Below are 71,939 nucleotides of genomic sequence, written 5' to 3' on the forward strand. Positions count from 1 at the left end.
TTACAATAAATTCTACTCAATACTACTTATATCACATAATAACTTTCCTAACATTTACTCTCGTTCAAGCTGCTGGTTGCTTCACTCATTTGCCTCCAGGGGGAGCTCTTACACTCTTACACGCTGGATAACATGGCACTCATTTAACTCACATTTGCACACCCATTTCTCTCAAAACAAACACATGAAGTTAAAGTACTGACTGAGGTGGAATAGTGCCACATGTTCAGTGGGATTTGAGAACAGCAGGTGCAGAAGGAGGAAAGGTTTGGAGCCTGTTTCTGAGTGGAGTCGATGGCGGAGCAGGTGTGGCTCTGGGTCACTGGTTTCTGTGGCTTGTCTTCTCACAGGAAGTGGAGTTTTGTCACAATTCTTGGTTCACACGTGATGAGGGAATGGAAAAAGGGAAAAAATTACTTCATGTTTGTGAAGGTTTTTAGTTAAAGGGATTTCGATGATATCATAGTGGACTTCATTTACACTTCTCCGGGGGTGTATGAGGGCCCCGTATTGAAACATAACGTATGATACAATCTGATGGTGCAATAATACAGTGTTTCATCCAGATTGACACATTTAAATGAGGTGTGACTGAGCTTCAGCAACTTTATTCAGGCTTGGAACATTAATGTGAGGTTTTTTAATGCAAAATACAATACATGTTATTGAGGTTTAAGATGGTAGAATTACTTGGAGTAGAAGTAAAAGGTACTGTCTATAATCAAATGGGCCAATTTAACAGAAGATATAAGGCCACATTTGGCTCTTGGGCCATGTTTTGGACAAAGTCTGTATTAATTGTCAGTCACATGACCATTAACATGAGCATTATTATTGTCATTATTATTATTAGTAGTAGTATTATTATCATGATCATTATTGCATATTTTAGAAGATGAAAAGCACATTTTTATACACCTCAAATAGAAAGTGTCCACATTTAACAAATACTGTTTAATCTGTGGTCAAATTATTTTTGATTTGTTATTATTTTTATCTATCAATGACTTTTTTGATCAGAAAAATAGTTTGCTGAAGTTGCTGCAGTGCTGAATTGTAAATGTTTTATTCAATTAAAGGGGCATTTTTTGGGTGTGCCATGTTTTTGCTTTGCTTGAAATGGAGTTACTCATCTATGTTTGCATTGAATAAAATACAGGTGGTTTTACTGCATTTACGGCATTTGTACACACGCTTGTCTGTAAACAGAGTTAAAAACCAATACATTCCAGGCAAAGCAATGATCCTCCATTGAGACATGCAGACTCACCAAAGTTACATAGTGTGCCTTTAATGAAACACTTGTTTCCTACACCTCTTCAAACCCTGTGTGTTACATTTTGAGTTGTTTCAGCTCCACTTTTCTTTGTCCTGGATGCACAGCAAAACACAACAAGTCATTTGTAGTGGGGGCTGCAGTAGTAGTAGAAGTAGTAGGTTGGTGATGCAGTAGTGGTAGTTGGTGATGCAGTAGTAGTAGTAGTGGTAGTTGGTTATGCAGTAGAGGTAGTGGGGTGCTGCAGTAGTAGTAGTAGTAGTGGTAGTTGGGGCTGCAGTACTAGTAGTAGTGGTAGTTGGTGATGCAGTAGTAGTAGTAGTGGTAGTTGGTTATGCAGTAGTAGTAGTAGTAGTAGTTGGGGCTCCAGTACTAGTAGTAGTGGTAGTTGGGGCTGCAGTAGTAGTAGTAGTGGTAGTTGGGGCTGCTGCAGTAGTAGTAGTGGTAGTTGGGGCTGCAGCAGTAGTAGTAGTAGAGGTAGTTGGGGCTGCTGCAGTAGTAGTTGGGGCTGCAGCAGTAGTAGTAGAGGTAGTTGGGGCTGCAGCAGTAGTAGTTGGGGCTGCTGCAGTAGTAGTAGTGGTAGTTGGGGCTGCAGCAGTAGTAGTAGTAGAGGTAGTTGGGGCTGCAGCAGTAGTAGTAGTAGAGGTAGTTGGGGCTGCTGCAGTAGTAGTTGGGGCTGCAGCAGTAGTAGTAGTGGTAGTTGGGGCTGCAGCAGAAGTAGTAGTAGAGGTAGTTGGGGCTGCAGCAGTAGTAGTAGTAGAGGTAGTTGGGGCTGCTGCAGTAGTAGTTGGGGCTGCAGCAGTAGTAGTAGTGGTAGTTGGGGCTGCAGCAGTAGTAGTAGTAGAGGTAGTTGGGGCTGCTGCAGTAGTAGTTGGGGCTGCTGCAGTAGTAGTAGTGGTAGTTGGGGCTGCAGCAGTAGTAGTAGTAGAGGTAGTTGGGGCTGCAGCAGTAGTAGTAGTAGAGGTAGTTGGGGCTGCTGCAGTAGTAGTTGGGGCTGCAGCAGTAGTAGTAGTGGTAGTTGGGGCTGCAGCAGTAGTAGTAGTGGTAGTTGGGGCTACAGTAGAGGTAGTGGGGGGCTGCAGTAGTAGTAGTAGTGGTAGTTGGGGCTGCAGCAGTAGTAGTGGTAGTTGGTGATGCAGTAGAGGTAGTGGGGGGCTGCAGTAGTAGTCGTAGAGGTAGTTGGGGCTGCAGCAGTAGTAGTAGTAGTGGTAGTTGGGGCTACAGTAGAGGTAGTGGGGGCTGCAGTAGTAGTAGAAGTAGTAGGTTGGTGATGCAGTAGTGGTAGTTGGTGATGCAGTAGTAGTAGTAGTGGTAGTTGGTTATGCAGTAGAGGTAGTGGGGTGCTGCAGTAGTAGTAGTAGTAGTGGTAGTTGGGGCTGCAGTACTAGTAGTAGTGGTAGTTGGTGATGCAGTAGTAGTAGTAGTGGTAGTTGGTTATGCAGTAGTAGTAGTAGTAGTTGGGGCTCCAGTACTAGTAGTAGTGGTAGTTGGGGCTGCAGTAGTAGTAGTAGTGGTAGTTGGGGCTGCTGCAGTAGTAGTAGTGGTAGTTGGGGCTGCAGCAGTAGTAGTAGTAGAGGTAGTTGGGGCTGCAGCAGTAGTAGTAGTAGAGGTAGTTGGGGCTGCTGCAGTAGTAGTTGGGGCTGCAGCAGTAGTAGTAGTGGTAGTTGGGGCTGCAGCAGAAGTAGTAGAGGTAGTTGGGGCTGCAGCAGTAGTAGTAGTGGTAGTTGGGGCTGCAGCAGTAGTAGTAGTGGTAGTTGGGGCTACAGTAGAGGTAGTGGGGGGCTGCAGTAGTAGTAGTAGAGGTAGTTGGGGCTGTATCAGTAGTACTAGTGGTAGTTGGGGCTGCAGCAGTAGTAGTAGTGGTAGTTGGGGCTGCAGTAGAGGTAGTGGGGGGCTGCAGTAGTAGTAGTAGTGGTAGTTGGGGCTGCAGCAGTAGTAGTGGTAGTTGGTGATGCAGTAGTGGTAATTGGGGCTGCTGCAGTAGTAGTAGTGGTAGTTGGGGCTACAGTAGAGGTAGTGGGGGGCTGCAGTAGTAGTCGTAGAGGTAGTTGGGGCTGCAGCAGTAGTAGTAGTAGTGGTAGTTGGGGCTACAGTAGAGGTAGTGGGGGCTGCAGTAGTAGTAGAAGTAGTAGGTTGGTGATGCAGTAGTGGTAGTTGGTGATGCAGTAGTAGTAGTAGTGGTAGTTGGTTATGCAGTAGTAGTAGTAGTAGTTGGGGCTCCAGTACTAGTAGTAGTGGTAGTTGGGGCTGCAGTAGTAGTAGTAGTGGTAGTTGGGGCTGCTGCAGTAGTAGTAGTGGTAGTTGGGGCTGCAGCAGTAGTAGTAGTAGAGGTAGTTGGGGCTGCAGCAATAGTAGTAGTAGAGGTAGTTGGGGCTTCTGCAGTAGTAGTTGGGGCTGCAGCAGTAGTAGTAGTGGTAGTTGGGGCTGCAGCAGAAGTAGTAGAGGTAGTTGGGGCTGCAGCAGTAGTAGTAGTGGTAGTTGGGGCTGCAGCAGTAGTAGTAGTGGTAGTTGGGGCTACAGTAGAGGTAGTGGGGGGCTGCAGTAGTAGTAGTAGAGGTAGTTGGGGCTGTATCAGTAGTACTAGTGGTAGTTGGGGCTGCAGCAGTAGTAGTAGTGGTAGTTGGGGCTGCAGTAGAGGTAGTGGGGGGCTGCAGTAGTAGTAGTAGTGGTAGTTGGGGCTGCAGCAGTAGTAGTGGTAGTTGGTGATGCAGTAGTGGTAATTGGGGCTGCTGCAGTAGTAGTAGTGGTAGTTGGGGCTACAGTAGAGGTAGTGGGGGGCTGCAGTAGTAGTCGTAGAGGTAGTTGGGGCTGCAGCAGCAGTAGTAGTAGTAGTGGTAGTTGGGGCTACAGTAGAGGTAGTGGGGGCTGCAGTAGTAGTAGTAGTAGTGGTAGTTGAGGCTGCAGTAGTAGTAGTAGTTGGGGCTGGAGTAGAGGTAGTTGGTGGTGCAGTAGTGGTAGTTGGGTCTGCAGTAGTGGTAGTTGATTATGCAGTAGTTGTAGTTGGTTATGCAGTAGTTGGAGTTGGTGATGCAGTAGTTGTAGTTGGTGCTGCAGTAGTTGTAGTTGGTGATGCAGTAGTGGTAGTTGGTTATGCAGTAGTTGTAGTTGGTGATGCAGTAGTGGTGGTTGGGTCTGCAGTAGCGGTAGTTGGTGACGCAGTAGTTGTAGTTGGTGATGCAGTAGTTGTAGTTGGTTATGCAGTAGTTGTAGTTGGTTATGCAGTAGAGGTAGTGGGGTGCTGCAGTAGTAGTAGTAGTAGAGGTAGTTGGGGCTGCAGCAGTAGTAGTAGTGGTAGTTGGGGCTGCTGCAGTAGTAGTAGTGGTAGTTGGGGCTGCAGTAGTAGTAGTAGAGGTAGTTGGGGCTGCAGCAGTAGTAGTAGTGGTAGTTGGGGCTACAGTAGAGGTAGTGGGGGGCTACAGTAGTAGTAGTAGAGGTAGTTGGGGCTGCAGCAGTAGTAGTAGTAGTGGTAGTTGGGGCTACAGTAGAGGTAGTGGGGGCTGCAGTAGTAGTAGTAGTAGTAGTAGTGGTAGTTGAGGCTGCAGTAGTATAGTAGTTGGTGATGCAGTAGTTGTAGTTGGTGATGCAGTAGTGGTAGTTGGTGATGCAGTAGTGGTAGTTGGTGATGCAGTAGTGGTAGTTGGTGATGCAGTAGTAGTTGTAGTTGGTGATGCAGTAGTGGTAGTTGGTGATGCGGTAGTTGTAGTTGGTGATGCAGTAGTTGTAGTTGGTGATGCAGTAGTGGTAGTTGGTGATGCAGTAGTGGTAGTTGGTGATGCAGTAGTTGTAGTTGGTGATGCAGTAGTTGTAGTTGGTGATGCAGTAGTTGTAGTTGGTGATGCAGTAGTTGTAGTTGGTGATGCAGTAGTTGTAGTTGGTGATGCAGTAGTTGTAGTTGGTGATGCAGTAGTGGTAGTTGGTGATGCAGTAGTTGTAGTTGGTGATGCAGTAGTAGTTGGAGTTGGTGATGCAGTAGTTGTAGTTGGTGATGCAGTAGTTGTAGTTGGTGATGCAGTAGTTGTAGTTGGTGATGCAGTAGTTGTAGTTGGTGATGCAGTAGTTGTAGTTGGTGATGCAGTAGTAGTAGTTGGTGATGCAGTAGTAGTTGGAGTTGGTTATGCAGTAGTTATAGTTGGTGATGCAGTAGTTGTAGTTGGTGATGCAGTAGTTGTAGTTGGTGATGCAGTAGTTGTAGTTGGTGATGCAGTAGTGGTAGTTGGTGCTGCAGTAGTTGTAGTTGGTGATGCAGTAGTTGTAGTTGGTGATGCAGTAGTTGTAGTTGGTGATGCAGTAGTTGTAGTTGGTGATGCAGTAGTGGTAGTTGGTGATGGAGTAGTTGTAGTTGGTGATGCAGTAGTTGTAGTTGGTGATGCAGTAGTTGTAGTTGGTGATGCAGTAGTTGTAGTCGGTGATGCAGTAGTTGTAGTCGGTGATGCAGTAGTTGTAGTCGGTGATGCAGTAGTAGTAGTCGGTGATGCAGTAGTTGTAGTCGGTGATGCAGTAGTTGTAGTCGGTGATGCAGTAGTTGTAGTTGGTGATGCAGTAGTTGTAGTTGGTGATGCAGTAGTAGTAGTTGGTGATGCAGTAGTTGTAGTTGGTGATGCAGTAGTTGTAGTTGGTGATGCAGTAGTTGTAGTTGGTGATGCAGTAGTGGTAGTTGGTGATGCAGTAGTTGTAGTTGGTGATGCAGTAGTTGTAGTTGGTGATGCAGTAGTTGTAGTTGGTGATGCAGTGGTTGTAGTTGGTGATGCAGTAGTGGTAGTTGGTGATGCAGTGGTGGTAGTTGGTGATGCAGTAGTGGTAGTTGGTGATGCAGTAGTTGTAGTTGGTGATGCAGTAGTGGTAGTTGGTGATGCAGTAGTTGTAGTTGGTGATGCAGTAGTTGTAGTTGGTGATGCAGTAGTTGTAGTTGGTGATGCAGTAGTGGTAGTTGGTGATGCAGTAGTAGTTGGAGTTGGTGATGCAGTAGTTGTAGTTGGTGATGCAGTAGTGGTAGTTGGTGATGCAGTAGTTGTAGTTGGTGATGCAGTAGTTGTAGTTGGTGATGCAGTAGTTGTAGTTGGTGATGCAGTAGTGGTAGTTGGTGCTGGAGTAGTTGTAGTTGGTGATGCAGTAGTTGTAGTTGGTGATGCAGTAGTGGTAGTTGGTGCTGGATTAGTTGTAGTTGGTGATGCAGTAGTTGTAGTTGGTGATGCAGTAGTTGTAGTTGGTGATGCAGTAGTTGTAGTTGGTGATGCAGTAGTTGTAGTTGGTGATGCAGTAGTTGTAGTTGGTGATGCAGTAGTTGTAGTTGGTGATGCAGTAGTTGTAGTTGGTGATGCAGTAGTTGTAGTTGGTGATGCAGTAGTTGTAGTTGGTGATGCAGTAGTGGTAGTTGGTGATGCAGTAGTTGTAGTTGGTGATGCAGTAGTGGTAGTTGGTGATGCAGTAGTGGTAGTTGGTGATGCAGTAGTGGTAGTTGGTGATGCAGTAGTTGTAGTTGGTGATGCAATAGTTGTAGTTGGTGATGCAGTAGTGGTAGTTGGTGATGCAGTAGTTGTAGTTGGTGATGCAGTAGTTGTAGTTGGTGATGCAGTAGTTGTAGTTGGTGATGCAGTAGTTGTAGTTGGTGATGCAGTAGTTGTAGTTGGTGATGCAGTAGTTGTAGGTGGTGATGCAGTAGTAGTAGTTGGTGATGCAGTAGTAGTTGGAGTTGGTTATGCAGTAGTTATAGTTGGTGATGCAGTAGTTGTAGTTGGTGATGCAGTAGTTGTAGTTGGTGATGCAGTAGTTGTAGTTGGTGATGCAGTAGTTGTAGTTGGTGATGCAGTAGTTGTAGTTGGTGATGCAGTAGTGGTAGTTGGTGATGCAGTAGTTGTAGTTGGTGATGCAGTAGTTGTAGTTGGTGATGCAGTAGTTGTAGTCGGTGATGCAGTAGTTGTAGTCGGTGATGCAGTAGTTGTAGTCGGTGATGCAGTAGTTGTAGTCGGTGATGCAGTAGTAGTAGTCGGTGATGCAGTAGTTGTAGTCGGTGATGCAGTAGTTGTAGTCGGTGATGCAGTAGTTGTAGTCGGTGATGCAGTAGTTGTAGTTGGTGATGCAGTAGTAGTAGTTGGTGATGCAGTAGTTGTAGTTGGTGATGCAGTAGTTGTAGTTGGTGATGCAGTAGTTGTAGTTGGTGATGCAGTAGTGGTAGTTGGTGATGCAGTAGTTGTAGTTGGTGATGCAGTAGTTGTAGTTGGTGATGCAGTAGTTGTAGTTGGTGATGCAGTAGTTGTAGTTGGTGATGCAGTAGTGGTAGTTGGTGATGCAGTGGTGGTAGTTGGTGATGCAGTAGTGGTAGTTGGTGATGCAGTAGTTGTAGTTGGTGATGCAGTAGTGGTAGTTGGTGATGCAGTAGTTGTAGTTGGTGATGCAGTAGTTGTAGTTGGTGATGCAGTAGTTGTAGTTGGTGATGCAGTAGTGGTAGTTGGTGATGCAGTAGTAGTTGGAGTTGGTGATGCAGTAGTTGTAGTTGGTGATGCAGTAGTGGTAGTTGGTGATGCAGTAGTTGTAGTTGGTGATGCAGTAGTTGTAGTTGGTGATGCAGTAGTTGTAGTTGGTGATGCAGTAGTGGTAGTTGGTGCTGGAGTAGTTGTAGTTGGTGATGCAGTAGTTGTAGTTGGTGAAGCAGTAGTGGTAGTTGGTGCTGGAGTAGTTGTAGTTGGTGATGCAGTAGTTGTAGTTGGTGATGCAGTAGTTGTAGTTGGTGATGCAGTAGTTGTAGTTGGTGATGCAGTAGTTGTAGTTGGTGATGCAGTAGTTGTAGTTGGTGATGCAGTAGTTGTAGTTGGTGATGCAGTAGTTGTAGTTGGTGATGCAGTAGTGGTAGTTGGTGATGCAGTAGTTGTAGTTGGTGATGCAGTAGTGGTAGTTGGTGATGCAGTAGTGGTAGTTGGTGATGCAGTAGTGGTAGTTGGTGATGCAATAGTTGTAGTTGGTGATGCAATAGTTGTAGTTGGTGATGCAGTAGTGGTAGTTGGTGATGCAGTAGTTGTAGTTGGTGATGCAGTAGTGGTAGTTGGTGATGCAGTAATGGTAGTTGGTGATGCAGTAATGGTAGTTGGTGATGCAATAGTTGTAGTTGGTGATGCAGTAGTTGTAGTTGGTGATGCAGTAATGGTAGTTGGTGATGCAATAGTTGTAGTTGGTGATGCAGTAGTAGTTGGAGTTGGTGCTGCAGTGTTAAAGTCGTACCTACACTTCCTGTTCCATCCCACATAAACATACAACTGCACCGACACACTCAGAGGTGCAACAGAAACCGGATCTGTTCAAGACCAAGGTTTTATGGCAAGTTTGTTTGCAGGAATTGATACGCTACATTTGAAAACCTCTGTATTTAGCTAATAACATCTATTATTGTAAAAAGCTCAACATGAAGAACGAGTTACTTCTGATTTGTTCACTGCTGGGTTCTCTTTCCGGTAAGCACACAATGATTTAAGCCTTTACCGTGGTTGTAGTTGTTTTCGATCTTAAACGATTTATGTCATTTTCTTACAGTGTTGGTCAAATGTGAAGAGGGTAAGTCATGGTCCAAGTTCTATCCTCCATTGTTTTCAGTTTAGGTTTATTTTAGATTTACAATGTGAAATACAATCACCGACAACTTATCTTAGCTTATCTTCTACGCTTTGTTTAGTCACAGACAAACTAAACTGAAACAAACACTTTACAGCTTTTTTTCAATCCGTTAACATAGAGGTCAAATATAGAGGTATCATTTATGTACTGTTTATTACTATCAAACTAATTTGTTAGGGTTTTCAGATAATTTTGACTATTTCTTTCTGATAAAGTTTAAAATGTGGACATAGTGAAATACAGTCAATATTTTTTTCGACTCTATAATGGTATCTTAATGCATATTTATGTTTCTTACACTTTCAACAGAAACCCGAGACATTAGAGTGCGAACTTCATCCGGAGGAGCAAAAGTTATTTGTCCTGTGGGTTATGGCCTCTATAAGGAGAAAACATTGATCAGTAACGTAATGTTGGAGTACAACGATCTCAACACTGGGGAGTATGTGTGTCAAAATACTAGCACAGATCCGGTGAAGATATTTGTCAAATTTCGCAGTAAGTTAAGCCTTCAATCCCTCACATTTCCAGCTCATCTTCTGCCAGTTAGCGTGTTTGTTGTTCCCTTTGCAGCCTGCGATAACTGCATTGAGCTGGACATAGCTTCTGTCGCTGGACTGGTCGTCGGAGAGGTTGTGGTGACGTTCGTCCTCGGCGTGTCTGTGTTTCTCATCGCTAAACACGTTCAGACCAGCACGACTGCACCCAACAAGAAAGGTACACCACCTTTCCTACAGTGCACTGCAACACTGTTTTAGTATTTGTACAAACACGCGGGTGCAGTTTGTCTGAAAATGGACATTGACCCTGAAAGACATCATTGACCTTTGGCTGCTATAATTACAAATACACTTTTTACATCTTGTTTTTAGTTTTAAGATAACTCAAAACTATGATTTGCCCTTTGTTTGATTGTGAGTTTATTGAATATCCTTCAGGCTCGGACAAACAGCGTCTTGTTCAACATGAAGAGAGCAACGACGACGACAATTATCAGGTATCGAGCTACAACATGAACTTCTCAAAGTTCTGATTTGACTTCCTACTAAATGCCTCTTTGTTTATATTTACAGAGATTGAGACCCGGAATAAAGGATGTTTATGATAAACTGAAGAAATAGTCAATATTGAGTTACTCTTGTATTTAATAATGCCATCTTTACATTCAAGCTTGAGACTTTGCTAAAATACACATTTTTAAATACAGATTATTCGTTGCTTGTTCTAAGTGTGCTGTACATTGCCCTGTAATATGTATATATTACAGGGCAATGTATATATATATATATATATATATATATGTATATATATATATATATGTATATATATATATGTATATATATATATATATATATGTATATATATATGTATATATATATATATATATGTGTATATATATATGTGTGTATATACACACGTATATATATATATATATATATATATATATATATATATATATATATATATATATATATATATATATGTATATGTATATGTATATGTATATATATATGTATATATATATGTATATGTGTGTATATATGTATATGTGTGTATATATATATATATATATATATATATATATATGTATATGTATGTATATGTATATGTGTATATATATATATATATATGTATATATATATATATATATATATATATATATATATATATATATATATATATATATACACATATATATGTATGTATAGATTTACAATGTGAAATGTGAAATGTATATATATATATATATATATATATATATATATATATATATATGTCTGCTGCCATGTTCCTGAAATATTGGTCATAATTACCTTGTATGTGTGACAGTTTTGCAATAAAAACATTTATAATATTTGGAGACTTTCCAGGCCTTTTCAGATTGAATTTTAGTATGTTGATGTTTTCAATACAATCTGACAATAAAATGCTTTTGAACAGTTTATTGGCAGTTATTTGTGCAACAACTGACAGAAACATTGTGCAACAAAGCTAAGAAAAGACTTGTGTCAGTCAAAACAAGTAGGAGGACATGAAATGTTAAACAGCAGCAACAAAACAATACCAAAAAGTTCATGGATTGAAGGAAGGAAACTCTTGTCTGTTTTGAAAGAAAAGCCTCTCGTTGTCAGAGAAAACGGAACCACTTGGAAACTTTGATCACAGCGAACCCCGGCTCTCCGTTTGGCTTCTCGCACTGAGTCCCGACTTCAAATGGCTTAAAATACTGTCTTCAAAACGCAGCTCCGAAAAAGCATCCGCAAGTACACAACACGTTTACAAAATGACACACAACACCACACGTCTACACAGGGCTGCGCAGTGCGGTGAGGCAGATGTGACAGCTCCGAGCGTGGGAGAACTTCACTGATGGTAAAGATACAAGTTTAATAGACAACGAGTAGGTGCGACGTGTGAAAATTTACTATAGCTACGTCGCAAAAAGGACAATGAACACCAAATAGTCAATGTGCAACAGATGAAGTATTGCCAACATAAACAGAATGAATATTTATACAGATAAACTGACAAAACATTATCATAGTCTCTGTGAATTAGACAAAGGCACATGTGGGATCTTTGTGGTTGATGTGAAGTAAATAGGAAACAAATAAACAGCTTCTTTGTGAGGTGTTGAAGTAAGAAACCAAATGAAGGGTGGGTGGGAGAAGGACGCTGTGGTTGGAGCTGCATGAAAGGCGGTTTGTGTGAGACAAAAGGCAGATCATTTGTTGTGATGACCCTCAGTGTATTAAATATATGTACTTAAGTAAGAGTAACAGCAGCTTGAGTGTGTACAAACCCGTCTATAACTTCTAAAATGGTTCTTACTAATGTTTGCTGTTTATTAGATTCATTGGCTCTATTTTTTCACGGTAAAACACACATAGAATATAGAGCAAATGAACAAAAAAAAGATCATACATTAGTAGTAACAGATGGTCCGCGGTCCAGTTGTTGGGACCCCTGCTTTAAAGTAATATTACTGAGGTAGAATTAAAAATGAGTGGTACAAAAAGGTATTTGGAGGAACTAATACTAAAATAATTGAGTACTGAGCAATAGTTTGGATGTAAATTGTATATTTAGAAAAGAGTTAATATAATTGTACAGATAAAACATTAAATAAGGCACAGATTCAGGTATTTCCAAGGAACAGACACAAAAACAGTTTAAGAGTTCGAAGCAATTAATGTTGTGATTAAAGAATAACTCTCAGTGGGACGTAAATGTAACTGAGACAATTTAGAGTAGCAGGACATAAAAGGTAAAGAAATAAGATCTTAACGCTTTTGTTTGATTGTTGAATGTTTGAAGAATCAAACATTGTGAACAAAACTGAACAAACCCAATCTTCTAATCTAACCAACATGAAGACACAGCCCAGAGAAACATGATCAGACGTGTGCTCTGAGTCTGAGACAAGTCTGTGACGATGAAGATGTAGATACAATATTAAGCAAAAACATTTACTGTCAATAGTTTATCATTAGCATCGAACATCAGAACGCTTTCAGACTTGGGAAATGGAGTCAAAACCTGGTTCAGTCTTTGTGCTTTCTTTTTTATTATTGTTTTAACTTTAAAATACAACAGAACAACATTGTCATAATTTTAAATCAGCACAGCACAAACGTGAGGAAATGTACAATGAAGTATGACAGAAATTCCAGGTTGAACATAATAAAGACCCCAAATAGAAACGTTTAAATCAGTCCCAGAGTGTATTAGGCCTGTCAGATATTCCATAACTACCGGGAAGTCCAATAAGACTTCTGCCAACCTTTTATTTTCATATAAAAACTGGCATTTTCGGTGTAAAAATTGACAAAATTGAACATAATTGGGACATCTAAATCTGAAAAATGGACAGAGCCAGGTTTAAATGTCGCACTTCATTTTGTTAAATACAAAAACACGTACAAAGAGCATTTTTGGATGTTTCATTTAGTTTTTGATTGAACTAGATAAAAGTTTCTCTAAATAGTTTGGAGTTAAATGGTAATAAGTCATGATTGGAATTAGATATCAACAAATACTCCTCAAAAGTACAAGATTGTAAAGTCTGGTGTTTAAGAGCTGATGTTCATGTTAAAATACCTTTGAAGTGACATTGTCCCACACTAAATAAACACATCTTGATTGGATTCTGTTGCTGTTTGCAGGTGAAATCTTATATCTTGAGAGCAAACTGACCAACACTTCAGTGATAATAACCAAAAGCTCCTTCTCCCTTGCGCCTTTTAGCGTTTAAAACTGGACAATCATTCACACAATATACTTAAAAGAATCTCCCTCTGCCCTTGTACGCTGCTTTCGACTGTTGCTATGGTCAGAGAATCTACAGTAAAATCTCCTCATATTGTGACTCTGTGTGTTCTGTTGCGTCACATGGACCACATGTGCAGTTTTTAGGTTGAAAGACTGTAGAACGTGCAAAAACTTTACAATTGTTGTTTGAATAGTTGTGTTTTAGGTGTTATATTTTTTATATGTGTGTTAAAGCTGGAAAATAATGATAAAAGTCGTGACAATGAGCTTAATGTTTAATCCCTGAGTGGCACGTTTTGGAACATTTGGATTTAAATATCAAAAGTGTAAGAAAATTAATATGTTTGCATCAATGCACAGTCAATATAATTCATTCAAGTCATTATATTTGATTGCATAATATGTTTTATGCTATTCATAAATGTTATTACTATTCAAATGGTGGAAAATAACAAAGTACAAAAGCAAAAGTACTGCACTTGTTTGGGTGTCTGTACATTATTTTAGTATATTTTACAGTTACAGTAATTTTACTTTACTGCCTTTGAGAGCCGGCATCTGAACTTTCTACTCAACTGCATTTTCAGGACTAAAAAGTAAAAAGTACTTTTCTTCACAGTTTGAGATGCCTGATATTTGTTTCGCTCATTCATAGCATTCATTTGAGTCACAAATTTAAGCAAACGAAAATAAAAAACGCTAAACAATTTGGAAATCGATTTAGTTGTTTCTGTTGCTCGATTAAAACTACTTTTGTGTTTTAGCAGTTGTCAAAATATGTCTGAAATGCTTCATTTTGTGCTCCTGTATCTTTACTTTTATAGTCAAGTTGCAACATTGAGTACTTCTTCTTCTTCTTCTTCTTCTCCCACCACTAGAGTTGTTTTTCATTTTCAAGTAATTTCCAAAGTTTGTCTAATTTTGACACTTTATTTCCAGCCTACAGCGTTTACAAAGTTGTTCACTTCGAGGAAACCTGCATCTGACTTTGGTTTTCAGAACATTTCCACTGTGATGTGCTTGGTAAGATATCAGATGTTTCCACAACTTTTCAGTCACTTACAAAGACATGTTCACGGTTGGCAAAAGACAAAGTGAAGATACGGAAATGAGCTGAGGCTTCGAAACAAGTGATGTGCGGTTTTAACCTAAACTATTTGCGTATCGGGCGCGTTTCTCGTTTCCTAGCGCCAGAGATGAAGCGATTGAGTGTAATGTGCAGGGGTAAAGTAACAGCGCACTGGACGGTTACGACGCAAATACAGCAGATTGTAAAGTTGCATAAAGTATTTTATTATTATTATTCATATTATTTACAATGTTATCACGACAGAAAGGAAATAACCGTAATCAAGATTGTATCAGCAATTTACAGATGTGATGAAGAAAAAAATTAAAATGAAATCATCTCAGAATCAGCTCAAGATTGAACTGTTGATGGAAACAACACAGAGTACAGTACAGTAGTAGGTAATAGTCAAGTTTAACTGCGTAATCCTCCTTTAAATAAGCAGACTTTGATTATATGAAGTAATATACAAAGATACAGAAATCAGCATTTTAACATGAAACATTCTGTGCATGTTATTTTGACTGATTTGTTTGATTATTACAAGTTTTTTTTTTTTAAGTTTTTGATCTTTCAACATCCAAAAGTATTTTGCATTTTTCTGTTCACGCTCTACATTGCTTTCCCTCGCTTTATCACAACCAAAGTACAACTCTTGCAACCCAAAAGTATTAACCTTTAAAGGGCACGTATTATGCAAAATCTACTTAAATGAGCTTTTAACCTTTTAACTGTGTTCCCTCGTTATTATCTTACTCAGAGTTGTATTTTGGTTGATTTCTGCATGTTTGAGCAATCCTGTATTGTCTTGCAACTGAGGCTCGAGTGCGCGGAAAATTCCTGTTTTCACGTACCCCCTAACCCCGCCCACGTCCCTGTGTTTAGGTCATTTGTGATTATTTGACAAATGAAGAGTCTGAGTGATTCTAAAATGTCCCGCAGCCCCTTTTCAGCAATAAAAACACATAATTGCTACACTGTTTGTTAACGTGAAATGTCACTATGAAGAGGGGCGGGGCTTATCAGTTCGGCAGTTTTTAGCAGGAAGTCAATGGTCTCTATCACTAAGCCGTTTTAGATCAATATTGCAGTTTACAATAAACAAAATGTAAGTCAATGATCTACTTATGTTGTAGTTTAATACTTACTACAAGAAAAAAAGCATGATAAGTCTCCTTTAATTAAATGAAAAACCAGGAAAAATAATGTCTATCAAAAGCTCGCATCTCAGATATTTTCAGACTTGCAAAGTGCAAAGTCCTTGTTCAGTAGTTTATGCAGAATCCTCATGACCTTGACCACTGGTGTCGTCTTCAAGTCATCGGACGTTAAATTGTCCCGGGGCGGTGCCATCCTGTTCTCTATCCTGTCTCTATCCCGTCTCTATCCCGTCTCTATCCCGTCTCCATCCCGTCTCTATCCCGTCTCTATCCCGTCTCTATCCCGTCTCCATCCCGTCTCTATCCCGTCTCTATCCCGTCTCTATCCCATCCTGTTGACGACCGTGCTGTACTCCGAGGCGCGAGTATTCAGGTTCAGCGTCTAGAAACACACACAACAATCAGAACAAACTAAACTCACACAGCCAAAATGCACTTATCAGACAACATTACAACGCTACGATCTAGAATCTCTCTAGAACGTTCTCTAATCCATCTAATCCGTCTCACAATTTGATTCAGGTACAAATCAGCAGCTCATATGAATTACAGTTGCACTTTAAATTCCATTACACTTTAATAGTCAGTCCTAATTTATTCCAATTGTCGTATCAGTTTCAGTAAATCGATGCGGAATCTTTTTGAAGAAACAATTGTTGCATCAGGAATCCAATGGGTTTTCTGTATGTTGAAAATAGCTGAATATTCATGTAAATCAGGGCTGTCCAACCTGTATCTCGGGCGCTGCCAGTAGCTCACTCCCTTAAGTAGCTCCACAGAGGATTGGAATCACACATATTGCACTGATTCATTCAAATTCGATTCATCACATGCCCTTTAACCGTCGTAAATACATTTGTTAGATGCGCAACTTAATGCAAAAGTAGATTATAGTTTACGTTTTACATGTGTCTGAGGCTTATTGTTGATTTCTATATCGAATCCATTTCTTGAGGCCGCTAAAGGAGTAGATCTCTACCAATTCAATTTAGTAAAAATAGCTGTAGTTGGACATCCCTGATCAAAATCCATGAGGTCATTTTTAAATTTCTTTTGGTCATTTTGTTTAAACCTCTTTTTCCGTTATGTTAAAACGTGAATTGATTAATATACATACTTCATATTCAGAGGAGTTGTGTATCGGCACTTTTGGATTTGAAGTTGAAGCTGTGAACAAATGGGGACAAACAAATATGCGTTTAGAAATGGAATATTAATAATAAGAGTCACATTCAGCGATGATACAATGGAGATGGATGTGCTTCAGTGCTTCTACCTTTAGGATGTGTTGCTGCAGCTATCTTCTTGGTGCATTTGTAGACTATGGCCATAACTACAACCGTTCCGACCACATCGGCGACAATAACGACAGCATAAATATAGCCGTCCAACTCGAAACAGTTTTCACAAGCTAGAAAGACAGAGAAAACAGGTTTTGACATGGGTCCGTAAAGTTACATGCAGCTTTTGATCATAACACTCACCTTTTCCTTGGATGTAAAAGAAGTATTTGTTTCCTTTGTCATCCTTGCAGTAGAGCAGGTCCTTGCTGCCTGTATTATATTCATAGTTGAATGTTGAAAGTGTTTTTTTCGTAGAAGCAACCTGGGTTACACCTTTAAACCATTCTCCATTCCAAGGACAGCGCAGCGTGACGTTTTTCATCCAGAATGTTACATCACCTTAAAACACAATCATTCGTAGATGAGAAATGTGAATAGAATTTTGGAAGGGTAAACAGTGGTAAAATGTCACAAAAATAATCATGGAAATCCCAAAAAGATGGCTTCTGGCCTTTGACAGCGCAACTTTATTCCATTGTGATTTAAGAACGAACAAATGAACAAACACACTCTGAAAATGTTAAGGTCGGAATTAGAGATACAATATCACATTTTTATCTACGTTTATTGTGAGAAGAAACATCAGGATTTCTTCATGATCCGAGGTTATTGACACCTTGACCTTTTATTCTCAGTGTTTTGTCACCAGCTTTTAGAAATCAAACTGTCTGAACTATAAAGTTAAGTTAATGTGACACAAACAGACATAAGCTGATTTTATGACGTTTATGTTGACTTTTTTTGAGAATAGATTGAATTGAACTGAAGGCGAGACACTATTGTCCAATCTGCACCTAAATATGTTTTTTTTACTTTATTTAATCCACTTGCAAATATAGATTTGAATGGATATAATGCATTTTTCTCCCTCAGAGCTATAAAGATCAGCCCTTAAAGTAGCACCTACACTCTTCAAACTTTATAACCTTGTACTTAACACGATTTTGACTGATCGTACAGAAGGTTTAGTTAACATCTAACTCAAAGTATGATTTATTTAAGTTTTAACTCAAAAACTAAGATCCAAAATCCACTAATTCTTATGTTTCTTTAGCATCGAATTATGTCAACAAAATGAAACACGGACTTCAAATACTTGTTCATACATTACAACATTGTATGATGAAAAACTTGCAATACATTTTTTTCTAATATTTATGTAAGTAAATTACACAACACGTTTCAACTTGAAAAAAAAGTTTAAAATTTAAGTTTGACATTTTTCCTATTCACCTGCAGCGTCTCGCCTTATTTTTCTCTTAAATTGACACATTTCGTATTTTTGTTTGTTTGTTTATAGCAGCCAGAATAATCACAATTACAAACTAACTAAATCATCTTTCTGAGTTGAAATTGAATGCAATCAAGTCAAAATTAAGACAATATCCTCTTTACATTAACAATACTGAGCGGCCTAAAGGTCTGTAGCTGGAAGTCCCCAAGTACAATGACCAATGCAATAAACGAACGCAAAGGCCTAATAATGTGTGTGAATAGAATTGGATGTATTTTTACCTTTCGTTTCATCCGCTGTTGCTGAGACGAGCAGGACAATAGCGACGACAGCCCGGAAAATCATGTTCAAATATCAGAATTATTTCCCAAAACGTTTGAAGTAAAAGTGAATTTCATGGAGTTAAATTCAGAAAAGAAGAAGAAGGTTGAGAGGAGAAGTTTGCCCTCAGTCCTTCATCTGTCTGTCTTTGTGTGTGACGCTCACGACATGCTGCACCACACACAGGAAGTCAAGACTCTCATTTTGAATATTGAATTCACCTCAAAATGAAGGCAAACTTGATGAAACCTGATGATGAGATTGAGTGATTTTGTTGAACATGTGACATTGAGCATATGGATATCGCCAGCTTCTAAATGTAAAATACTCTAGAAGTATTTTGTGCATGTTACTGAAACATGGAAATTGGTTTAGAAATGTTTTTTGTTGCCTGTTCATTTTTAAAAAGAACTTTGCTGTGTGTGTTGACTGTCCTCATAAAACTACAGTAACCTTGTAATTACATTTTTCTTTTAAACCTAGCACAGGTAGTGGTATAATTTGAAGTACAGACTTGGAGGTAATAGAGCCCATTCTTAGTACTGTAATTTATTTGAAGTCATGCAGCCAGTACAGTGTAAAGTTAATGTTTATTACAGTGCGTGTCTGCCCTCTGCTGGTTCAACTCAGAAACGACTTAGGCTTATTAAACTATTGAACTTGAAGTAGAATTACAGCTAAGCATTTCTTCATAAATAACCATGACTCATACAGTTATTCCAGTCAAAGTTACTCAGTTTTGCCCTTCTCCATAATTTGTTTCATTTTATTTCCCTTGTATTGTAATGAGTCATATGCGTTTTGCAATGGTTGGATTGGGAATGGGTGCCCAAACTTATTCCTAAGAAAATGAATACATAATATGCCGTGGGCCAAACCTACTTTTATGTTGCATTTAAAACGTTTATTTGCAAAAAGATTATGATTAAATAGTTTATTAACATGTTTTTAGGAGAATAGACTTGATTTGGTCTTTTTTACAACTACTGACTAGTAAATGCTCCTAATAAATCTCACCATGTCGTGGGCCAAATTAGACTCCATGAAGGTCCCCACTTTGGGCCCCACAAGACCTATGTAAGTGATGCCTATGTATTTTGTACTATTTTTTTTCTTCCTAATTTCTGTGCGTCTCTTATTCTTCTGGCCCTCTTGTTGAGTTTAGCCTCACATATTCACAGTCACATATTGTCAATGGTGGGAAGTAACAAAGTCCAAAAGTAAAAGTACTATACGTGTAAGTAATTTACAGTGGATCATTTTTTTTCTTCACTACGTTTATGAACTGGATTGAAGAGTAAAAGTAGTTTTTATATAGTTTGAGCAAACAAATTATATATATATATATATATATAAATATCCGCTTGACTCGTACTTATCCTAGGTTTTTTGTCCGATCGAGCTCAAAACAACACCTTTTGCATCTAAAGACATTGAAATGTAATAAATATTCAAAAGAATGTTGATATTCTTTACTCAACATTGTCTGATTTGTTTGAAACTCATGGATTATATTCTCCTCAAGATGCCATGAAAAAAGTGCATTGCAGATATTGTGTATTTTCACAATTGGCGAGCAGAGGCGCAATGAATGCCTTCACTGCCTCTTCTATTTTATTTTGATGGGACATTTCCTCTAGTGCCGCAGTCTTAGCATTAGCATTAGCATTAGAATTATTATTCTTTAGACTTTATTCTTTAGGCTTTATTCTTTAGACCTAATTCTTTTGACTTAATTCTTTTGACTTAATTCTTTAGACTTTATTCTTTAAACTTTATTCTTTAGGGTTTTTCTTTAGACTTTATTCTTTAGGTTTTATTCTTTAGACTTTATTCTTTTATTTTTTATTTTTTAGGCTTTATTCTTTAAACTTTAAGCTTTATTCTTTAAACTTTATTCTTTAGGCTTTGTTCTTTAGACTTTATTCTTTAGGCTTTAGGCTTTATTCTTTAAACTAATTATTTTGACATTATTTAGGCTTTATTCTTTAGACTTTAATTAATTTAGGCTTTGTTCTTTATACTTTATTTTTTAGGCTTTATTCCATCCATCCATTTTCTACCGCTTGTTCCCTTTTTGGGGTCGCGGGTGACTGGAGCCTATCCCAGTGACTTCGGGCCTTAGGCGGGGTACAGCCTGGACAGTGGCCAACTTGTCGCAGGGCTGACACAGAGACATAGACATTACAGACAGTTCACGCTCACATTCATTCACTAGGGCCAATTTAGAGTCACCAATTTTTGCCTAACACATGCATGTCTTTGGACGGTGGGAGGAGCCGGAGAACCCGGAGAGAACCCACGGTAACACGGGGAGAACATGCAGACTCCACCCAGAGAGATCATGTGATGTTGGTCTGGTCCGGGAATCGAACCCATGATCTCTTTCTTGGGAGGCAAGAGCGCTAACCGCCTTTGTAGGGTTTTTCTTTAGACTTTATTCTTTAGGTTTTATTCTTTAGACTTTATTCTTTAGGCTTTATTTTTTAGACTTTATTCTTTAAACTTTAGGCTTCATTCTTTAAACTTTATTCTTTAGATTATTTAGGCTTTGTTCTTTAAACTTTATTCTTTAGACTTTATTATTTAGGCTTTGTTCTTTAAACTTTATTCTTTAGGCTTTAGGCTTTATTATTTAGGCTTTATTCTTTAGATAATTATTTTGACATTATTTAGGCTTTATTCTTTAGACTTTATTCTTTAGACTTTATTATTTAGGCTTTATTCTTTAGACTTAAAGAATAATGCCTAAATTTGTATGTTGCTAATGTCATTGTTTCTTTGTCTCACTAAAAAGCATAAATAAAAATAAAATATATGCTGCTTCTTTTAGTTTTGCTCATGTATCTGTGCTTTCACCATATTGACTAATGCATATTGCTCTTAATTATTGTGTGCTTGAAACTTTCTAAACTCATCCGCTGATTCTGACCAACGTCGTGTCCAAGTCGATCACGCAACTCGAGTCAGGTCAGTTCCCTCCGTTTCCCAGCTCTCCCCTTCCCCATCCATCATCTCTTTATACCTTCTTATTCCATAATCTTCCATGACGACACGCGAGCTCGCGCTTCACGCGGCTGGAATGCCGCGGCGCGGATCAGAGCAGGTTCAACGAGCGCTTCAACCACGGCAAAGATGAACAGTTGTGGTCAGTTCTTCATCTGAGTTTGTGACACAGATGAGGAGGACTCTTTAGACTCACTGTGCTTTTCTTTTCTTTTTTTTCCTTTTTTTTCTTTTTTTTTCTTTTTTTTACTCCGCCCGCAAAAGTGGTGGGAGGGTTTCGGGACAGTTCGGCAGTGGCGAGTTGGGACGCGTCTTTGGAAGGAGTCAAGGTGAAAAAAAAAAGACGCATTTACGCATTTTTACCACGTGCAAAGAAGAACAAGACGTGTCAATTTCTCTCTTTTTTGCTGGAAATTGGCGGAGCTCACGAAGGAGTTTGTTCCCGGTCCAAGACTATTGGTGTTCACGTCTTCTTCTTTTCCCATTCTTTCAATGTGCGCCAACGGGCTCTGTTTGGTCCTGTTTGGACTTGCAGCTTCAGGTGAGTGAGACCCTCTGTTTACACCTGAACAAGCCAAAAAAAAAAAAAAAAAAACTTATCCGCGTCACTTGTAATATTCCAACGTCTTCTGCTAACATTTCTGTGCGCAAAACTATAATTTAAACCACTGTTGATGTGCATGTCCAGCCACTTTTACCCACAAACCCATGCACAATCTCAGTCTTGTCAATGTTGCGCGCGTAACTTGCGCCAAATATTTCCGCAACTAAAACAACTTAAAAACAATTAACTTTTATCTGACATCCCGAGACTAATCCTAGGGGGAAGCTTTAGTCAAAACAGGACGTGCACTTAAGCCACTTCAAAGCAATAGTGAAATCACTGATTGTCTATCCATTAATGCTCCTGCGGGACTTTCAGCTCAGAGTGCGCGCGCGTCGTGCGTCAAAGGAAAGCGAGACAATACGCGTTTGGCCACTACATATCCCCGCTCGTTCCTGGAATGGCCAGAAAACACATAAATCGGACAATGCAGCCCGGTGATTTGCGGCATCCTATTGACTTTTCCACGTTGCATTGTTGTGGCCGCTTTCCTGGCTTCTTCCACGCGCATCCGCCGCGTTTGTTCGGGGGGAAAAGGCGCACGGAGGCCGACTCCGCTTCCTCCGTCGATGCCAAAACGCACTTCACTTCTCATTTGTGCATTCATACTCTTCAATGTGATCATAAATAGACAGCTCAATTGGATGTTTAACCTTGAAGTAATCTGTGTCCACGCGCCCGTTAAGTGGATTATATTGATTGAAGCTGCCGGAGGGATCAGAAATACATAGATATAGGAGAGTGATTGTGAATAACTCTGAATGCATGTTACTAGACGCGCTTTGGTTCATCTGGGATTGTAGTTTTCAACACAAAACAAGAAGGAATTCAGTCTGAAATGAGGGATGTCGAGAGATTTTGGTGAATCGATATTCGTGAAGTCACAATATAACCGTGAGAACTAAAGCATTGTAGTTGTGAGAATCGTGGGGAGCAACACGTTTCAGTTTAATCTATGCTCCAAAAAAGTAAAAATATGTATGGAGTGCTTAGTTTTCAGAAAGTTTGATTTCGTAAAGCTTATGACATCTGCTATTGTGACATACTGGAAATCCATGCCATTACTGCAATATCATCAAGAGCAGCAATAGCACTATGCATTCCTTCACAAAATCATAATACCTCTCTGTCTTTGGATCCATTTAGAATTTTGATTTTGTGGATTCTTTGTTGTTTGTGGATTCATAGTTGTTGGCACTGCTAAAACCATCTCTGCTCTCATGTCGTGTGCTCGTGTCAAACATATAGTGCAACATGTCTCCATGTCAGCCCTGCTTTTATTAGAAACGTAATAATAACTGAAATATTGGATACAACAAATCAAATGATAAACTTTTTTGCTTAGCTACATTGTTTTGTTGCAGAAACAGCAAAAACAACAGAGGGAACTACATAGACTATGATCTTCTGCACAGTTTTCATTGCAGCCAATATGATGAAATAACTGCTATTTTGTACTTTCATTTCTTAATTCTTTGGAAAATGACAGTGGGTTTGTGCCAAAGGCTTGACAATGCATTTTAAATTATGCAGTTAAAAAGAAATAGGAAGAAAAGTGGCATTCCTACAATTCTTTTAGCCTCTGCACAATATCTCACTATAACATTATAAAGTATAAACTTTCAGACTAATCATTGTGTGGTTGTTTCCCTTTCTTCTTTTAATAACAAATGAAACACAATCCAAAAGCCATACTAATATTAAACCCTGCGGTATTGACATATTTGGACTTGTCCTGTTTTGTTGCCATCATTGCTGTTGGGTTTATGGAGTCGGTACAAGATGAAACAGGCTTTTTTCAAAACAACTTGTTATGTAACTGCTATATTCAAATGCAATGTAATCACTCCATGTGTTTTAACCATGGATTTATTCAAATAACTGGATAAGGTATTGCTGGCTTAAAACAGGTGCCACTGTCCATCCTGCAGCACCAAAGTCCAGGATGTAAAATGTAAAGACAAGTCATGTTTGGCCGACAGCACATCTCTTTCACAAAGGTCAGATCATTCACTTTTTCTCAGTTCAAAATCTTTCAGTTTGCTTAAAAACATATTTTTTATCTTAAGCTTTGACTTCATTTCCTCTGCTCTAGCAGCTCTCGCTCTGATTGGTCAGAGGGCTCATGTTGTGCACAGTTCGGCGCTTCTTGCGTGGGAGAAGAGAACTACTGCACACGGCACATATACAGTAGTTAGCCGCTAAAGGCTAAACTGGCGCAGCCCATTGACTTAAGTTGGACGCCATATTCCAAGTCTTGGTTGTTTCATTTGAGTTACCGTCGCTTTTCTATTACTTGCTCATTGTTCTCACGCAGTTCTCACCTTCAAAGCATTTTATCTCTCAAAGCAGATTCTTCCTGCTCATTCTCAGACAATGCTAGATATTGGTCTGTAAAATTCCGGCTGCCTAAAACCCTCAACAGACCGGCCTGTCAAGCCCCAGCAAACACATTCAAAGTGACTGAAGTCACATGTGCAACTTGAACTTGAGGTTTGTCTTAAACATGCTTCGATGCACTCAGGTTGTTTTGAGTGTTGAAAGACTTCCTGTAGTCGACCTACAAATGCATTTTAATTGAGCTGATCTGTGGCTTCTACTAAATCCACTTATCATTCATCATCAATTAGTTTCTATATTATAGTTTATATTTTCTCCAGCAATTACACTTCAAAATGTATTATCGTGACAGGTTGATGTTATTTTCTGTCTATTCTAACATTGTACCAGACAACATAGATGTACAGTAAGTCATTAGACGCTGCATGTTTACTGGAACTTGTGCAGAACCGGGCTCTCTCTGATTGGATGACATGCTAATTAATGAAAAAGTGCAATGACCCAAAACGATCCGTGGCTGAATGGCTCCTTTGTATTTCATGTTTCCACTAATTACGGTATGTGAGTACTCTGAGCTCGGCCTCTGTTTTTCCTGTTTTGTAGCGTAAACTCAGGCCAATTCAATTTTCTGGAGAAATGAAGACAAAGACAGTTTTGGGTTTCAGCATTGGCCATCTTGCTTGTGTTTGGCTGTGTTGTTGTTTCACTGTCATTTAGAAACAGTTATATTCGTGATTTTAAGGACTAAATTATGTGAAAAAAACAAACATTCCCAGACCAGGTTTATGGTTTATGATTGTGATGATAAACTTGCAATTTGATTCCAAGCATTTTTCTTCTCTGAGGAAAACAGTCTAACTCATACTAAACAGCTGGATGTAGGTGTGTTTCCAAAGCATTCATTATTCTCTGCACAGCTTATTCTTTTTTTGAATTTAGCATGTAATGTTCAGTATTTTTCCGCTAAAATCCACCAGAACAGACAACTACACGCTTGATACACAGTAAATCAAGTTCTGTTTCGGCTTTGGGGGAAATGTTTCTGCTGTAGTTGATGTTGGGATAAGAAACGAGCATTGAAACTATGAATCTGTGCCTTAATACTGATTAAACTACTGTACATGCAGGACAAAGTCTCAGAACATAATACCAGCTATGACCTCATAACTGTGTGGAAGAAACTGTTCATATTGTGTTGAAAGTTACATTGTATCATTTCATTTTGCTTGTGTTATCAAAATATCAAGTTAATTCCTGTTGCGTATCTTTCAGAATTTGTATCTATAAACGCTCTTTCAGCCAAACACTCACATTTTTACTGCTTGAACACTTTGGTAAGGTTGAACTTTGAACAAAATGTATAAATGTTTCAAAGCAGAAAAATCTTTAAAACTTTGAAATGTTCATCTGTTGCAACTTCTTTATATTTTTGTTGTTGAAAAAGAATCATATATAATTGTTACCGTTCTACATTTGAACTCTTATTTGTCATCTTTTCATGGCAAAACTATTCTATGAAGAGACTTGAGATTGCTCCTCCGAAAAAAATGTACAATTGATATTTGGTTTATTACGAATCAAATCCTCTTTTTACACATAAATCTCGTGTCATAACTAAAATGTCCCGTCATTTGCCAAAAACACCTCGTCCTTGAATAGAACGTCAAATATCAAACTGTATAACGATGTAAATAAACACAAATAAATTCTATTATAGCTGCTACTTTTCCAGTCGAACGTCCACCTCCTGAAAGAAAAAAGAAAAGGCAAATAAATCACGTATATCACGTATTTTGAATGTTTACTCTCGGCGTTGTGCTGGAGTTTATCTTTCAAACATCAGCCCCACTTCACCTCAAACGCGTCAATGATACTTTTGTGCTCTTGTTTGGTTTTGGTGTGTGTGTGTGAATTCTTGAAGTTGGCCTTTTGTCACTTGTGTACAAAGCCTGACAATCCCTTAAACTGCACACAATAACCATGCGTCTTTAGGCGTGTCCGTGGAGCGCCACAACGGTCTCCTAGAATACAGTTATTATTAAAGATATGCTAGTGAACGCTCGCTGTCGAAACCCTGCTCCAGGCCGAACTCATAAAGCTGCTCATCGTTGGTAAATCTGGAGAAAGCAAAGACAGAGGAATGAGTGGGAGTAACATGTGTGAACGCATGTGTGACCTAAACCTGTCAATCCGGACGGACAAGCCGCCGCACCAAGCGCACGGAGAGTATTAAGACGGGAAGGGCATGTATGACGGAAACACACCCAGTCATGTCCAAAACGTCGGGTGGCATTTGCTGTCAACTGTCGAAATTCCGATGGACTTGGTTTTGAGGTTGTCGTGAAAATCGATAACCGAATATTAATCAAAACTGAGAGAAAATTAAAAATCTAAAGCACGTACATGTCACAAAGTTGGACGTTTTTTTAAATATGGCTGAGATCGTCATCAGAACTAGTTATAATTAAGAAAGTGCTGTTCATTTGTGTAGAAAATTTCATTATATTGTCTAAATAATGTGTTTTTATCATCATGCCATTGAAATGTTTCACTACATTGTTTAAAAATGAATGTTAATATTATTAGGGCTGCAAATAACTATTGTTTTGGTAATTCATTGATCTGGCAATTATTCTTTGGATTCATTTATTTGGGTTTTTAATTGTGAAAAGCTCCATTTGACAGAGATTAAGCAAAAGAAATGCTGCTTGACGACATCTACATGAAGTATATTTACAACAGAATAAGTTTCTCATGAAAACAACACATTTTCCTTGTGTCATTTTGAGGAACTTACTGCTTTGTTTGCATCATAAAACCTCTTCCTTCAGCACATGACATGTTTGAAGCCTGTGTACAGTTCATAAAACAATCATTCCATTATCTAATTAAATAGATACATTAATTAATATGTTTCTTCGCTAATCATTGTAATTACGGTGCCAATCCATATGAAAAAAACACTGACATGAAGGTTTCTGTAAATATTTGAATTCAAGTTTTACAGAACAACGATAAGGTTCAACATTTGTGGATTTTTCAGTCGGTGGATCTTTTTGTGACTCAAGAATCAAACGTTATTGCTGTGAATTGAAAGTGACCCATTTTGTCCTGGATTTAGTCATTTATTAGCCACACTTCACACTTAAACTACATCAAATTGTGACTAGACCAGTAACTAAATCAGGACAAGGCTAAGAAAGAGACAAGAGCCACTGTAGCTAAGATGAAATGGTGTTTTTCCGAAGAGTTTTTAGTTTCTGATAGTTGTTTTTGTCAAATTCAGCCTTTTTTTTCATATATTTTCCTTGTGGAACACAGTCTTCAAACACTATGAAAACCATTGATCCAGTTTGATTCTTTACTCATTCTCGGAAAGCACACGATCCATTCAAGTCCAGCGTACGAGTCCAAAATGCTGTTTTCCAGAGCGTATAATCACGTGACACTTTATACACGCTTTACACGAGTGCGAGTGCATTCGTTTGACCCGTGTGCAAATGTGGGAATAATAACCCTCATTTTGTTTTCCTCCAAACGCCGTTCATTTAATTCATCTGTATGTAACGGTTGAGAAAGGTTGAGACACGTTTTTAAATCTCGTTCTAAAAATGTCAATCCCAAAAAAGGATTCAAAGGACCTCAAAGCGAATACTTCTCAGTTTGTACATGCAGTTTTTGGCGGTGCAGTTTCTCTGTCAACAGTTTAGACGGTAAATAAACAACAGTGGATGAGTTTCAGCGATGTAATGACGTGACTGAACTACACAAATATGAGTTTGTTAAGGCTTGTCAATGCAGTGCAATATCACGGCTAATATATTCAGACAAAAACATGCCTGCAGTCATTTTGGATTCTAATATGCATTATTATCTGTTTGCGTTATAAGATTATTGAGAGTAAAAGAAGGCAAAGAGAGCGCGTGTTGACGATAACAAAAATTGGACTGACTGTATTCATGTGATGGAGGTGTAAATATTTCTCCCGCACGATTCACTGCTGCGGCGAGTGCGATTGTGCTGGATTTGAGCGACGGTGATGGATGGAAGGCCAGCTGAGATCAAGAACGCATTCAGACGTTGTGTGAAACGGAAAATGCCAAAGTTATTAGTGGTTATATGCAGTTTGGAAGCTTAATATTGAGCAAAGGAACAGCGGGAGGAGGAAATAAGCACAAACTGTTGGGCTTTTGAGGCATCCAACCCATCAAACATCTCCCATGGTGCATTATATCCTCCTGCTGCGTGTCATGTGTCACATTGAACAACTCCAAGATGATGTTTGACCAGATTTGTATGTCAAATAATCACTCGTATTCTTTATTTAAGTGAATGGTGAGAGGATATTCTGCAAATCGTTTGAGTCAAGAATCTATCTCACACTTGGTCCACAGGCTTTTGTACGTTAAAACTGCTTCCAAACCAGAATCTCAGCAGCTACACTTTGTTAATTAGAATGTTTTTCCCCAGTTTTCTTTCCATAAAACTCAATGGAGCGCGATCGTCTATTTAGGCAAGTCCTAAATCAACAAATGAACCAATAATATGGAGACGGTGTGTGAATTAGAAAAGCAACTAACAATTATTTTACTAATCGACAAGTCAGCGATTATATTATTTTGATTAGTCGACGAGTAAAACGATGATTTCTATTGAACAGTGAGTCTTTTTAAAATGCATTATCCTCATTCTTCCAGGCTTCTAAATGGACAGTATTTCCAGATAAAGTGTGTTATTGATAAAAATCTGAAATAGTTTATTCTTTTTTGACATTTTGATTTAATAATGGCACTGTTTTTGTTGTAAAAAGGTCATTCCTCATCACAATTAGTGGTTTAATCATTGCGGCCCTGCTGTGAACGTCAGGTGACATCGTGAGTACATTGGATTGTCAGAGTTGTCGCCTGGTTTTGCACAGAACTGGAATTACATGACACACATGACTATTTGACAGGAGCGTTCTGCCAGGAAGAGCCCATAGGTGCGGCAGCGAGAGAAACAATGCTTTAAAGAGAAACAAACAGGCTCTAAAGTTGACTTGACACATTCCACCTCACATTTTGTGGTGTGGGTGGATCATATGTCAAAAGCATGCTGACAGTTGAATACAGAGTTTATCTATGGAAGTAAACTGTATTAAAAAGAGTAAAATATATCTCAATTTTGGGGCCCTGTGTAACTTCTCTGACAAAGGGTCACTCCATATAGTGTATGATGTTCTTCTTCTTCTTCTTCTTCTTCTTCTTCTTCTTCTTCTTCTTCTTCTTCTTCTTCTTCTTCTTCTTCTTCTTCTTCTTCTTCTTCTTCTTCTTCTTCTTCTTCTTCTTCTTCTTCTTCTTCTTCTTCTTCTTCTTCTTCTTCTTCTTCTTCTTCTTCTTCTTCTTCTTCTTCTTCTTCTTCTTCTTCTTCTTCTTCTTCTTCTTCTTCTTCTTCTTCTTCTTCTTCTTCTTCTTCTTCTTCTTCTTCTTCTTCTTCTTCTTCTTCTTCTTCTTCTTCTTCTTCTTCTTCTTCTTCTTCTTCTTCTTCTTCTTCTTCTTCTTCTTCTTCTTCTTCTTCTTCTTCTTCTTCTTCTTCTTCTTCTTCTTCTTCTTGTAGTTGTTCGTCTTCTGTAGTTGTTCGTCTTCTGTAGTTGTACCTCTTCTGTAGTTGTTCGTCTTCTGTAGTTGTACGTCTTCTGTAGTTGTACGTCTTCTGTAGTTGTACGTCTACTGTAGTTGTACGTCTTCTGTAGTTGTACGTCTTCTGTAGTTGTACGTCTTCTGTAGTTGTACGTCTACTGTAGTTGTTCGTCTTCTGTAGTTGTACCTCTTCTGTAGTTGTACGTCTACTGTAGTTGTACGTCTTCTGTAGTTGTACGTCTACTGTAGTTGTTCGTCTTCTGTAGTTGTACCTCTTCTGTAGTTGTACGTCTACTGTAGTTGTACGTCTACTGTAGTTGTTCGTCTTCTGTAGTTGTACGTCTACTGTAGTTGTACGTCTTCTGTAGTTGTACGTCTTCTGTAGTTGTACGTCTTCTGTAGTTGTACCTCTTCTGTAGTTGTACGTCTTCTGTAGTTGTACGTCTACTGTAGTTGTTCGTCTTCTGTAGTTGTACCTCTTCTGTAGTTGTACGTCTTCTGTAGTTGTACGTCTACTGTAGTTGTTCGTCTTCTGTAGTTGTACCTCTTCTGTAGTTGTACGTCTACTGTAGTTGTTCGTCTTCTGTAGTTGTACGTCTACTGTAGTTGTACGTCTTCTGTAGTTGTACCTCTTCTGTAGTTGTACGTCTTCTGTAGTTGTACGTCTACTGTAGTTGTACGTCTACTGTAGTTGTTCGTCTTCTGTAGTTGTACGTCTACTGTAGTTGTTCGTCTTCTGTAGTTGTACGTCTTCTGTAGTTGTACGTCTTCTGTAGTTGTACGTCTACTGTAGTTGTTCGTCTTCTGTTGTTGTACCTCTTCTGTAGTTGTTCGTCTTCTGTAGTTGTACGTCTACTGTAGTTGTTCGTCTTCTGTTGTTGTACGTCTACTGTAGTTGTACCTCTTCTGTAGTTGTACGTCTTCTGTAGTTGTACGTCTACTGTAGTTGTTCGTCTTCTGTAGTTGTACGTCTTCTGTTGTTGTACCTCTTCTGTAGTTGTACGTCTTCTGTAGTTGTACGTCTACTGTAGTTGTTCGTCTTCTGTAGTTGTTCGTCTTCTGTAGTTGTACGTCTACTGTAGTTGTACGTCTACTGTAGTTGTTCGTCTTCTGTAGTTGTACGTCTACTGTAGTTGTTCGTCTTCTGTAGTTGTACGTCTACTGTAGTTGTACGTCTACTGTAGTTGTACGTCTACTGTAGTTGTACGTCTACTGTAGCTGTATGTCTTCAAAGTACATGTTTTACACTAGACCGTAAAAACAAAAGAAGAGAAAGAGAAAGAAAGAAAGAAAGAAAGAAAGGGAAAGAGCCTTATTATCCATCTTGCATTTTTTCTCAATGACAAATGTTATGCTTTGGGAAACTTGCTTAGTAACAAAATAATTAATAACCTATATTTAGCCAGTGGTGTGGAAAATATTTGATTTCAAAATGAAGTTTGTGGCATTGGCAACGTCATGGCCAATGCCACAAACTGTAGCTTTTACCACAAGTGAACATTGCACTGCCGTAGCTCAATCCTTTTTAAGGTTTTCTTTTATTCTTTCATATCTCACATATTATGTGCACATAATATGTGCATGGGCTTCAGAGGGAGGAAAACTAGCACCGTGGCCATATATTGCATTAATCAAGTGCGTTAATCATCATGAATCTTTCTTAATGAAGTTTTTATATGAATTAAGTGTTAGTTCATGCTTTATTAAGGCTACTTTCGGTGTAGTATTAATAAAATGTTACCCAAAATATAAAAGGGCATAAGGCCTCAAATTCATCATTTGTTGACTTACTCGCAGTAGGAAGAGTAACCAAACTTTCACTCAAGTCAGAGTATTGTTACTTCAAACAAATTACTACTCAAGTAGGAGTAAAAAAGTATTACTACTACAAAAAGTACAATGTTTGGTAACATTTTTAACAACAACTACACTTATGGCATGAACAAAGACTTAATTCATAGCGAATAAACTGTTAAGATTTATTCAGGCTTAGTAACTACTTCTCTAATACTCTAATACTTAAACTTAATTAAGTAGTAACTAAGCCTGAATCATGCTTATAATGTTAATGCATTGTTTTGGTGCAGTTATTCTAAAGAGGTGGCCAATATTTAGTGTAAATATAAATGTATCTGAGTAAAGTGTGCTCCCCACATAAATCATCAGGAACATTTTGAGTAAATTCAGCTTTCCTTTAAAGACCAGTACATTTCTGTCACATGAAGGACCTTGGAGTTATTGTGATTAGCCTGAAGCCAAACCCTCCAGAGTGTACTGACAGCATTACATTGTGTTCACATTTGTCGCTTGATGCTTCGTGCTTGTCCTGTCGCCGGCTCAATCGGCTCAGAAACAGTGGAAATCACAGCTGGACACACTTCACTTCCTCTCTCTCCTCTCTCTCCTCTCTTTAGTCTCTCCATTCTCTCTCTAGCCCACTCTGGACATGTGGCCACTCTCCCGTTCACCCGCTGCCGCAGACTTTACACTTACTGCTGCCCCGTGATCGCCGGTTCACTCTGTGGTTGTGCGCGAGCTGGAGACGCCCCCCTCTGGAGACGCCCCCCTCTGGAGTTGGTAATCCATTGCTGAAGTTGTTGTGTCAGCACGGCGGTGGGAGTGAGGGAGGTTTGATGGATTAAACTCTTATCCCACGCTCACCCGCCGCACGTTTCCTCTGGACGATGCAGCCTGATAGATTACGCTGCCGGCCTGAGCAAAGTGAAGAAAGTAAAGCTAAAGAAAGAGTGTTTCAAAGATGCTCAGTGTCAGTCCAGATGGGAAATGATGAGACAAAAGAGGATTATGGAGTTTTTGGTTTTATTTTATAAGATGCCGTTGCTTGGTGCTATTTTTCACTTCTGCTAAAAGGTGTGCAACTAAAGTGTGTAAATATCATCAATCTTGGACCAGGAATTACAATGACAAGGAAGAGTCACTGTATAGATAAGATACTAATCAATACAGACACTACTATATTGAACGTAATAGCATTTTAAATATATTATTCATTGTTGTGTCATTGGTCAAAAGTGTTTTCTTTTCTTTCCTGAACATTTTTTCGAATGGCTTGGATTTTTAAATTACATCATAATATAGAATAAATGGCTCATATTTTGAGGTTAAAGTTATATTCTATCCTGGAAAATAGTTATTTTTTTTTTTTATCATCATTGTGGTATAAACATTGTTACAGATTATTTTCGTTAATTTTCTTTGAAAATCAAGTTTTGGTACCACTTCTTCTGCGCCTTACTTAAAGGATGGGAAAAATTTGGGACCTAATTGTTTCATATTTTAGTATTTTAATAACAATAAGTAAAAGACACTTGATGAACCAGACCACAGCAAACATTAGACAAACGGACTGTGACTGAAGATTTTGTTGCTGTTTAAGAAATCATTAGTAGTTATAACAACATGATGCTCTTTTCTTTACGCACAACTTCTCCAATAGTGAAGACTTTGACCATTTTGATCCCCTTCGTGAGCAGCTGCAGAAACAGGATATAATTAGAACAAATGCTTCGTCCTTTGGGAAACTTTGAATGTCAAACTTTCTGCAAATCCCAGTGTTATTCAGTAACAACAGTCCAACTAATGACTAGTATTCACTGTTTATGTTCAAATATCAGTTTGAATTCCTTCAAAGTGTTCATTCAATTTAAAATGTTCCATCTTTATTTAAAGTTGTAAGGCATTTTATTTTTTAAATTCTTGTTCTTATCTAAAAAACGTAAACTCAAAAAGCCACATACTTATTATCTTTCTGCAAATAATATGGCTGATAAATTGGCAGTATTAGATGTAGTAATTGTGGAAATAATGTTTTTTTTCTGTAAAATCGTGTTGTGTTGAGTACTTCTACTGTCATACTTCACTAAAACATTATTTCGACTGCTCCAGCTTCTAATTCCAGCAGGTTGAGTGTATTTTCCTCTAATGCTGGGGTCATCTGAGGCTGAGAAACATCTGTTTATAAGAGAAGGAACAGTTTGGACAGGGTAGAAAATATCAACACTCCAGTTTTACTAATTTGACTGGAAACTTCCAGGCTGCAGACTTCTCTCTTATTTATAGGAGAAGTGGAAAGGTCAAGCGTTAATAGCCGTTCCACTGGTGAATGAGCAGAATATATACAGGGCTGTTAACCTCTGAGGCTGAACTTTATTACGGTCCTGGTCTGGATAAAGAGATGCACATTCATTTGGGACAATAGCTCTAAGAAGACTTATTGTGCTTTTTCAGGTTTTTAGTATTAAACTTAAACACACATAGACATTATTTGACATGTTTTAAGTCAAATATTTCCCTCAGTACAGATATATTGTGTATAATTTTAGATTTTATGGGTCCATCACTGCTTGCTTTGATTGTTCTGATCGCACGCCACTGCCTGGACGGGATCCGGATGTGACACATGTCGTTTACGTGACTCATGGTTTAGATCATGTATTTTGAAAGGGCATCTGCAGTTTATTTTGACACTACCAGCTCCTTTCCTGTGTTTCCCCTGCTAAAAAACCCGAAGATGCTGCGTTGACACAGAAAAATTAGAAGTCCCACCTCGTCTTAGCGGTGGGTATTACAATTACGCCTGTCGAACGTATGACATGTCTAGATTGTCCAACCAGTTATTATTAAAAGTGATTCCTGCGCGTACTCTGCATCGCTCACACGCTGTCACTGCTTTGGTGTAATTGGAGGTTGAACAAAAGTACTTCTCAGCGCAGTAAAATATTGAAATAAATAATAATAATCCTGGTTGAAAAACAGTTAAAATTTTGGATGCTTTGAAGACATTAGGTACGTGAACAACATGCAAATACTTCGAAATTAACTACCGTAGCTCTGTTTTTCAAGTTTTTAAAAGATCATTAAAGTAATTTAGTGTTTTTATTGATGAAAAATGGTTATGCAACATTTTTGCTACACGTAGTCAGACGTCTGTGAATAATTGTAGTAGTTCAGGGCTGTGGGTGGAGATAGGGGGGAGGTGAAAACTGACATTTTTAGAGCATTCAAGCCTCAAATGCAGGACAGTACAGGATTATTCAAACATAGATGACAAATGTGATGAAGGCAGTGAAGCCCGTAATATTATAAGATAAGATAAGATAAGATAAGATAAGATATTCCTTTATTGTCCCACATGGGGAAATTTCATTGGTGCAACGCAGGAAGATACAGAGGTAGATACAGAAGAACAGAACAGATCACTTATAGGAAGTCTGAAAAACACTTTCAGCAGAAGATCTCCTATATCCCACATTGTGAATAGTAAACTGGACGGACGTGACTCAAGTGTAAACAACTGCGATCAGAACTTCCTTTGACTGTGGCTGAAACTGTCATATCGTAAAAAACCAAGTACGTAACGATACTATCTGATTTCTACCTTGCACATGATTCAAAATGATAGATTAAGAGATTATCAGCCTTCATTAGTCAGTCAAAGTGATCTCCTCCCTGTATTCTGGTCATGCTCTGCTTTGGATTCTGTAGTTAAGGAATATGATATGTACAGTATGAATATCATTGTTGAGGCCGTAGTATTTATACATAACCTGCATATAGCAAAGTCAATACAATTTATTTTAACTCGATTTTGATGCTATTAGACTTGATACTCGATGACCATGAAACAATGTCATTTTCAACTCAAAACGATAGTAGTTTTTTTGATATATTGTCTTACTCCAAATACAGAACAAGCAAACTCTTTTTCCTGTTGAGCTCAATACCTGCTCATACATATATATTTTTCTTTTATTTTTACATTCCTATACTCTCGTGAAGCCCATACCTGTTGGATTTGATAAAATGGTGATTGTTTTACACCCTGACTTGTAGATCCTTATTATATGGCTTAACTTGTATTCAACGTTTGCACATTTCTCGTCCCATTCCCCTTGCGCTGAGCTCCGCAGTCATATTTCAGTCCTCTCCCTCATATTTCAGTCCTCTCCCTCATATTTCAGTCTTCTCCCTCATATTTCAGTCCCCTCCATCATATTTCAGTCCTCTCCATGGGAAGGGCGTCTCTCCGGGAGGCCTCCGTTGTTACCTGAAGCTGCTATTCCCAGCCCCACTGCAGCGCTGCGTGAAAGCCTGTCCTTGTTAGAAAGCCTAACCTAACCCGGCTCTGCAAAGTCTCCCACAAAGCAGAAAAGAGGCTCTTTGTGATCCGCTCGCTCCTAAGTGTTTCCTGTTCAACCGTAGAGTCCGGTTTCCTCCTGTGTGAGATGTAATGAAGGCGGCACAGCGACGGGCACGACTCGAGGAGAGCCAATGAACGAACCCGAGTTACAAAAACTCAGAGTCGTTGCAGCACCAGAGGAAATAATGGGATAAATGTATCGTTTTGCTCGTGTGCGGTGAATTTGCTTATTGATATGCATGCTGTTTTTGAATGGAGAGGCCCACATGTAATCCTCTGTCAGTAAAAACGTGTGGTTTGGAGCAGAGTTCAGACTTTGGAGGAAGAAATGTGATTAGATTGTATCGAATGGCGCAGATTAAAACTCTGTAGTTCATGAAATAATTACAGCATTTTTTATTTTGTTTTTGAAAATTCAATCAAAACTCAAGATTGATCAATATGAAGAAAAAAAAGTGATTTTTTTTCAGGTAGTATGATTTAGTAAAACATTTTGTCAACGCTAACTCATAGAGAAGATAACGGGTTGCTGAGTGAGAAGAAGGAGGTAACTTCAAAGAATGTTAGAAATGTAGAAAATACTGAGGAATATTTGTGCAGCACATGTAGCATCTCATGTCGTGTTCAAGTGCAAAACACCTGTTTTTCTTGTTTTCTAAATTCAACTCTGTCCTAATGGCTGTTTCCTATGTTTTGGTCAAAACCATGGCAACCAAGCCAAGACCCAAAACACAACCTCACTAGGGCTGTTGTATTCTTGTTCGACTAAAGACACGCCCTGTGCATTGATAAGTCGACTAAACGGAGCATGTACCATATGGTTTGACTGTGTAACAACGCAACTACAAATATGTTCATCTAAAACACAAAATGTATGTTTCCTGTGTCATTTTATTTATTTTTCCCCTCCATCCCTTGTTGGGAAATGGGAGGTTTTGTCTATAGGAGTTTTTGTTTATAAGAGTTTTTGTTTATAAGAGTTCTTCTATTGAGAGTGTGTTTTTAAAAAGAAAACTTCCTATAAGTTATCTGTTCTTTTCCTCTGTATCTACCTGCGTTGCAACAATGGAATTTCCCCATGTGTGGACAATAAAGGAATATCTTATCTTATCTTATGTATTCAGAATCCTACTCGTAAACCCGTAACGTACTTGTGTATTTATCAGTAAAGAGGCAGAAAAAACTCATAATTTACACTCATATTTCAAGATATCTCACTGTGTGCTTAGTCTTTTCTGTTATTATGGACACAAATCCTTCCCCGCACTCCACTAATAAAAGTGTTGGTCGCCCACGATGCCGTTGACGGATTAATCAACTAAATGACTAAAGATCCACAGCCCTAAAACCTACTAAAGTACACTATGCGACTTATGATGTAGTTGTATTGGTGCTAGTGACATTGTAGTGGTCGTTGAAGAACCGTGACAGTAATCATTTTGTTGTGTGTGAGTGGAACGTTGCCAAAATGCGGTTTTCCAATGCAGTCAGAAAGTGTCCACAGAGAGATGGATGAACTCAATGAAAGAGAATACTTCAGCATACTCGGGGGAATATATGCTCTAAATATATTCTATGGAAATGTGAGAATATTGCACATTTGACAAACAACCACAACACAACAACACAAGTTAATCAATGAATTGTTAACTATTTAGTGATTGAGAGAAGAGGTTTATTTATCTGTGTCAAGTTTGGTCAATGTCTCATATTCTGGGGCTTTTTTGCAAATAATTAACTGATGAGTTGATAGGAAGTTTTTTAATGTTAGTTTCAGCCTTATAAGCTATTTATGCTCTGTTTTCTGAGAGGTGGGATTTATGACAAAGCAAGAATTACACCAAAATGACACAGGAAACATATACATTTTGTGTTTTAGATGAACAACCTTTTGTCAGTAAATATCCTCCATCAGGATGTCCGCTGGCTTCAGTTTAGCTTCATCTGGGTCAAATTGAGTAAAAATCATATTCACCGGCTTTTCTCAATCCCAACAACCACCCGTATTTTTCAGACTATAAATCGCACCTTTTTTCATAGTTTTGGCCACTTATACTTATATTTATACTTGTATACTTCTACTCTGGAGCGACTTATATGTGATATTACTTGTTATTTTCACACTTGCAACAGCATTTCATACTCCAGTGCAACTTATATATGTTTTTTGAATCTAATCTAATCTAATCTTTTTTTCTTCTCTATTATGCATTTTTTGGCTAATGCGACTTATACTCCGGTGCGACTTATAGTCCGGAGAATACGGTAATACAATTAATTGAAAGAATCCTTGCTATTGCATAATCCTCAATCCAAAACCAAATTCGGATACAGTAAAACCTTTGATCCCCTGTGCCCTAATGCTTCAGTGCTGCTCCTGACACCGGATGAAATATCATATGGGCGGGTCCGGTGCAAATTATATTTTTCCTGGTTATTTAAGAGGGTTTGGACGGCCCTTGGACTCCAGCCAAGGCAAGTAAACCTAATCACTGCTGAGTGGGCCTGCTCAGATGATTTGAGCCTGGACGTATATGTGTGTTTGGCTTCAGTCGGGCAGAGCGCTTTGTACCGCCCGGTGTCGACAGCTTGACGTACACTAAAGGTTCACCGAGTTCACCTTATTGTGACGGATCGGACGCACTGTCGTGAGCTAATGGGAATACAACCTGTGTCTGGACCCCTTGGACAAGTGCCAACGCCAAGATTCCTGAGAAAACAAGCAACAATGGATAGAAACGCGACGAGCTCGGTCCGTCAGCTTTATCAGCCGCGCCATAGAAACAGCTGGAGTTTAAATGCACAACAACGTATAGACCCGGAAGTGGAAGGACACACACTTTAAGATAATGTACCATGCTGTAATGTACTGTGTGTATTCAGAGTCGCCATGTGTCTTATTGGCGTACATAATGGGAGTACATGACGCTGTCGAAAATGTGAATTCTTTCAGAGCTGCAACAAATGTGTTAAACCACGAGGAGTGAAACATGATTTTGGCTTTCGGTGCTGGCATGTCGAAACGATAAGATACATCAACAGAAAGTTTAAGAAACAGGCAATAGAAAAAATCCAGATAAATACATAAAAATACTCGTATCTATTCTCGAAATAATAAATCAAAAGGAGAGTAAAGACTACAACACTGTTAGTACAGTGAGTGGCTACAGAATACAACGTATGGACAAGAATAAATAGTGACTTCATTATGATACAGTATTACTCATGATTACGAGGTGGATGACACAATAAGTGATGTTTTCTGGTAACAGTGTCTGTGTTTTTTAGAGGGGAATTTGACTGCCTTATAACAAAAGGTTAGGCTGTGTAGAAGAAACATGACGGTACGCGTAAAAGTCTCATTTTGGACATCAATCACATCCTTTCACCTCTTTAAAGTTTGTAATCGTATATGCTTGAGGGACAATGCAAATTGCGTAAATCTGTCAGAGTTAACCAAGCGGCGGTTTTCCATTTGCTTTGCCTGACGTGCAAAATCAATACATAAACATGAGGATGAACAATCGATGAAAGAGTACAGTTCAAAGACTGTAATATCTGTGAATATCTCATGTCTATAACGGTTGATAGGTTATAGACCTGGGCAATCAATCTTTTTCATCATCAATCATTTGTGGATCAGAATTATTGCCTTGGTGTTTAAAAAAAATAAAAGAATAAATAGATTTAAAGCCAAACTAGTCAGAAAATCATGTGGTTTGGAGTATAGTTCAGATTTTTGAGGAAGAAAGTCAATATTTCTTCTGTTTTAAATAGCATTGGAGTGAAAAGCATTCATGAAGAACCGTACAAATGAATCAAAACTCTCAATTGAGCTATAGGATAAAAACAAAAAGAGTAAAAGAAGTGCCTTAACTTTATCTGACAACAAACAAGGCACAGCTTAATGAGATTTAGCCTATACATCAAAGACTACATTTCACATCATAGTTAAACTTATCCAAACATCTCCCAGCTCCGTAATGACCACATTCCAGACATTGGTTTAAACTCCTGGCCCTCTGCTAACGACCTTTTGCTAATCACCCGTGAGAGCCTGTGTGTCTGTGTCCGTCCCGCGGCGCTGGGTGTGTCCGTCTCTGTCCCGTCTAAAGAGGAAGTTCCAACATAAACACTGATGTACTCGCACCGGACTTTGAGACGGACTTACCATAGCGACGGCGCGCAGACAACACCGTTAGCTCCCACTGCACCTGCTTTTACACGCGCGCACTTAAATGTACGATCACATTCTCCGCCTGCCGCTCGAGCACGCGGTCATCTGCTCCATCACGCCGTCGATTAGTTGCGTGTCTTCTAAATGAGCCGGATTTTCCACTCTTAATGTTTTGTAATGGCACGGCGGCTCCTCCTAACCAATTACTGCAAACGAACGAAGGACTGATTAAACACGACCACTTTTCTCCAAGCTGCCGGGACAAATGAGCAAAGTAAATACTGTAAACGCAGCTAAATGTGCCTTTATGGTTTGGATGACGGTCGCTTAATATTCACATTAAAGGTCCCATAACATGCAAAATCGACTTTTCAGAGCTTTTAACCTTCTTACATTACTATTTGTGCTTCATATATGTACCCAGAGTGTTTTTTAGATTGATTCCCGCAGTGTTTAGCTATATTACAGACTATCTCCTTTCCTCGAATCTCCAAACTGACGGGCGGTGGGGCAAGACCGCGTCATAAGCCGTCTGCATTTCCGGGTTGGTGAGGGGGTCCAAGGTCTGGGTGATGTTTCTTAACTATTATGTTAAGGGTGTTGCACAACCCTTATTATTATCAATTATACACTTAGGATAGACTACGAAACGTGAAAAAAAGCATGTTATGGCACCTTTAATACTCATTTGTGGATTGTGTCATTGTGTCACAGTGAAATGGTGGCCGTTTTAAACATTAATGCGGTTTGAATGGTCGAGTGTGAAGTGAATGTTGAATAAGAGAAGCTGGGCCGGAGGAAAGGCTGATATTAGGAAGTGCTGTGAAATATTTCATCATAAACTGGCTCAAAACCTGCACTGCATGTACATTCTGACGGTTACGTGTGTTGAATGGGGGTCACTGGCTGCCCTTGAGTAAGCACTGTGTCCACCCACAGTTTCTGGATAAGGTTTATTGTAAGCTTTAGTAATAGATGCATTATTATGAGAAGGGTGGGAACATTTTAATTCTAATCTTCAGCGATATGTTTTTTTTAAATTTTTTAATCTGTGGAGTCTTCATGTGGTTTGGAGCCGAATTCAGACTTTGGAGGACGACATCAAACTATCTCCTGTGTTAAAGCTGGAGTACATGGCTTTTTTGTTGTAAATATACAATAATAAACATATAATAGTACGTTTGATGTTATATTGTCAAAGCAGGACTTTTCATGGTGTATAAATTAGGTACCTCAGCTCTAAATTGTATAGATTTGTTTAATTATTTTTGTTTATGGTGAGGAAATGAATATTGAAAGTGGTAAAATTTGTTTTTTAGTAAGACAAAATATCAAAAATCTGGATCATCTATTTGAGGGAAAATATAAGGATACATTTTTATAATAAAGAGTGCAAATTTTTGTAAGACTTGGATGCCAATGATAAGACAAAGTGTTGAGTGACATCACACCAGACACTAAATATACTGTTATTTGTACTTCTAATTTAAGCTTGTCCACAGCTCTCCCAGTCCTCTGAATAATTTGGTCATGTAGCGACGCACGAATCCAAATGGGATCATTTTTAGCTCATCACCGACCGAAGGTTCATTACGGTCGCTCTAATCCCGGCATGTTTTAATGAACAGCTTAATTCTTTTGTTTAATCTTTTCAGAGATTGGCAGGTGACAGAGCAGGTATGGTGCCTTTTAAAACCAATTATTCAAAGTTTCCAAATATCATAATTGGTTTTGTTTTAAAATACCTCAATACATATGTTTTGGGAGAAGAATTTCCAGTTTTGTTTAGTCACGCAAACCAGCCATTTTTACCACACAAATACATCTAACTAAAGTGTATTTGTAGAATATAGGACATTAGCATTTATTCAAGCTATTCTTTTAAAAAACCTGCCTTTTGTAATCTTATTCTAGGCTCGTTTTATCTTTGCACACTTTAATCTCAAATATTTCCTGTAAAGGTCAGCGAACAGACTCGGTTATTGGATAAACATTCTGCAGCGTGCCAGTGTTGGACCTGGACTTTCCTCTGTGTTTCAGCGAGCTCATTTAAAAAGCATTTGTCTGTTAACGTGCGTTAGGACCCACTCACCCTCTGCGCAGGAAGCCCACTCTGCTCGGATAAGAAGGTAACGGCGGCTGTGGAGGAGTCTGACCTCTGGACACTTCCCAGACCGACCTCGGCCCTAACGCTGCACGTGACGAGGGAACAAAGATAAACACACAGACTCATCGTGATTCTGCAGCAGTTTGCTTCTGTCTTATTGTATTCTCTGTAAAGTCTAATGTATTTTAGTGGGAAGTTGTGTTAGATTTAGGGCTGTGCAATTAATCAAAATGTAACAGATTCAGCCATTTCTTATTGTAATTATGGTAAAAGCATGTGGTTTGGAGCTCGGACTTTTGTAGGAAGAAATATACTTATATATATACTTCTTTGTGTTAAATTGCACTGATTGAATGAATTGTATCATTCATTTTCAGGAAATTATTATTGAAAACCATTTTTATTTGTAAAAAATAAAATTAAACAGAAAATTGTGATGGATTAATGAAGAATTAAGAATGACATTTTAATAAATATATATATATTTTTTTATCATATTCTGTCCAGCCCTTGTTAAGTCAAATGTTTAAGAGATTTTGAATTTTAATTTAAAGTTGGACCATAACTTTTTTTGTGTAGCGTTTGCAAGCTGCTGGTCTCCACGGAGATGTTGTTGCTTTGCCTGGAATGTTCCACTGTCTCGTATGTGACCAGCTTTATCAAAATTTCTAAATGAAAAATGGTATTGGTAATTTAACAATCAGGCAAATAAAATGGCACTTTCCAATTAATTGTTTTGGAGTGGAACTTTAATTTAAATTATTTCTAAATTGTTGTTTTTTGTGTGTGACCTAAATAACAATGATTATTGATTAACTGGATATTCTTGACATCCCTAATGCTGATGCTGTTGTCAAAAGTATCAAAAATCAGATACTAATCGATATTATTGAAACCAGATATTCATTTAGAGTATTGATACAAAATAAAAAACATATTAACAGGAGAAAACGTGACTTTTTGTGACATTTTTTGAAGGATTTTGGTTTAAACTAGAATAAGACCGCACTGTTGAATAAATCAAGTCGTTATTTTGTGTTGAGAATGTCAGTCTATTGTCGAAAACCTTGAACTAACAAAAGAGCCTTTGAAACATATTGTGGTATATACATTAGTACAAAGAATCGAGTATATTTCTTAGTATTGTAATAGAGTATGCAATTTAAGCAGAATGAAGCAGCATTTACCCCTGAACTAAACACACATAAAGTCCAGGTTTGGCCATATTTCTTTGTGATTGCACCAGGACCAAACCCTCTGATATACTGTTGTACTTTTTCTCAGTCCTTCAGCCCTATGACCCCCAGCTCTGGCTCCCACATGAATCTTCACTCTGGGCTTAAAAGTCCACACGTTGTCCCGTAAAGCGTGCCAATAATGTTGGTAAAAGACTTGGCTGCTCTGAGGACAGCGTGTCTCTGCTGACCAACAGTCTGCTACACGTTGGCAGTGACTTTAATGGATCTGGACATGGATTATGATATTATTAGGCAGAGCTATCTACGGACAGTCGGTCAGGTGACACAGACAGCGAGGCGCTCGGTGGATCAATGCCTCTTCCCATTGGACAGCGTGAATTGTGTAATAGTTTTATTGCCGCTATTTTAAGAACGAGCAGTAATTGGGTGTAGTCTGTCAATTTTAAGCACTTTTGAACTGCGCGAAATTTCTGTGGTTTATTGTTACCTCTGCTACGCCCGAGTGAATTACCAGAGAAAAACTGTGACTTTGGTGAGCTTAAACTGTTGAAAACTTACAGAGTAGGACGGGGAAAATGATCAAATTTGAATCAAATTAAGGATCCAATCATTTCAAATCCACAATGTTAAGCTTTATCCTTTTTAATCAATCCTTTGTCAGTAAAAGCATTTGGTTTGGAGCAGAGTTCAGACTTTGGATGCATAATTAGGGTTATTTTTTGTCTCACATTGATTGAAAGCCTGTCTTGATGAAAACCATTGTATCGTTTTTTGCTGAGAAAAAAAGAAAAGATCGAATTAATACGATGTTAAAAAGACCGAGCTAACTTTATGACTGTAGGTTACCATATATCACAAGTCCGTGATGTGTTTGGCTGTTTAATTTTCACATTTCCACACCCCATAGCTTTAATACTGAATGATCTCGCTGAGTGAAATACGCACTGTAGTCCGTTAGGTGAGTTTGACTCTCTGCCGTGCTGTAACTCAGTGTTAAGCATGTCTCTTCCTCTGTACACGAGGCTGTGCGTCTATGAACCTCCGTCTGTGGGGCACAATCCATCATGGCAGAGAAAGGCCCGGACCGCTGCCAATATCCCAGTCGGCTGCTCCGCTCCATTCATTTCCCACCTAATAGGTCCACCACGTGCAGTAAAGATTGATATAGTCCATAGCCCGATAATATACCGCAGCTCACAAATCCCGCGTGCCTGTGGTCCGGCTAAAGTGATGGTAATTCATGTTGTCACCTGTTTGGCCTGAGACGAGGCGCTTCTAAGAGGGGCAAATGAACGCATTGTGGAAGTTAGCGTCAAACAATCCTGGGATAGAGCGCTCCTGGAATGAGAGGCTTGCGAATGAAATGAATGGAATTGGAGCTAGTCAATTGTGACCTTTCAACAATATCATTACTGTACCAACCCAGTAGTGTTCTATCACGACAATAACAACGCTATTTAGAAAAGGTCCAATGTTGTCCGGTTTGTGCTGTTTTTTATATATACAGTATACATGTGTTCAAATGTCAGTTAGTGGCTCGGGTGCATGTTTCTGATGCTTAGTTTTTCACATTCAGTTTTGTGCACACAGAGGTCTGCTCATTGGAAAGTACTATATACCGGTAATTATATCAGAAGACCTAATTAACCTGATTAGATCGACTGACGAACATGTGCTGTTCTCACTGCTCTGCTCCCAGTGTAACACTCACTGTACAACAACATTATCTTTGCAGAAATGTCCCTTTAAACGTGTATTTACTTCCATTCAATGCAGAAAACAGCTGCTTGCTAAGCCGTACAAGATAATCAATGGAAACACAACCTAGTGATCCCTCTTAGTCTAATTTTATGCAACCATGACATCATTTGCTGTCTATAATTACAGAAAACAAGTCCGGGCGTTAAATAGCCTGTATATTGTGCACCTTGTCCCAATGACTTAGCGATTTTGCTGCTGTGGTGCTGTGGAGGCGGAGGCAGGTCACTGGGTACGGCGCACAACCTCAATGCAGGAAAACTCTAATGATGACAAATCTAGACGGCGCACTGCATTTCTGCCTATATGTGCAGCAAGGACTTCTGTAATGAATGAAGTCTTACAATTCTCTATATGTTCATGCTGTTACAGGGCTGCTGCAGGTCAATGGGATTAAGATATACACTTCTGGGGACATGGAGGCGGTGAACGGGACAGACACGAGACTGAAATGCACTTTCCAGACGTCGGTGCCAATCAACCCCCAAATCCTGACGGTGTCCTGGAGCTTCAGGCCCCTCACCCAGGGTCGAGAGGAGTCGGTGAGTATGGGGGAGATGGAAACATTTGGGTGGAAAAGGAGTGTACAGAAGCAAACGGGCCAAGTATGGTAAAGCCACAAGAGACGGAATACAGTTTGGAGACTATCCCACAGGAAATGCAGTGTTTTTTCCACTACGTTTACTCTCTTACCGTCTTTATTGTTTGTAATGATTGATTCAGTGCAGCACCAGTTTGTACCATAAGCTTTATCAGTAATTAATAAAACTATTTTGTGTTGGCAAAGGAGAAGATGCATCTTCCACGCAGTCTATCATGGCCTGGATTTCTTGTAATTGCACTGTACAGAACATGAGCACAGAGCAGATGAATATGGATAAATGGAGTTGCTATAATCAATGTCTTTGTTATGCAAAAGAGCGTGAGCCCAAAATTGCCTATAGATGTCGAGATTGTCTTATGTAGGACAGCTAATCTTGCCTTTTATTTTAGGATATAATGTCAATAAAGGCAGGTTCAGGGGATTTTGACATATCTAGGGATGGATTGCGTGGATAGAAGTTGTCACGATAATAACAATATTGACTTATCTTTCAATAAATTAAACAGGTACAATATTGTTGGGGCTCAATATGAATGGATAGAATGAATGTACAGTTGTAAAACCTATTCATCATTAGTGAAAAGAGTTAATGACTGTAGAAAGTCACACAAATATAGAATGTTAGTATCAATATGAGTTTAACACAATGAATCCACTGCCCTGATACTCTTTTAAGATGATGATTTAAATAGGGTTTTACCAATAAAATCCAATATGAATGGATAGAATGAATGTACACTTATAAAATACATATTCATCATTGGTGAAAAGAGTTAATAACTGTAGAAAGTCACACAAATATAGAATGTCAAAATCAATATTAGTTTAACACACTGAATCCACTGGCCTGATTCTCTTTTAAGGATGATTTAAATAGGATTTTACCACTAATTTCAGTATTTAGTAAAGTCAATTCCTTCCCATCGTGATATTTTCATTTACAATATATCACACATTAAAATCTGTTATTGTGACAGGCCCAGACAGAAGAATGTTGAAGTTACATCTGAAAAGAAAGAGCAGATGACTTCAGTTGGCGTGAAAGAAGCTGCAGAGGATATAGTGGCACAGTCAATAGTCAATGACGCATTTAAACGTTTTGCTCCAAATTGCCTACAGACCATTAAAAATAAAACCAGACACAAAAGGACCAGCTTCAACTTCAACGCTATATGTGCCATGAGTGGTGCAGCTGAAATGAAACCCTAAAGCCGGCTCATGGTGTCAGGCAGCGTCCGCCCCCTCACTTTTTGGCGTGTGTGAGTCATGGTGCTCCCCACAGAGCGCCCAGACATCGCTGTGTGCTCAGACATAATGAACAGAGAGGACGGAGAAGCAGAACCGCCTGGGCTCGTGTCTGTTCGCTCTGTGTGGGAGGAGAGCGTTCTGTCCTAGGCCTACTTTGGCACAAGACCCTGGCACTTAGCTCAAATAGAGTGTTGGTGGTCGATCGGTGATGAGTTTACTCTGTTTCAACATCAACATCATTTTTTGCTCTCACGATATTCTTTTTCTGCAATGTTTTTCTCAGAATCAGAGGAAAAACTTGATTGTCATGGTCAGTGGATAAAATTCTTTGGCAATAATGTGCAAAAACCCCCACCTAAAACCTAAAAAAAGAAAAAAAATAGTTAAATATAAAATAAATAAAATGCATGCATGAAATAAAATATGCTTTGTCTAAATATAAATACATAAAAGTGGAATAATTTTTGTACTAACGTAACAAAGAAATTGAAATTCAGTTAAAATGATTCTACTCAATGCAAAAAAAGTAGTGACCGAAATGATATATATATATATATATATATATATATATATATATATATATATATATATATATTTTTTTTTTTTAAGTATGTGGTGAATACAATACTCACTGAAGTAACAGTTTGAACCTAACACCAGATTAATAATTGAGTTCAAAGGAATAAGCTAATGAACGTCACTGGCTCTCACAACATTAATATTCACATGCAGAGCTTTAAATAATAAGTCATTCTGATTTAGAACAGAAGTGAAGTTGGGGTAGTCCACCCAAGCGCAGCCAGTCAGAGTGCTGCTATTACTTCCTTATTGACCAGATGTAAAAAATATTATTATTGCACGCAGACAGCGCACAGCGGTCTATATTTTGGCCACAACCTTCGGCTTTTACAATACAATACACTCTTTGGAGAAAAACACAGAATTTACTGTTTTACAAAAAGAAGGTCAGGTATTCCAATAACAGAGGAAACAAGAAGATACCAAACAAACAAACAAACAAACAAACAAACAAACAAACAGCTAAATATTATATGAAGGTAAGCTGCCATAAACGCAAATAATAAAATAAATGAATATAGTCTACATAAAGGAAGAGTAATCACATCCTTAGTTAGAGTAAGAGTACGGTTCAAGTACAGTTTCTTCAATGTAAATATAACAGAAGACTTATTATTATTAAATGGAGCTGTTCTTTTTGCTTCTCGTAGGTTTTCCATTACCAGCAGAAGGCCTATCCGCCCATAGAAGGCACGTTCCGGAAGCGCGTGGTGTGGGCGGGGGACATCATGGGCCAGGACGCCTCCATAATCATTCGACAGGTGAAGTTCTCCTACAACGGGACGTACACCTGCCAAGTGAAGAACCCCCCAGACGTGCACGGGACGGTGGGGGAGATCCGGCTGCGGGTCGTCACCACAGGTCGGTGTTTGTGTTCCATTACAAGAGTGAAAGAGGGTCTCATTTGGGATCACATTCTATATTGTAAAGATGATCATTTACAGGAAAGCTTTGCACAAAAAAAGAGAGCAGTGCTTCTCGAACTGCATCTGGTGAAATACATATGGCCTCACAGCATTTTGAGGATTTGTTTTATTTAGAGACAGATCTAATTGTTTAATTTGTCCAATCTTTTTGTGTTAATCATTATGTAGAACTTCTTTTCCTGCTTTATTCTCATTGGGACCTGGTTTAGTCTTCAAATAAAGCATGTCTAGCCCTACTTTATGTCTGATATAGTACGGTTTTAGGTCTGCTGGTCGGAAAATCAAATATGTTCTTAGGTATTACTTGGTGTAAAAAGTAGTTCTTAAATATTTCAAACCAAGTACCACTACAAGAAAATATTTGGCCATCTGAGTACCACCAGATCGAAACTAAAACCGGACTAGTCAAGGTCTTATTCACATTTAAATTCAGCTAATACGTGAACTGCAAAAACCATATATTCCACCTGCTGGAGGAGCACACGTCCAGTTCCTCAAAACATGCACAATGCCAATCAAACACAACTTAGATAATAAACTGGTAAACTGCACCCCCTTGGCATTCAGAGTATCTTCCCACAAACTCTCTCTGAATATAAATTATGACATTTTTTTCACATCTCAATTTCTCGATCCTGACACATAATTTGACCCTTTGAATAAACCATTATATTATTCACTTCTCCCAAGCCTGCAGCTAATATTTGTTCAAATTGGCCATAAAAAAACACACTTACAATCAATACTACCACACCATTCATTTGATCACAATGTAGTTTTGTCTTTTCTTTTCTGCAGCCTCTTTCTCTGAGCTGCTTTACCTGGCCATGGCGATCGGAGGAGGCATAGCAGGGGTCGTGGTCCTTCTGGTCATGATTTTGTCGTGCAGAAGATACTCAAAGAAGCACCGTCAGAGGATGGAGGAGAACGTGGAAGCCCCCCGGAAAGAGCGCAAAGAGCAGAAAGAGCAGAAAGAGCGCAAAGACCCCACCGTGTGGTAAGACGGAACCTGCAGAGCTCATGGACCGGGGGGAATGGACTCTGGGCTGTGGGGGCTTGTGGTGCTCCTTTTGGGGGGACATTTGTTTTTCACTCTCTGCTTCCTCTCAGAGCTTTGGACCCCTGTGTGGAGGTGCGGATTGGCTGCCGTCATGGAGCAGACCAAAAAGAAGAATGTGTTTAATGTACATACCACAGACTATAGCTTTTATACTATCAACGTGCCTTTATTTAGTGAGAAAAGCGAGGATTTTCCTGCTCGCCTAAAAGGGTCGACATCACATTTCCTGTTTAGAGTTGATGTCGGATGAGAGCAGCAGAACAATAGCGTAGCTCCACTGTTTATTTCCTCACTAATATTATTTGGCAAGAGCAATAAGCCACACATTTGAACACTTTTAGACCAACAATGGGCGCTGGAGGACAATGGGCACTTTCTTTTTAAAATCACAAAACAACATTGCGTTCGAGTATTAGACTATAAGGAGATGATGTTATTGCATCAGCCCTCGACACTAGCTCGCTCCACAATGTGAGCCGACATTGTGCGGTTTTATTGTTCGCGTCTCTAAATTCTCCATCCCAAATCACAGCACTAATCATGAATTATTTACGAGATGTACACGATTTGTACAAGCTTTAATAGCGAAAACATTTTTATCGACAGCTCAAGGAATTGTCAATCTTGAGCTGTCAGTATATTTCTTTTTAGAATTTTAAAACAAAACATAAAACACAGAACATGACACAGAGAAAGAACAGAACAGATTATGATTATAGCACATCGAAAGATAAAAAGAAAAAGAAAAACTGATCACAGCATATATCGTTTGGCATTTAAGTCCCATTTAGTCCAAAGTCTGTTAAATTGCGTCAGAAGGTAGTTTTTTTCTTCTTCCCATTTTACGAATATTAGTTCTAACTTGTGTCCAGTCTTTGATTTTTGGTTCAGTTTGTGTCATCCATTTTTTTGTGATGGCCTTTTTCCGCGCTGCCATAAGTGTCTATGGCAGGAGTTTTGAGACCCAAATACGTAGTTCTGAAATCAAGTGGAATGCCAATACTGAAGCGTGGTCAGCATATTTCAAAAGTGGTCAAAAAGCAGCATGTTACAAACTGCTGTCAATGTGTATGAAACTTCAGTTCAATTGGACTCAAAAACACCACCCAACAAAATCTTACTTTCTCACTTTTTTGGTCCAGTTTCCATTTCCCTATTACAATATACAGTATTTGTCCAATTATTTCATCTATCTGTGTTTAAATAGGATCGCACCACTGTACAACATGTCGACTACTGAAGTACTAGCACTGTATTTTGGTTTTATTTGTCCGTTTTTATGAGGTGTTGTCATTGATTAAATCTGTTGGTGAGCATTGTTGGAAACAGACACTCGACATTCACCATTGGATACAATTCCATCTTCCTCATAAACTGACTGGACTTTTTATGCTCTAATTGTCTGTTTTGAACAATGCTGTATTTTTCGCTGGGTTCTGGTTTGCTTCTGTCTTGGGTTTTCAGATCTGTCCACCACCACTGATTCATTTGAAACTCCATTCTTCTCCAAAAAATGGCAAAAATAATATGTTTTATAAATTTAGGAGATGGATTTTTTTTCTTTGGATTAACTGTGACTCCAATCTCCTGTGTTGTTGATGGTGTCGTCTTGTCCTTTCCCATTATGATTATGTGTAATGTCTGCACCTTCATGTGATTCATGAATGTGCCATGTGTATCTGTTGCTGCTTGTTAACGTCAACCCACTCTCTTTAGTTACTGTGTCCCGTTTCCATAAGTTAAATTAAATGTTTTATATATTGCATTTAGTATATCCAAAATATACAAGAAACAAAAAAACTCAGTATTAAGTTAAAGCAAGCAAAACTCCAATGCTTAAAGGTGCATGGGGCCTGCGTTACCTGCTTGTCTCCATGGAGATGTTATTGCTTTGCCTGGAATGTTCCGCAGTATTTCATTAAATTGATCTGCTCTGCATATCTGGATCGATTTTTACAATTACTTCTGTTCGTATTGTTCAAAAATACCTTAAAAAAACATGTATTCTCACTGTGAGTTGGGTCGCCTCTCCACAGATCTGGCCTGGTGGTCACCTGCTTGTCTCTATGGACTGGAGATAGATACATCGAAAGCAATACTGGAACTAGAGTTGGGAGATGTATCAAAAAATGTACTGAATATTTCTAAAAAGAATATCTAGTAGTTCATCATCTATGACTAAATCCATTAAAATTAACTCAAAAAGAGGCAGAAACATCCAGTATAATCACCCAAACAAGGGTGATAGTTATATATTAAGTGATAGTTCTGCCATTTTGAGGTTCATTTTATGGTCTATTCACGTCTTGTGCATGAATTGAACCTAAATGTGAGAATATTGTCTAAATATCGTTATTGAGACAATGCAAAACGCTTTTTCGTCAATAGCGCTCACCCCCAACTGGAACATTTCAAGCAAAGCTATATAACATCTCCATGGAGACAAGTGGGGGATGGACACATCAAAGTGCTTAAATGACTTCTTACCAGCGCTGTAACAATATGTGTAATAGATGAGGTCAAATCAAATTCCTAGAAACGCAGCGATTGTATGAATCATTACTGTATCATCAGAATGGAAACCTCACACACACGACTTTTGAGCTTGTGTTGGTCCGTGTCCCGTACTCCCCTCCCTCACTCCCGATGCTGTCTCCTCTGCCCTGCCCTTATCCCATGCAGCCCCCCTTCTCGCGCCGTGCACCTTTACCTGTCCCAATCCTCCATGGAGATCGACAGCTCCGACGGCATGATCTCCGACCCCAGCACCCCCGACTCCAGCTCGTCGGAGGAGGACGAGAGGAGCACGGATGAGGACGACGGTGACGACTCGGACTGAGGGAGCGGCGTCGACAGAGAGATGTTTGAAATGTGAAGCTAAGCGGGCCCGGTCTGCTGGACGGACGCCGAGATTGGCAGCCGCGGACCCCCGCCAAGGGAGAGCTGTCGTTGGGGCGAAGGTGGAGCGATGGAGAAGAGGGGGTATCAGTGAACAACCGCCAGAACGACCAGTGGACTGAAGGAAAACCATCAATTCACATCAATGACTGTTTAATAGATGCATGTGATTGACTGGAATAGAAAGGGGCAACGTATCGGGGGGAAAAGGACAATATTGTGACTGTGTTTTTGTTTTGAAGATATGCAAAATTTGAATATCGAGTGTATTGTTTATAGTATAAAGTGATATTTCTTTACTTTTGTGGGCATTTTTACAGTCAGATCACATTTCTTGGGCACTTAAACCTTAAATAATACATTCAAAGACACTATTAACACATTTCCATTGGATTGACAAGAAAGACTAAAACAGGACTAAATCAGGGACCAAACCAGGATTAAAGCATCTTTACAAGGACTAAAACAGGACTAAAGCAAGACTCAAATAGGACTAAATCAGGTCTTTACCAAGGACTACAACAGGATTGAACTAGGACCAAAGCAAGACTAAAGTATGACTAAACCAGGTCTTCACCAAGGACTTACACAGGACTAAAGCAAGACTAAAATAGGACTAAACCAAGGATCCAACCAGGACTAAAGCACAACTAAACCAGGTCTTCAACAAGGATTAAAACAGGACCAAACCAGGACCAAAGCAATTCTAAAACAGGATAAAACCAGAAACAATACAAGGGACAAAGCCAGGACTAACACATAATGTCATCTGAATATCATTACTGGGATACTGTAGTCCAAAAAAGTATGGAGATTTTAATTTTTGTTGTTATTTTTTTGAAACACCACAAGGCCATATTCATTCTGCTCAGCTCCTGCACTTGTAAACATGAGCAGATTGCAATAGTGTTTCACTGGGTGGAAAGGTTGATTTTTAATGGATAAATCGCTTAAGTAATAAAAAAGCCAACAGTGCAGGATGCTTGTTTGCTTGGACTGAAATAGAAGTCCAGCATTACATAAATGGTTCCCGTACTGCCAATAAACACTGTACGGTTCTTATTACTTTCTTGGCTAATGATATAACACATGAACATAAAACTGCACTAGCAATATGGTTGATTCTGAACAACAATACTGAACATTTTCTCAAGGTTCTGAGCTCAACGAACAAATACATGAGCGCACACTATAGGATTCACTGCCAACGCTGTTTATGTGGATATTAAACTACAATTTTAACTTCAAATTCAACTGTTACTGTATTCGTTTTGAGTATTGAAATGTGTATTTGTGTGAAAAGAGATTGTCGACAGCTATTCTGGTTTGGAGCCTCATTTTATTCCAGGACAATAGTGAATATCTTTTCAGTGTGAAAAGTGGCTTTTTACGACGTTTTTTTTGTGTTTGAATGACCTTTGATACCAGATTTTGTCAATAAAATGTGAAATTGTGGTTACGTGAGGCTCAAGGCATGCTGCGTCACATGACAACAACAACAACAACAACAACAACAACAACAACAACAACAACAACAACAACAACAACAGCAACGACTATGTGTCTTAATCTTATTCTGGTGTAAGCACAGATCTGAAAACCCACTGGGGGCAAATCGTCCTTGTGTCTTTGAACGCATCGTCCGTACTAAACGAACCGTAACACATTTTGTACCGTATGTTAACAGTTGTCTCTTTTTGTCTAGTCAATGCCAGAAGTATTTTTTACACTTTCTTAGATATTTTGTAAAGTATTTTTAATAAAACATCTGTACATTTGTTTCCGGGTGTCATGATTGAATAAATGATACGGATTCAATGTGTAACAACCCCACGACACGACTTTCTGCTGCTTATTTATAATGCAAGAGAGCAGCCTCGTTATCCAATATTCATTATTATGAATCATTATCTGTAAAAGGCTGTCTCGTTTGGCTGCTTGGAAATACTTATGAAAACCAACATATGGAAGCGATACAAAGAACGTTTATGAAAATGCATCTGCTCATTGGTAACGGAGGTGGTGAGTAAATGTTGTAAAGTCAAAGGCTTTGTAATTATTCAATGTGATTATGTGTAGTTTGTTGCAACTTTTTTGTGTGTTTTGTGTTAGAAGCACACCACTTACTAAAAATATGACCAAATCGCACTATTTAGAGGAATAAAGTGCAAATCTTTCCCTGTGTATGTGGCAATGATAGTTTTTCTTTTCTTGACCGGTTCAGAAGTTGTTCAGGACAGTCCAAAAAGGTAAATTATTAAATTATGTTTCATATATGAATTACCCCCGACACTGTGGTTCTTTTATTTTGAAAGGCAGCAGGACATGTGGACGTAAGAGATCATCGCTCTGACTGAGATTCAAACCTACAGTGCCACTGATGGTAGAGGTACTGCATTGTAACTTGAGTAAAAGTACATACACAAGAGTATTACCTATACAATCTACTTTGGAGTATTTCGCACACATTTATTGTTTTTCTTTTCCTTTTTTAAATACATTAAAGAGTGAAATGTAGTGTTCTAGACAATGATGTATATTTTGTCTGTTTCCCAAAAGCTTTAGGCAGGACGTCTACATGATTGTGTTAAAAGTTTGTGTTACTTTTCAGTCCAGTTTGAAAAGGTAGTGAAGTAGAAAGTACTTCACTACCTGATACCTGCTCTCAGATGCAGTGAGCGGAAAGTACAGTACAAAGTATCCACTGAGGAAAAAAAGAAGTGATGTACAGATACACGTTGTACTTTGCACCACTGCCACACAACCTTCCTCATCATCGCAAGTGTCTTGAGTCAGTGAACGGCGGTGTGTCTTTGTGGACATTTGAATCACAGTGACCAAACGGGTGATTGCAGCTTGTTTGTAATCATATTTTTTCAGATGCTGCCAAAAAAAACAACAACCCTGGAGTGTTTGGAAAGGTTTGACGATTGAAATGGAAAATAGCAGCTTTGACTCTCAGTATCTGGTTGTTCTGCAATGACAGGCTCCGTTCACTCTTAACACACTTGAATAAAAGAAATACGGTGAATTTAAATGTCACTTTGCAGCTCCAGGTTGTGGGTTTGATCGAGGGATTTGTTGTGTCTGCATGTCTCCCCCTACAGGCGAGGAAGAGAACTGGTGATTTATGTGTACAAAGCATGTGGGAGTGGAAGTGTTGTCATCCTCACCAGAAATCACTCAAATTCATGACTAACTTATTAATCCTTTTATAGGTAACAACATACTTAACATGAAACCATATTACAATTTTCCATGTATTTATTATATTACTAAGATATTCCTTTATTGTCCACACATGGGGAAATTTCATTGTTGCAACGCAGGTAGATACAGAGGAAAAGAACAGATAACTTATAGGAAGTTTAAAAAACACTCTTAATAGAAGAACTCTTATAAACAAAACTCTTAGAAACAAAAACTCCTATAGACAAAACCTCTCATTTTTTAATAAGGAATGGGATAAAATAAAGATAAAATAAATAGATAAAAAACAGCTAGCGTAAGACAAGATAATACTAATAATAATGGTAAAATAAACACTATATAAACACACTATTTACATCAGTTATATGCACATGAATGTGACATTATTGCATGTGAGTACGACAGTAATTGCACATGAATATGACGGTATTGCACATGGTTCAGTCAGTGATCTGTAGGCTACGCCACAATTTACGTTTCTATTTTATTTGCACGGGTTATGTATTTTTTTATTCGATTTTTTACTTATGTCGGCAACTTCTGTCTTATATGTCTGCAACTTGTTTGTTATTTTGTTTTTAGTTTTAATTTAGGCTCTGTCTCCCCTTGTTTTGTATCAGTCTTAACTCTATTTACATGTGACTATGTAAAAGAACATTGCTTTATTTTATGTATGACTGCAGCGAGTCCATTCATAATCAAACCCCCCAAAAACCCACAGATGGTGAAATAGTGCGCTTCCAGAAACGCCAATAACAAGAAAAGTTTGCAACCTAAATGCAACTAAACCACAACACTAAGCCCGGTCCTATCTCTATGCATTACCCGTTCCTCTGCATTAAAGCCCATATTGATACCTCAGTTGTGACTTGTTGTTGCTACGGCTGGTTTGTAAAGTGACACGCTGCATGACTGCGAATACATTAGCACTAAACGCTCTTGTGTGTGTGTTCAGGAACCTGACTGTGTTCATTGATCAAAGCCTGTCCGTCTAGCCACAGCGTTAGTTACATCCAAACGTGGAACGACACGACGGAGCAGCTGTTTATTGACGAAAATAGTGACGATTGGGAGTTTGGCTGGAACAATTCTGACGTGAACAGGATTATTTGGGAGAATTTTAATGTGGAAACGCAACTTCTGGTCTAAATCAGAAAGTGGATATGTTTCTGCGGCGTCATTGTTATTCCCCCTCAGCAGTCGGCCGCTGATAGTTGAGCTCCACTGGCTGCCAAAAATACATTCTACAGAAAGTAACAGTCTCCTGAGAGAGAGGGATTTAAAATATATCCCATAGTTTCTGCATGACTTGAGGAATGATGTTGAGAAACACATTTTTTATTCATTAGGCCCGAGCGCCACAAGCTGGCGAGAGGCCTATTAATCTCGTAAGGCCGTGCGAAGCACGGCTGCGAAAGTGCGCACGTAGTGCGCACGAAATCGAGCGCGAAGCGCTCGCCCACTTCCAAACACTCACTAACGCACTCCTCCACTCATGCACGCCCCGTGCATACTAATTAGTTGTAGGAAAATGGAACATTACCGTTGTAAACGGGCGAAGCCCGTGCAAAAGTTCGCACTAAACGAGCACTTTACATTGGGATGACGACCGCGAAGCGGTCGTCATCCCCATATAAAGCACTCATTTGCGCTAAGTAGCTCACGAATACGTTCCCCATCTCTTGCATGTTCCGTGCATATAAGCATGTAATGCAAAAATTGAACATTATTACTGTATAGAGGGCCAAAAACACAAAGTGGGCGGAGCCCACTCAAAATTATCGAAAGTACCCGTCAGTGACCAGGGACCCACACCATGAGGTAGGAAAGCGCGAGCGCTTTCCGAAAATGTATAGTTTATGATATTTGAAAAATGGGAAACATTGTTTTCGCATCGGAATATTATTCTTTCTTTCTTTCTTTCTTTCTTTCTTCTTCTTCTCGGGACCAACCCCCCTATTTTTCACCCAGTGAACATTGACGAAAAGTCACAAAAATTTGCACACCTCTAAAAATCGTGCCTCTCTACATTCTGGCTATTTCCCTTTTCTAAAATAAAAAAAATTGGCGCGTCAGCGCCACCAAATGTACCAAAAATGCATTGAGAGATGGGAAATGACCCAAAAAAAATCTGATCGTAGAATCATGAAATTTGGCGCAGAGGTAGATGGTGACAAGAGAAGTAAAAAATATTATTACGGCAACGCCGTCCCCCGAACCAAATGTCGGCCATATTGCTTCAAAAATGGCTAAACATGACTTCGGAGTCTTTCCAAACGTCGTACTTTTACGAACTCCTCCCAGGGCGTTGGCCCTAAAAAGCTGAAATTTGGTGAAAATGCTACTGAGGAGTGGGACATCAAAAGTTATCCAAATTACATTGATACCTCTCACGGTCTCTGTGCGGCGAAGCCGCAAACTGTAACTAAAATTTCAGAAATCTCCCATATTTAAAATTTCTGCCGTTTGCGCAGATAAAGTCCGAATTGCGTCAAATTAGAATCAGTTGTTAAACTCTTTGCCCTAAACCTACTTGAAGTGAAATAAATTCATTTGGCGCCACAGCGCCCCCTACAGATTTTATATGGAGGTTAAATGTTTAGTTTTGCGAAATTATATGAAATTTGACACACAACTCAATTTTAGCATCCCCATCAAAAAAGTCAATGAGACCCATGTCATAATTGTTATGGCGTTGCCGTAACGATGACCGAAACCTCCCATGTTATTCCAATGGGGCCAGAACATGTTTACACTTTAGACTTTCACAAACTCCTCCCAGGGCGTCAGCCCTATTAACCTGAAATTTGGTGAGACTCATCTTCAGGACCATCAAAAGTTATCCACATTTTCATTCAAAGAGTCACGGTGTCTGTGCGGCAAAGCCGCACATTTTGCCAAGAATTCAAAATAAAATTGCTTTTTGATGGTAAAACAAAGGGGAGAACATGTGACAGCGTCACAGATTCAGCAGTAGGCGTGATAAAAGGACAATTGGGGCGCGTTAGCGCCCCCTCCTCTTGCGGCGTGGCGGCGGTGTGGCGGCGGCGTGGCGAGGGCCGATCATTGCCGCTTGCGGCTATATTTTTACTTACTTTACTTACTTACTTTGTGCCCGTGAGCAACACATCAAAGCCCCCTTGCCTGTGTGTGATTGCGTTTGACTGACTGAACTGCAGTATTCGTTGTTAAACAGATCTGTATACAGACTGGAGTCGTTTTTGGCATCATATTTTTTTGTTTGTTGTACTTTATATTTTTGCCGTAGCACTGCTCTTTTGAACTTTGGCTTCTCGACATGTTACTCACTGCTTTTTTGTCCGAGCTAACTATGAACAAATCTTGTCCCATCCCTTTCAGATAAAAAACTATTATGGAAAGTGTATCGATATTGAAAAAAGTGACAGCATTTTTAAAACAGGACAAACGGTAAAACTAGTAAAAGTGCATTTAATATTAAGACAATACTAAGACTAAAGAAATGTATTATCATTTTCTCATATGATCACGTTATAAATTATATTTGGTTGAAAATTGTTGAAATTTAAAAGTATTTAAATGAATAAAATGAATAAAATGAATAAAATGAATAAAATGAAGAAGATGAAGAAAATGAATAAAATAAATAAAATAAATAAAATAAATAAAATAAATTAAATAAATTAAATAAATTAAATAAATTAAATAAATTAAATAAATTAAATAAATTAAATAAATTAAATAAATTAAATACAATAAAATATGAAATTACAATAAATAAAATGAATAAAATGAATAAAATGAATAAAATGAATAAAATGAATCAATACAATCAATAAAAATCATGCAATTTACCACAAAACAGAAAAAAGTGATTGTATCTTTCCTAAAATTATAGCCAGTTTCAATGTAGATGATCAAGGAATGCAATGGTTAAATGTGTGGAAACAAATGGTGTGTGTTTCATTGTAATGGCAGTTGTGTCACCTTCTTGTACACACAATCTAGATCTAGTATCTGAGTGACTCAACCTGTGTCTGCATTCCTCACCTCACCTTTGCGTGGGTTGTGTGTGGCACGGTTTTTGATTTATGCTTAAAAGGCGTTATGCCTTATTATTTATGATTATAAATACATTATAAATCATGCTTGATTATAAATGCAGAAATCCTCATTGCTGAAGTTCCACATGGCATTTGTTTCATGTAACAGATGTAATATGTGATGATCATAAGAGAAATTTTGGACCAATTGCATGTTCAGATGTCAAATTACAGAGGAACACTAACTTTCATTTAGCACTCAGGATACGGAGCAATTACGTTGAATATTTGCAATGCTATTTAAATGTTTTTTTTATTTTTCTAAACATCAAAATTGGGACAAAACTGGGCTCAAAATGGAACCAAACCAGGAGAACTGTGAATGTGCCCTTAGAAGTGAAAATAGAAGCTTGAAAGATGCCACTGTGGTCATTGTTTATGCTGCTGTCATGGCAAGAGAGATGTTTTTTACGTTCTCATTGTATCTTTAAATCGTTTCTCATTTACTGACCATTCCCAGATGCCCCGCTCCAGAGTGTAATGCTTGCCGTCATTCACAAATGTAAAAGGCCTCTGTCGGGGCTCTGTGGTGCTGACAGCAGAAGAACAGCGCTCTTTTGGACCGGGAGACTTCACTGTGAGTAAAGACTGAACATGAGACCGAGCCACTGTAATCACACAGAGAGCTGTTTGTTCCACATAATGGGATCTGTGTGTGAACAGATTCAGGTAAGAGGCATTTCTATTAGTTTACAGTGAACAAGGACAAATGCCAGTGTCATTCGCATTATATCATTTATTTTCATACGGTTCTGAAGGAGATATTTTGATTCATTTAATCACCATAATTAAAGAAAGTAACATTGTTGCCTTTTACGATGTAAGTCTGCCACTTTATTTATTTATTTATTTTTTTATATAGGAAATGCAATAGAATTTAAAGACCACATCTACAAAAGAGGCCAATAGTTAATTATTAATACATGTTATTTTCTACCTATTTTATCTTCTACCATTATGGGTCATAGATAAATGCTGCCTGTTCCAGTAACTTTGGGTATTTATGGTATCATCGTATCTATTTTCATGCAAAAATATTGTGGGAAGACACCACCATCGACATCATAAACAAACTGAATTATAAACAGACTGAAATGTATTTTTTTAATTTTGTATAATTTATTTATACGGGGAAAAAACAAACGAGTGAACCTTTCCTTTTCATTGATCCCCTGTCAATTGCTAAGTCAAATAAAACGACACATGATACCCTGATGAAATGCAAACAAAACATCTAATAAAGCAATCAATAAAATTAACAAATACCTACAAAATGTGATAAAATCGTGTAAAACAAGAGCACTGCTTCTGTGGTTAGTTTCTAACCAGTGCTTGAAATCAATAAAAGGCAAAAGAAATATAATTTACTTTGTAGTTTGTATTTTGTTCCATAGGCCGGGACAAAATACAAAATACTCTCTCCATGTTGACTCTGTGACTCCAAAGTAAGAATGTCGTGAGATCTTAATCGACAAATACTTAATTAATACTCCGATACTCAGCAAACATGTTAAGTTGTGTCTATTACATTCCCAAAAATATATAAGCAGCTTTATTAAATCAAACTTAAAAACATAATTTTCATATTTTTTAATTTAATATAAACAGCCAGCTTTTAACCTTCTATGGACTTTATAGTTCTAATGGCTTAATCTTGCAGTGTATTATCTAATTGTCTTTACGATTGTATTGTGAGCTGAATAACCATGAATATTGATAAACCAAATAAACTTAACACTGTCAATTTTATAGTCACCAATTTGAGCACCTGCATTAGGATAACATTTTGATAAAGCAGTACGGCAAAAGAAACTTATTTTAAATATTGTCAGATTATATTGGATTTTGTTGTATTTTCATTGTAAGAATATTTAATTGTGCAAATATTAGCAGAGAAAAAGTATGCTCTTTTTTACCATATGTATTTACCTGTTTTGGGTTGCAGAAATATTAATTGTTTTGTAAATATTTTCAATATTTCCCAGCAGTGCTTGAAGAATCCTGTGTCATGTGTAGTAAATTACATGTCATAAATCATGTGCCAGTTGAAGAGAAACAACCATTGAAGTCATTTTGAATGCTTGATGTATTTTTGTCACAGAGATCATGATAAAGACATGCCACATAATGCAGGATGCACCAGTGAGGAGACAATAAATAAATGTGTGAGCAGAAGTGAGTTAACAAATGAAATCTGTCTCTAACTTAATCACAGTCTGTGTTAAACATTGACATGGTCTCATAAAGGGCTAATGGTCTGTTTACATTTCAGCCATAAAATGATGAGCTAAGATGATGTAAATGTAAATTCAAATTCGTGGATCCGACAGGCAGCGGAACCTCGGAAGGCATAACATTTTTTCAAAAGACTCATGAAGAGGAGATAAAGGATTCTTGACAAAGTAAGAGCCGGGGCTGGAATAACAAATAGAGCGTCCCATTAGAGGTAATTACATCAGTGAAGACACAAAGCAGATTCGGGACAGGGATAGTGCAATAATGGGACTCGGAATAGCGGGACTGTCCCACCAGAGAATCGGAGGTTTACACAGGCAGGCTGGGGAGATAAGACAGAAGAAAGCACTCAAGGCTAAACATTAATGAGTTCAACAAAAATCTGGATTTTTAATAAAGGCATGGTTTTAATGGAGCTTCTGTTGACAATATGAACATAAAAAGGAGACATTGGGGTTGATGCAAGTCAGAGGTCTAGTGGTGGTTTTCTGATCTGAATTATGTGACGACGTCATACTCAGATGGGAGCAAAGGACAGTTTTTCCTATTGATAACATGGCATTTTCATAAGAAATATTCACAAATATGGTTAGTGACTTCCAATGTTTCTGTTCATACTGTTCATCTTGTATTTATATTCAGTCAATGTCTATATGGTTTACTAACACTTTATGGTATGCATTCTGTATGTTTTAATGTTTTAATATTGATATTAATGCTTTTATGTTGCATCACATTGCCAAAGTAAGTCCCACGTTTGTGACTGATCAGATTCTGATTCATTATTAATTATGGCTGCCATTCTAAATTATTGTCTTGAATACGAGCAAATAAAGCAAATACTTGAAATAAGTTGGGACTACACCAGAATACAAACCTGGACTAATCCATGAAAAAAAAAAACAGAACGGGACTAAAACAAGTCTACATCAGGACTAAACCAAGTCTACACCAGGACTAAACCAAGTCTACACCAGGACTAAACCAGGTCTACACCAGGACTAAACCAAGTCTACACCAGGACTAAACCAAGTCTACACCAGGACTAAACCAAGTCTACACCAGGACTAAACCAAGTCTACATCAGGACTAAACCAAGTCTACACCAGGACTAAACCAAGTCTACACCAGGACTAAACCAAGTCTACACCAGGACTAAACCAAGTCTACACCAGGACTAAACCAAGTCTACACCAGGACTAAACCAAGTCTACATCAGGACTAAACCAAGTCTACACCAGGACTAAACCAAGTCTACACCAGGACTAAACCAAGTCTACATCAGGACTAAACCAAGTCTACACCAAGACTAAACCAAGTCTACGTCAGGACTAAACCAAGTCTACGTCAGGACTAAATCAAGTCTACACCAGGACTAAACCAAGTCTACGTCAGGACTAAACCAAGTCTACGTCAGGACTAAATCAAGTCTACACCAAGACTAAACCAAGTCTACGTCAGGACTAAACCAAGTCTACGTCAGGACTAAATCAAGTCTACACCAGGACTAAACCAAGTCTACGTCAGGACTAAACCAAGTCTACGTCAGGACTAAATCAAGTCTACACCAAGACTAAACCAAGTCTACGTCAGGACTAAACCAAGTCTACATCAGGACTAAACCAAGTCTACACCAAGACTAAACCAAGTCTACGTCAGGACTAAACCAAGTCTACGTCAGGACTAAATCAAGTCTACACCAGGACTAAACCAAGTCTACGTCAGGACTAAACCAAGTCTACATCAGGACCAAACCAAGTCTACATCAGGACTAAACCAAGTCTACATCAGGACTAAACCAAGTCTACATCAGGACTAAACCAAGTCTACACCAGGACTAAACCAAGTGTCTACATCAGGACTAAACCAAGTCTACATCAGAACTAAACCAAGTGTCTACACCAAGACTAAACCAAGTGTCTACATCAGGACTAAACCAAGTCTACATCAGGACTAAACCAAGTCTACACCAGGACTAAACCAAGTCTACATCAGGACTAAACCAAGTCTACGTCAGGACTAAACCAAGTCTACGTCAGGACTAAACCAAGTCTACACCAGGACTAAACCAAGTCTACATCAGGACTAAACCAAGTCTACACCAGGACTAAACCAAGTCTACACCAAGACTAAACCAAGTCTACATCAGGACTAAACCAAGTCTACACCAGGACTAAACCAAGTCTACACCAAGACTAAACCAAGTCTACATCAGGACTAAACCAAGTCTACACCAGGACTAAACCAAGTCTACATCAGGACCAAACCAAGTCTACACCAAGACTAAACCAAGTCTACATCAGGACTAAACCAAGTCTACACCAGGACTAAACCAAGTGTCTACACCACTTCTACTACTACTACTAAACATTAAATATAATCGTAAATAAAGGTGACTTCAGGCTAATTCTGTTTTCCAATAGTTTATCAACAAGTGGCCTATTCGAAGATAAAAGTGCGGCAAAAATAACTTTATAAAATAAATAACCTTTGATCAGTCAGTCTCCCAATTCAACCCATTGATCCCGCAAATGTCATGTGGGTTTTACCAAAAGCAGAAATAATTAAAGGTAAAAGGAATAACAAATTCCTCCCTTTCAAAAATGTCAAAAAAACGAGTTGTTTCTTCAAATCCCCGTTTAGTCAGTTTTCACGTGTGTTTGTATCGCGGAACTCTCACATGAGAATGTGCTTTGTACTGGATCACTACAGCTCCAGACACTTCCTGATCCACCTGTTTGTACGTCCAGGTGGAGAGGCGCGCGCCGCACACGCAGCAGCGGAATGGACGCAAAATGACCGAGCCTTTGCCTTCGTTTCGGCCTTTTTCGACACAACGTCACTGATCTGAACTCCTTTCGCCCACAATGCGTCGACTGCGCCTCGGGAACTCGGCTCTGAACAAAGTTTTACTCTTGTATTTGACCCTCTCGTTCTCCGGTGAGTAAAACCAGGCCGCACGCGCCCTCGCACGCGCCCACGCACGCGGCTCAGGTTTCACGTCCTGCGCACACTTTTGCCCCTGTTCGGATCGTAACTTTGGCCGTTCGTACTTGTTCTCGCATAGTTCTGGTCTAGTTTCTGTTGTCCTGGTGACGCGTGAAGCTAAAGAACCGCGCACTGTCCCGTCCACAACCACCGCAGCTCCTCGGACGTGGCACGCGCGTATAAGAGCGACAGGTGCCAGTGGCGCTTGGAGCCGCGCGCGGCTTTAGGCCACAATCTGGACAAACAACGCAACTTTGCCTTGTTGTTGTTGTGCGTTTTTTCAATGTCGCAGCAGGTGAAACACACGATTGCCTCAGGCCAAACATGTCAAAATTGTCCAAATGAGTTGACATCGTGTGCTTTTGGTCACGTGAGGTTATAGATACTGCTGATGCCAAAAGTACATAGTTCACCTTAGTAATACTTTGTGTGTTTGTAGCTGGTATGTGTGCTCTGGTATGCAAGGGTCTGGCTCTACCCATTTATAGATAAGAAAAGGCAGTAAAAATGCATGTATTCCAAGAAAAAAATCCTCATAACTCTCCAAAACCCTTTTTATACATGTTTTTATGCATTTGTTTTCTCACTCCCTTTAAAAATAACTGGTATGTTTAATCATGTATGAGTAGGAGTAGTGAGAGACTATGATTGCACTTACTTAATTGTTTGTTTCGCTTGAGCTCTTCCAGATACTTTAATTCCTTAGTTACACCAGTTACAAATACAACCACACACTGTTTGGAAGGCTTCATAATAATTGTATTCAAACCGCTGTGTCTGTTACAACACAAACTTAATGTAGAGTGACCACAATGAATGTACTACAAATGAGGGTAGTAGTGTTCCAAACAATCAACCTAGTAAGAGTAATGTAGGGCTAACTGTCATTATTATTTAATTTCAAGTTAATGTGGTTGGAAGGACGACGTAAATGGTATTTTCAAAGTAAAGCTACACACTATCAGTGCAATAAACACTAATGTTCAAATCATATACTGATGTAGACGTATTCACACTGTAAACTGAACTTATACTGTTACACTGTTGGTGTCCGAAAAGCAACACTGAGAAGTTTCTAGAAGTTACTCAAGTAAATGTAACTGAGCCCTGACATAATACCAGGTCTACAGTCTTCTTTTTTTAATCCGACATATAAACCATTCATCTACGGCCCCTGTATAATATAATCACCTGTTCATTTGCAACTCCATATCACACACTTTCTAGGGGTCATCGATCTCACCTGTTGGCCGCCTTCAAGTGGATAAAGAGCTCGTCTCTCCTTTCCACTAAGTCACCGCTGCACGAGTGAAGCGATCCAAGCTTTAGCCTGAACAGGGACAACTTTAAATGAACTGTCAAAGTGCTGAGAAAAATGCACATTAGGACCACACTATAGCCTATTTCTGTAGTCGAGCTGCATACATTACGTACATACAGTGAAGGGATGGTCCTATGCAAATGGTGTTATTATTATTCAGTCAATTCAGTTCAGTATTCAGTTTGTGTCTTCAGGTCAAGACCAGCATGAGCCATACACTCTTCAACGTGTACAAATGTGCAAATGCAAGCTTATTTTTACTGTCAGGAATGTAAATGTACATGTTTTATCGATTATATGAATATCAACAATCTCCCTCATGTCAATCCCAAACTCAGACAGATGAGAAGAAAAGAAGAATTCTTAGGAAACATTTCTACATGAGATGGATAAATAGTTGTGGCCATTAGGTCGGCAAAATGATTTACTGCTATAAATGGAAATTATTGGGAATTGTTTGAAACCAAATTAATGAGAAAACAAGAATTTAGGTTGTGTATTTTATATATTTAACTGGGTAAAACTGGTAACTGGTAAAAAATAAATAAATAAATAAATAAATATATATATATATATATATATATATATATATATATATATATATATATATATAATTATAGTAGGCAATCCATACAAAATGTGCTAAAATATGCCTAATAATTGTCTGGAAAATATTGCGCAAAAAGTAAATGGAGTATAATGTTTACCATAAAAGTGCAGAAACAAAATTATACAGTAGATTTCAGTTTATTTATTTTGCAGCTTTTTAAAAATAGTTTATTAGATGACATATTTGATTGTCAAGTAAAAACAACAATTGCAACACTGTTCCTTTTTCCCATTTTTAAGCCTTTTTATATATATGTTTATTCTATTACTGAATGCACTGGGTTTGGAGTCTATTATGATCTATTTAAAAGTATTTTTCTCCTCTCTGCTGCTGACATTTCCAGCCAGGAATGTCTTTATTTGATTATTTTCTGTGCTTTCTTGCAGGCTGCAGTCTCTCTCTTTCTCGTGCTGCTTGCCTTTCATATTTGCTGTGGACATCGCACTTGCTTGATGTCAGATAGCGAGCGCGTTCACAAGACGCTCGCAGAATCAGAAATGGCGTTTGCGATGGTCGGGGGCACACTGGCGCTGAAGGCCTTTGACGGACACATAAGTAGCTATAGACTGTCAAATACAAGCAGCGAGACTGGCGCAGACCTCTGTTTGTGTTGTCAGTCAGAGGAAGTGCTGACGCTGCCGCCGCACAGGCCGGGCAGATCTCAACACGCCCTCGCTTTACACTGGCTCCGTGTCACAACAGAAAACAACACGTATTTGTTAAGTCATGGGCTGACAGAAGATGGACACTTTTTATTTAAAAATGTACTTGCACTTTTTTAACGTCTTGGGGTGTCCGGTTGTCCACCACAGACTTGTCTAGTGATGTTATAGCGTTGCCTGGCATTAAACTTGTCTATCTTGCGTTTACTCAATTTCAGTTGTTTTTATTGCTCAAAAAATACATTTATAAACCTGCATTCTTACAGGAACTAAGCCTCGTGGTGCGGCCTGTGTGTTTCCATTGAGATAGAGAAGGTCATTGGCAAACCCTCCACTAGAAAAGTGACGTAGTACACCTTTAAGTCTATAGCTTACTATATTTTTCAAAATTATGTCCATGTTTAATTTGATCATAGTGGCAAAGTTTACTTTTATATTGTCGTTTAAAGTAACTTAAATTGCTGTAATGTGAAGTAATAATAATTAAGATCCGACATCTAATACATACACACTATGTTTGCACTGTAAAATACAATGTTGTCATGTGATGTGAATATTTCATCTGTACATGACTAATTATTTTTTTCCTTTAGTACTTTATGTTTTTTATTTAATCTATGAAATGGTTGTTCATAAGTTTGTCCCGTCTCTTGCAGGGCCCAGTTTGGTCTGGTCCATCACAGTGAACACTCCGGCTGAGCTTCATGCCTCCAAAGGGGACACGGTCACTCTCTCCTGCACCTTCAGCTCCACCAGCCCCCCCACCAGCAAGATGTCTGTGGACTGGGCCTACAGGCCCCAGACCGGGGGCCCCCCACACACTGTGAGTTCAGTCTTGTGTTCAACCACAGGAGATTTAAAAAGAGTCTTTTATGTCATCTGGGGTAATGGTGGTGCAGTAATTGTCATTCTCTATCATTAATGAATCAGAGGCTGATGTTGTGTAGAAGAAGTCCTTATGTTCAAAATGTTAATCAATATGTTCAAATAAATATTATGCTGTAGGCTTGTTAAGTATTGATACCCTGGTGCTAATCAATGCCAAATTTGAGAATCAATACATAAAAATGCTGTTTTATCATTGTTATATTAGGAGTTGCAAAACTGGAATTTCCCCATTGTGGGACAAATGAAGGTTCTCTTTCTCTCTTGGTATTTGACTATTGTGACATCATTACTATGCAGAGAGGGGGAGTTCAAATATATTTGTATTTAGTGGATAATGCTCACTGCCTATATGTTCTTTTAAGCCTGTATTTAGTCTTTAGTTATGCTTGCACCAAGATAGCTTTTCTTTTTACATGTTTTTCTGTTTCCCTCCCTGTTACTGGGGCATGTTATGTACACAGCTGCTCCCACTAGCATCACAGCGTCTATATTTGGTTTTGTTTAACCGTGACACTTGACAGGCGTCAGTGCAGAGTGAGCTGAGGAGTCGGCAGATGGATTTCCATGTTTTTGTTGCCTCTTCCTGAAAACGAGTATGCATTTATTGGTTTTTGCTATTTTTTTTTAAATGTTTTTTTTTTTTTTTTTTTTTTTGAGGGCTTTTCTTGTGCGGCCTCAGTTGGGCCCTTCACATTTGGTTTGGTCCTGTTCACATGCACTGCTCCTCATTCTGTCCAAACGCACATCATGAGCCACACAAGGGGCTTCAGCTGAGCAACACACTTATTTCAATGACACGATCACTTCACCAGTGCTTTACGCTGTGGTCCTTTCTTTCACCTGGAGGCAGCAGGTCACACAGAGGCTGCTGCTGTTCAGAGGCAGAAGTCTCTCGCTCGTATAACGTTGACCCAATTTGCCTCGTCGGACACAGCTCTGCAGCGCCCTTTCATACAAATATACATGATTTTTTGGTAGACTTCGAAGTGCTTTTACTCTAGTACACGCTCCGTTTCAGAGCGCCGGACAAGCTGCTCCGAGACCACTCAGAGCAGGCCTCAGAGCAGCTGTTGACTGCTCCAGACTGCGACTGTCGTGTTCACACTGGGACAATCGCACCACTCTCGCAGTGATGGCTTCTTTATGTTGACCTGACTTTGGCAGCTGCCATTGCATTACTTGTAGAGATAAATAAATATATTTGCTTGTTGTGAGGATCTTGTGCGTGTGCTGTTTATGTAATCGTATGATGCCTTCTTTAATTTCGAGTCAACGATTTGGGGGAAAATATCTAATTGTCATTTTTTCTAACGAGAATTGTGGTGGAATTGCGATTTGTGTTTCAATAATCAATCAATAAAGTACAAAGCTCAAAGGGCACATATTAAATGCGTCCAAGAGAATAGACAAAATGACTGTAATATAACTATGTATTTAAGAACATGTTTGTACAGATCTACACCACAGGATTAGCAGCGTTTATGCAGAAAGGGACTGGATATTTTGTTTGTTTGTGAAGGAAATTATGGTTCTTCAGCAACTGCAGCCTGTATAATTTGCTGATTGTGTCCATTCTAACCATTTCAACTGTGTAATTTCCTTCTATTTCTCCCTAAATTTGCCCATTTTATTTTTGTTGGATTGTAACTTTGGGTCTGCCAAATTACCACATGAAAAATGAAGAATAATAATAACAACAAATTTTTGACCGTGTAAAGATATTGATTCGTTCTTTGTTTTGAGTGAAATCAGGAATGTAAAAAGCAAATTATATAATAACAGCCAAGGTGGTGTTTCCTCTTGAATCCGACGGACTAAGGACAGACTTCTGGCACTTTTAATGCTTTTCTTAACTTCCCTCTGAGCGTGCATTAACCTGCATCCATTCCTACTTTGGTGCTCTCTCTTGACTTTCTCTGGCCTTTGGTTTGGTGCTTTTAGAGACTTCACCCGAGCAGCCGCTCCTGGTCAGCAATGCCCTTTCCTCTGCGGCCACATCGCGGTCTCGTACATGAAACCGTATCCACTGCTGCCTCTAACAGCACTCATTGGCCTCAACCTTTTCCCTGTCAGGTTTGGAGTCTCACGGACCATTCCAACCAAGACCCACCACATAATTCAAAAAGCTCGTCCATCTCCTCTTGAACATATCCATCGGGCGGTTCTTTTGTAATTGCATTTGGACCATGGGAATCCATAGTGTGGTAGCTGCAGCCCTATTTGCGAGCATTTCCCTTTAGAGGCACTCAGAGTTAAGTGGTGGCTAATGTCTTGTGGCTCCTCTCAATGTGGAGTGCTGTTGGGTTAGTCATTAAGACGTTTCAAAGTGTGTGGGCGGAGGGGAGGACTCGGTCTGTGTTGCACGCATGTTTCCAAGCGTGATTTGACTAGGTATTACTAAAAAAGGGTGTGTCTACCGCAACCGTTTCCAGGTAAACAAGCTCGAAGACAAGCCTTTTACCTGCTTTTGTGTGTAGGGTAGGACAATAAATGACACACATGCACACATTGTTTGAACTGTTTTAAGGTAAGGCAGGATGTGATTGTTACCATAGATGCATTCAAAGTACACTCTAGTTTTCTGACATTTATTAATTACAAACGAATAAGCGGTACTGGCAGTGTGAAAACTAGGGATGTAACGATCTGACGGTACAATATGATCACGATATTCATTTCACACAATTTATTGCGATATTTTGAAGAAGAAGCTATAATAGAATTGTAGATGTGTTTTGACTTTACAAGTGTGTGTATCATTACAGTCATATTCCAAAGAGATGTGTAACTGCTTAAAGACAGTCATTTCTTCATGTTGTCTGCACTGAAATGTAGCAAAGGATCATGGGCTATGTAGTTTCCTCTTTTTTTTAGCTTTTGCTGCGACAAAACAATTAATGTAAACAAAGGCGCTTATACTGTGATATATCGTACTACTGTGTATTATTGTGGCACTTTTATCACTGTATTTAAGTTATCGTTACATTATATCTGTGAAAATATATAAATGTATAGTTGGGTGTGTCACAATAACTATTCACCATTATCAATAGCTTTTAAAGTTTTTTTCTTTTTTTCTAGTTTCTCACATTGCTGCTTTAGAAACAAGTTATCCTAATAAAATGTTTGCTTTGTTTGAATGCGTTTCCAATACAATCCATGTTGTTGATTAGTTAATTATTTCAGTAAATGATTGAATGCTTATGCTCCACTTTGCTCACACATAGCATTATTTATTCTACTTCTTATTATAGTTCCTTTTTATTTGATTTAAATTATTGGCTCCTGTGTTCCTGGCTGTAGATCAGGGAAAGACCATGAATAACAGGTGGAACGCGCTGTCAGAAATATAATATTGCAGCCAAAGCGTTATTGTTGATGT

General features: G+C 38.8%; 4 protein-coding genes across 4 annotated transcripts in view; 3 read left to right on the top strand and 1 right to left on the bottom strand.

Annotated features, from left to right (window-relative positions):
- The first annotated feature begins 8,669 nt into the window (after positions 1 to 8,669).
- LOC140371970 (T-cell surface glycoprotein CD3 gamma chain-like) lies at positions 8,670 to 10,101 on the top strand. The gene is made up of 6 exons (XM_072459213.1): positions 8,670 to 8,718; positions 8,798 to 8,818; positions 9,188 to 9,376; positions 9,452 to 9,595; positions 9,817 to 9,875; positions 9,952 to 10,101. The coding sequence occupies exons 1-6, from the start codon at positions 8,670 to 8,672 to the stop codon at positions 9,997 to 9,999; spliced, it is 510 nt and encodes a 169-aa protein (XP_072315314.1). The 3' UTR covers positions 10,000 to 10,101.
- Positions 10,102 to 14,874: 4,773 nt separating this feature from the next.
- Positions 14,875 to 18,480, bottom strand: LOC140368083 (T-cell surface glycoprotein CD3 epsilon chain-like). The gene is made up of 5 exons (XM_072454952.1): positions 18,238 to 18,480; positions 16,864 to 17,061; positions 16,656 to 16,790; positions 16,497 to 16,546; positions 14,875 to 15,761 (listed from the first exon to the last, which is right to left on the bottom strand). Exons 1-5 carry the CDS (start codon positions 18,299 to 18,301, stop codon positions 15,702 to 15,704), a joined length of 507 nt encoding a protein of 168 aa, XP_072311053.1. The 5' UTR covers positions 18,302 to 18,480; the 3' UTR covers positions 14,875 to 15,701.
- Positions 18,481 to 21,573: 3,093 nt separating this feature from the next.
- LOC140368061 (myelin protein zero-like protein 2) lies at positions 21,574 to 54,379 on the top strand. Its single transcript, XM_072454930.1, has 5 exons — positions 21,574 to 21,824; positions 45,619 to 45,788; positions 48,328 to 48,538; positions 49,402 to 49,600; positions 52,346 to 54,379. Exons 1-5 carry the CDS (start codon positions 21,776 to 21,778, stop codon positions 52,500 to 52,502), a joined length of 786 nt encoding a protein of 261 aa, XP_072311031.1. The 5' UTR covers positions 21,574 to 21,775; the 3' UTR covers positions 52,503 to 54,379.
- A 10,443-nt stretch (positions 54,380 to 64,822) lies between these two features.
- The window catches only part of mpzl3 (myelin protein zero-like 3), a 19,854-nt gene continuing 12,737 nt past the window's right edge, over positions 64,823 to 71,939 (top strand). Inside the window, exons 1-2 of the mRNA XM_072454827.1 lie at positions 64,823 to 65,032; positions 68,333 to 68,492. Of these exons, the coding sequence (XP_072310928.1) occupies positions 64,956 to 65,032; positions 68,333 to 68,492 (237 nt within the window). The 5' untranslated portion in view covers positions 64,823 to 64,955. The remainder of the gene's footprint in view (positions 65,033 to 68,332; positions 68,493 to 71,939) is intronic.

This window comes from Eucyclogobius newberryi, unplaced genomic scaffold (genome assembly GCF_026437365.1).
Source record: "Eucyclogobius newberryi isolate DKJ021-1_F unplaced genomic scaffold, fEucNew1.0.hap1 SCAF_10, whole genome shotgun sequence".
NCBI lineage: Eukaryota > Metazoa > Chordata > Actinopteri > Gobiiformes > Gobiidae > Eucyclogobius > Eucyclogobius newberryi.

Bases quoted from the DNA above. Each gene is read 5' to 3' on its own strand.
- LOC140368083 (XM_072454952.1), bottom strand. From the start codon at position 18,301: ATGATTTTCCGGGCTGTCGTCGCTATTGTCCTGCTCGTCTCAGCAACA. The intron at 16,547-16,655 runs GTAGAAGCACTG...ATTTGTTCACAG, and splicing joins TGCAGCAACACATCCTAAAG to CTTCAACTTCAAATCCAAAA. The intron at 15,762-16,496 runs GTATGTATATTA...GTGTGTTTCTAG, and splicing joins ACAACTCCTCTGAATATGAA to ACGCTGAACCTGAATACTCG.
- LOC140371970 (XM_072459213.1), top strand. From the start codon at position 8,670: ATGAAGAACGAGTTACTTCTGATTTGTTCACTGCTGGGTTCTCTTTCC. The intron at 8,819-9,187 runs GTAAGTCATGGT...CACTTTCAACAG, and splicing joins GTTGGTCAAATGTGAAGAGG to AAACCCGAGACATTAGAGTG. The intron at 9,377-9,451 runs GTAAGTTAAGCC...TTCCCTTTGCAG, and splicing joins GATATTTGTCAAATTTCGCA to CCTGCGATAACTGCATTGAG.
- LOC140368061 (XM_072454930.1), top strand. From the start codon at position 21,776: ATGTGCGCCAACGGGCTCTGTTTGGTCCTGTTTGGACTTGCAGCTTCA. The intron at 21,825-45,618 runs GTGAGTGAGACC...ATGCTGTTACAG, and splicing joins GTTTGGACTTGCAGCTTCAG to GGCTGCTGCAGGTCAATGGG. The intron at 49,601-52,345 runs GTAAGACGGAAC...TATCCCATGCAG, and splicing joins CGCAAAGACCCCACCGTGTG to CCCCCCTTCTCGCGCCGTGC.